The following is a 59,284-nucleotide window of genomic DNA, read 5'->3' on the forward strand; positions in this document are numbered from 1 at the left end:
ACAACTATTAATGTAAGAGAATTCCTAGCTATTTTTTTTTTAATGACATAAAAGAGTCTTACATAATCTGTTTATGTAATTATGAAATATTAGCAAATTCTTATTATTTTCTATATTACTTATTACAAGTCTTTATATAAATTTTGAATTTTATAGTATCATGGCCGTGGCCCGCATTGGATACTGTATCATACAAGCAAATAAGTCAATATCGGCTTTAAACGATGATCTATGTGCTATATCTCATTTTATTGGTTCTATTTTACAATCCATCTATCCTTTTTGCTATTTAATTATATTTAATACCATTTATAATTTATCCGTTATAAGAACAAGTCGCACAATTTGGTCATCCGAGTTGATATTTTTACTTAGATTAAAAGATGTCCTTGAAGTCTTGAACTTCTAGCCATTTATGCTGTTAAACTTTTCTTAACGCTCTAAAACTTTTTATACTTATATTATAAATAATTTCTATTTATAGCTTTATCAAAACTATCAAAACTTTCATCAATCATAATAACTGGCTAAAATAAAACGATAAATGTTAAATAAGATAAAGTTTAAATTATAAAACCTACGTTTTAAAATTACAATATGTAATACAAAATTGTCTTCATTACAGAATAACAATAAAATAGAGAATTTTAAATAAAAATTTCTCTATATTGTGAAGTTAAATTTTTATATAAGCAATATAAAAATAAGGTAATCAGCACTCGTTTACCATTAGTTCTACGCGGCCAGAATTACATAATTCCGCCTGGAATTATTCAAAAAGGGAAGGATCAACACGTTATTTTGGCTATTAACAACTTACAACCAGTTTAAAGTCACGAAAGTTAATTTTTTTAAATCTGCCTCATGAGTTTATAATATTAAAATAATTATGATTAACTCAATTTTGTTGCATTAATTTATCAAGTATTTTAACTTCTAATGATAAAATAAATAAAAAAAAATTGACATAAGAAAAGAACAATAATTACAATAATTTCAAGATTTTTAGATAATCATATTTAAAACTTTACTATTTTACTATTACATTTACATATATTTTGTTAATTGATAATTAAGAAAACTATAAATTCTGATACAATTAACTTCATTGGAAAATTATTGATCAAATTTTTTTATTAACAGATAGACTATTGTACTACAGTGTATCTGATCTTAGTATAGTATGATTTTGTAAAATAGTGTGTAGTTTGCGTTTTTTGCTAGTACGTATGATTTATAAATCGTACATACTACTTTGAAAATTGTACGTATGTAGTGAAAAAAAAATCATACATACGTATATAAATCATATTTTTTTACCAGCCTCGTCATACACTTTTTCGATGGCGCTCGCTTTTTTTTAGAATATGAAAATAAAAATTAAATAAATATTTTTATTTGTTATACACTTATACTAGCATGTCATTATTTATGTGCATTTAATATCTTTAAATAAATAAATTATAAACACAACCATATTTAAGCTTTTTCAAGTTCTTTATTAAATTTTAAATTTTTTTTAATTTTTTTAATTTTCTTGCAGAACTTAAATGAAAAAAATTGAAGCTGCAAAATACTAAATTACCTATAATTCTAATCTTTTTCTTTACTAAATTAGCCAATTATAAAGCTTCGATAATTTCTTTTACATCTGGGAAAACTATTTCTATTTTATTAATTATTTAATATTTTAATTGATATAATTATTTTAATTAATTTATTTATATTTATGTAATAAATTTTTTTATAAAATAAATCTCGAATTGATAAAAAAAATTAGGGAAAGAATAATTACATAATTATATTTTTCGTATTTAATATATCGTGTAATCGTCTTCGTTGATCAAAACTTCGAATTATCATAATTATGTGTTATTTGTATGTAATAAAAAATTTATATCATACTATCATACATACATATTATTATATATGATAAAGTATATATGTACCATAAAAAATCAATACATACAAAGTAAAAATTCCACAAACATACTAACTTACAAAATCATACTATACTAATATTATATATACTCATTGTACTATTGTACTACTTACTACCTGTGAAAAATAATTACGATACAATGAAAAAAATTTTTATTGGTTTGAAATCAAAGGTACAATGTTTTTATTAAATAATTAAGAAATATGACTTATTTTACGTTGGAAATCGTGAAGTTAATCAATTTACAATGAAAAAAATTTATATATTAAATAGAGAGAAAGTTTCTTTTCTTTCGTTCCTATCATTAAATTCTTTTTATGTTTTACACGTACAATTGTCATTCAAAAGTCAATACTTACTTTCTATTATGATTAAAAATGTAGTGTTTTTATTTATAAATATAATATCCTATACACATTTTTTATTGGATGGGAACGAAACTTCTATGCTACAAATTTCGTGATTTTCTTCAAGAAACAAAATTATGAAACGCAATAAATTGTGAAACTAAAATCCTTTTATTAGTATAGTTGCAATAACTAGTTACTGAAGAAACTACAGTAATTAAGAAATTTTATACAATATTTATCCGTAACATGAAAACTCTGACTAACTTTATATATTGGTGATTAAAGTTATACAGCATAATCAATTATAATTCTTTAACTTTAATCCGAAAAAGAAAATGAAGAGTCTATTTAAAAATAAACCATTTATTGTTATTCTGAATTAGTATCAAGTATAAAAAAATAGTGCGATATATAAGAAATAATACGATATAAAATTAACTTTTATTAAGCTGCATGTCCTAGAGTACTTAAATATTTTTTTTCTGTATTTCACTCAAATGATTTCTAAGCGATTCTAATATTATGGAAATTTTATTTTGAGTCTTTGGTGTTATGAAATACATCTTTTTGATAAATTTATATTCTATATAATATCTAGTAATTTTAACTTCAATAAGGTTTTTTTAATTAATTTAGTGTTTAAAGAAAGTTTATTTCATTTTTAAAGGAAGATTTTACTCTTAACGAAAAATTGATATATAATTTACTTAGTATACTTCCATAATAAATTCATTTTGTAATTGTCCAGAGCGAAGTGAAGGACTATATACTGTATGTTTATGAATGTTAATCATATTGTATTACGTGACGAAGTCCGTTTGTCCGCACGCGTCACGCTGGGGTGCGCGGTCAACCATGTAAATCAAAAGTATGTCAAGTTATATAAAAAAAATTATTAATAATGACAATATATATAAGTTAAAATTTTAATATTACAATAATTCAAATATATACAAATTAATATAATGATGATAATATCAATTAATTTCTATAATGTAATAATGATAATGCAATTTATTTTAATTTAGTAAAGCATTAATATGACATTATTTTGACTACTCATTATATATATTTATATTTCATGTTCAATTCGATGTGCAGCTTTAACGATTCTGCATTTTGAGAAAAAAAGCATATAAAGATTAAGGATATGATTTTATTAACAAAGTTACGAGGCCATTTCTTGTATTAATAATAAAATTCCTAAAAAAATTAGGCCTCAAGATAGACAAACTACTTAAAGTTCAAATTGCAAAATAACTTACTAGTTAATGTAAAAAAAAGGCTTCGTAACTTTTGTAAATATGGTTTGGAGAAACTAATAAGTGTCAAAATATTTGAGAAAGAAGTTGTTCGATCTGTGCAAAAAAAATGGGCCATTTTTTATAGTAATTTATTATGAAAATTTCGTTTATCAAACTTAAACTCTAAAAATATTAACTATGTAAAATATTAGGTAACTTATATACTTTTGATTTACATAGTTGACCGCGCACTCCAGCGTCACGTCACTGAAATTTTGTGATAAAAATAGAATAATAGATGGTACAAATTTTATCGCACCGGAACCATAACAGTTATTATTATTTGAGACATATTTACATATAACTTATTGATTTTTGTATTTTTATCGGTATTTCTTTAAATTATTTGATCGAAACGCCAATGCGAAAGATCACAAATCACATTAATAATCACGTGTTGTACGGTTAACCTCTCTTTATTACTGTATTAGTATTGTAATAAATTTGATACAAATCTAATTTAATATAATATAGACGCAAAACATCTGATCAATAAAGTAACCTATATACTAAAATAATCTCTTTAACTAGACTACAACCCTATAAAAAATTTTTATCCGAATATTTCCATTATTTATCCGTGTCTTCCGTAAAAATTCCGTGAAAATGGTACATTCACGGATATCCGTGTTAGCGAGATGAAAATTTCCATGAAAATGATACATTTACGGAAAAAGCATGGAAAGATAAAACACGGATCAGATTTTTTACAGGGGCAAATCATTCAAAGAAAAATTCCTAGAATAATTAGTTTCTCTAAATACAGAAATATTATTATAATTCCATAGATCTGACAACTCTACTGATGTCCAAACATTAATTACACGTTTGTTCTGAGCCTCACTATATCCTAACCATCGTTACATGGTATCAAATACAAAACGATCTTTGACACGTTGACTAATACGAGATGGAATCAAAGTACGATCTATTTTACTCGATCGTTTCATTTGTTGTGTAATACCTTTACTTCTTCCCAAATATTCATTTCTTCACATCGTAATATCCAAATATATGGTCTACTCAGAATTTTTTATTTAATTTATAACGTATTTTATTTTACCTCTATTTTTATTTTTTTAGTTAAAATTATTTTTGTTAATTTTATATTTACTTTTGCATCTTACCAATCATCTAGTTAATTTTTCATTTCTTTTTAATTGGTTGAAAATTACCAATCAAAATAATTTGATAGGAATAATTTTGAAAGTTTGAATTTGATGGTACTCAAATTTTCTTGCGGAGGATAATATAGCACATATTAGTATGATGAAATCTATTTAGCTATTTATATTTTAATTTTTTATAATTGTTACATTTATAGTTTATATATTGATATAGTTACATTTAGATAGTTATTTTATTAATCATGTGGTATGATAAGTGCGGTAGTTTGAAGAATATATGGCTTTTCATTGTCTTTAGTTATGAGTAATTATTATTCATAGTTTGTCATTACAAATATTATATCATAAAGGAATTGTAGATAAAAAGGATTTAGGAATAGTTATTATTTCGAAATACATAAATACAAGGGCTTTTAACCTTTGTCCAGCAAATAAAAATATTAATTATTAAAAGTTACATAAAGTATGCTCATAGTTTGTCTGAGATTTAATAAATGTTATTAAAATGATAAATAAATGAAAGTATGAACTGAATACATGTCTTGGATTTTGTTTGTAAAGTTTAAGTTTAATAAAGATAATAAAATCATAAGTTAATAAAAGAAATTAAGAGATATTTAAAGCAATGTAATGAGTTACTTCGTGTTATTGTTGTTCCACCAGGTGGCAGACAGTGTGAAACTTGTCACGGTTCGGTATGGGGACTTTTTACTATTAAATGATTGATATATTTTGTGTAACAGTAAATTTTACTTTGTTTGAAGCATTCTACATAATAGTATGTAATGAAATTTTACACATAAATTCAAAATACTTTGAAGCTTTTATGCATTAATTTTTATTAAAATTGGACAAATATTGAATAATTTTTATTAGAGACAACTTTTGCAAAAATACTTTATTTATTATTTGATTATAGTGTTGTAATTTACATCAAATTAAACTTATACTTGTGATTTTTGCAGTGTTAATATAGACAAACTAAGTGAAAAAACAAAAATCATGGATTTATTAAAAATTTTACTATCTAGACAGCTTTTTCACCACTAATTAATTCGATTCCTTGTAAAAAATTACATATATTAATTGCCGATCTGTCTAAGAATGGCACTATCGTATATATAAAATACATATAGCGAGTGAAATCTGACGCACGTACAATGTAAAGTCATTTTTTCATAGTAAAGTTACAATTATTTTAACATGTAATTTTTCCTTGAGTTTTTTTTACATACACTATTATTTAAAAAAAGTGTATTTAGCCGAAAATATTCAGCCGACCAATAAAATATTCAAGATCAACATGAATTTTTTTCGGCTGGGTGTTGTTAGCCGAAAATTTACTGCGCCTTCGGCTGAATTTTTCGGCTAACTACACCATTATGTATGAATAAACAAAATCAATAAACAATCACATGATCACGTGTTATGATGAATAAAATAAGTTTAAAAATTCCGTACATTCCGTATACATTAATTTTTTTGAATTGTGTATTAAATATAATGGGTTATTCCCTTGTTTCCCTTCTCTAGTATTATGTAGTTTTCTCAATTTTTGCTTAAATTTAACCGTTTATTAACCCCAGTGCCGATTTTAGACGGTTCGGCAATTAAGTATTAAAATAAAATTTAGCTTTCATACAAATTTGCATCTCTGGGTTGAAGTCAAAAAAAAAATAGGAAGAGTTACCCTAATAGAAACTTTTCAAATAAGTATTGTTTTATCAAATAAAAGGTTGAAACAAAGTAGTTAGAAACCTAAAGAATAAAAAGCTTACTAAGAGAAAACTTTAAAACATTTGTGCAGCCATATAATTTTTTAACATGTTATATGACATAACCGGTGTTTGCTATATATTTATTCTTGTATTTAAAATATTTTTATTTTTTATTATTACTACATATATTTCTTAAATATTTTTTTTTAAATTAGTACCATATTTCACTGTTATTAAACTTAATTTCAAATATGATAATTTTAATGTCGGTATGATTTCTCATGATCTAATAGGTATGGTAAGATAAAATTTAATTCATTGGATGAGATGAATCCAATGATATGATTTCATAATTTTGAATGAATATTGACTGAGATATTATCAAAAGATGCTTATTTTTGGCTATAATACTAAACGTGGGTGCTTAATTTTGAGGAGAGGGTGCTTAATAATGGTTAAATATAGTATTTGTTATATAATTGTTTAATGTATTATAAAATTTTTGCCATAATACTTGAAATTAATTACTATCATCATGTATTATGCAAATATAAACACTAAAACTATCTGAGCTAAAGTATTACTATGTAATTTATTACTTTTTATTTTTTTTTTTTAACTCTCACTCATCATGCATCTTCTTTACAACTTCTTTCTCTTCTTTATGTAATCCCTATAAAAAATTTTTCAGAAAAAAGATCATGTGTTTGAGTTTTTTCGGAATAAAAAATAAAAAAATGATCATTTATTGGCAGAATTTTTTTTATAGTAGGGAATGCATTTCTTGCCCTCTTTATGCCGTATTTTTGTGGCAGCTGCACAAATATACAATAATTTAGATAATTTGGATTGATAATTTTATTAATAAAATAATGTAATTAGATAAAATATACTCATAAAAGATTTAATCTATTTTTAAAATAAATGTTACATAAATAAACTGGAATATTATTCATCACTAATTAGCAAAGATTCAAATATGATCAAGAGTTAATAAATCAATTATAAATTATTAAACCAAAGGGTTACTTATTACAAAAGTTACATAATAATAATTTGTTTTTGATAAATTAAATATTTTCAAACCAAAATTAGCAAAATTTCAGCAGATATTAACTAATGTGATAGGACCATAAAATAATTTGCAAATGTAAATAAGAAACTTCACTATGCTGGAATTAGATTGCATGATCTAAACATTGAGAATTATCATCATCATTATCATATTTTGGAAGATTTTCTGTAAAAGGGTTAAGTAATCGAGATGTGTAAATAGCTTGTGGATGGGTAACTATTTGGTAATTTTCAATTGATGAAAGATTTGCTCTTCTATATTCTTCTGCTTTCTTGAATTGCATTTCAATTTCTTTATTTTTTACTATGAAGAAATTCCCTCCACATGACTTATAAAATGTCAGGACCAATTCATTTATTTCAAGAATATTTGGTCTATTGTTTAGGTTTAAATCCCAACACTTTTTCATTAAGTCAATATAACATCTTGGTGCTTCTGGCTCATTTATTTCAGGTCTAATTCCCTTGCAAATATCTAATGCTAAACTACAATCATGTGCACGATTGTCAAAAGGTTGTCTTCCAGTTGCTACAAAATACATTATCATACCAAAACTATAGATATCTGATGTTTGAGTATAAGGCTTCCTTCTTAATACTTCAGGAGCCACATATGGCATGACTCCATAAATTTTAGTTTCATCTATATTACCAACCTCTCCACATAATCCCATGTCTGAAATTGATACACAATTACTAAAATCATTTATAATGCTTAAAAATAATATATTTCCTGTGTGAAAATCACGATGAACTAGATTTTTCTGATGAATTTCATTAAGACCATTAATAATATTAAGCAATGTGGATAACTTATCTTCCCAACTAAAATACTTATAATTTTCATTTATCCAATGGTTAAAATTACCATCTCTTGCATATTGGAGTACCATAATATATTCTTTTGTATCTGGGTTTTGGGATATTCCATATATATTAAGAACATTACTTCTCTTGTTTATTGAGTATTCTTTAACCTATTAATATAGATAATGTTTAATATATTATATTTGACTACTTGTCATATTTATAAAATTCTCTATTACAAATGGAATTTCATACCTCATTTAAAAATTTATCAGTTATATTTTGGAAATTTTTTAAACATTTCAGGGCAATTATTCTATTTGGATCCCTACTGTATAAATTTTTATCCAAATTATATACTAGTGGACCATTCTTCCATTCTGCTGAATATACTGTAGAAAAGCCACCTTTACCTATTTCTTTAATGTTATTAAATTGACTGTATGATATCCACTCAAATATTATATCATTATAATTATTTACTTTTAATTGCATTTTATGAATGAAATTATCAATTTTTTCATTTCCACTAATCCAATTTACCAAGTTTATAGAATTATTTTGAACCAAAATATATTCTCCTGTATCAAGTTTTTGAGTTATTCCATATAATACTTGAAATGCTTTATGCTTTGTTGGGTATTTTTTAACCTAAATATAAATAAAAGAAATTGTTAATAATAATAATTTAAAAAAGGTACCTAATAATATTGATAAAAATTTCATACCTCATTTATTAAAGAATCAATGGATTTTTGAGAATTATGTAAACATTTTAATACAACTTCTTTATTTGAATTTCTTGTATAATCTTCAAGACTATATTTTTTGTAAAATGGACCATCCTTCCATATTGCTGAATATACTGTTATAAGACCATTTTTGTCTGTCTCTTTAATTTCATTAAACTGATTATATGGTATCCACTCAAACACTCTATCATCATGCTCACTAATTTTTAATTGCCTTTCTTGAATAAAATTTTCAATTTTTTCATTTCCACTAATCCAATTTGCCAAGTTTATAGAATTATTTTGGACCAAAATATAATCTCTTGTATCTGGATTTTGAGATATTCCAAACAATATATGAAATGCTTTAAGTTTTGTTGAATATTTTTTAGTCTGAATATAAATAAAAATTGTTATAAATGTATTTGTCAAAAAAATATTTTTAAAAAAATTTCATACCTCATTTATTAAAGAATCAATGGATTTTTGTGAATTATGTAAACATTTTAAAGCAACTTCTTTATTAAAATCTCTTGCATAATTTTTATCCCATATACTCATTTTACATAATGGACCATCCATCCATATTGCTGAATATACTGTTATAAGGCCATTTTGGCCTGTTTTTTTTATTTCATTAAACTGATTGTATGGTATCCATTCAAATACAATATCATCATGATCATTAATTTTTGATTGCATTTCTTGAATGAAATTATCAATTTTTTCATTTCCACTTGTCCAGATAAGAACTAAAAAATAATCTCCTGTATCTGGATTTTGAGATATCCCATATAATGCTTGAAATGCATTATGTTTTGTAGGATATTTTTTAGCCTAAATATAAATAAGGAAATAAGTGGAATTGTAAATATATTATTTAAGAAAAATATTTAAATATTTAAAATAATTTCATACCTCAGTAATTAAAGAATAAATAGATTCTTGTGAATAGTGTAAACATTTCAAATTAACCTTTTTATTTGAGTTTCTAGTGTATTCACCATACTGGTTATGCAATGGACCATCCTTCCATATTGCTGAATAAACTGTTATAAGTTCATTTTTGCTTGTTTCTATAATTTCATTAAACTGACTGTATGGTATCCATTCAAGAACTATATCATCATGATCATTAATTTTTAATTGCCTTTCTTGAATGAAATCATCAATTTTTTCATTTCTACTGATTTGACATGATAATAAATTTGTATTATCATTTTGAACCAAAATATAATCTCCTGTATCTGGATTTTGAGATATTCCATACAATACTTGAAATGCATTTTTGTCTGCTAAATATCTTTCAGCCTAAATATAAATAAAAGAAATTATAAATGTACTAACTAAAAAAAGTTACTTTAACGTACATTTATAGAATTTACTTACCTTTTTTATTAAAGTATTAATGGATTCTTGTGAGTTATGCAAACATTTTAATGTAACTTTTTTATTTAAATTTCTTTTATATTCACCATAATGATAATGTAAAGGACCGTCCTTCCATATTGCTGAACATATTGTTATAAATTCATTTTTACCTGTTTCTATAATTTCATTAAACTGATTGTATGGTATCCATTCTAGTACTATATCATAATCATCATTAATTTTCAATTGCCTTTCAAGAATGAAATCATAAATTTTCACATTTTTACTGATTTGATTTGCCAAGTTTATAGAATTATTTTGTACCAAAATATAATCTCCTGTATCCGAATTTTGGGATATTCCATACAATACCTGAAATGCTTCATATTTTATTGGATATTTTTTAGCCTAATTATATTAAAGAGATTGTATATAATAAATTTTAAAAAAGTGTTTAAACATTTAAAGAAATTTATACCTCATTTATTAAACATTCAATAGATTCTTGTGAATTATGTAAACATTTTAAAGTAACTTCTTTATTTGAATTTCTTGTGTATTCACCATACTGGTAATGCAATGGACCATCCTTCCATATTGCTGAATATACTGTTATAAGTTCATTTTTTCCCGTTTCTTTAACTTCATTAAACTGATTGTATGGTATCCACTCAAGCACTACTATACCATCGTAATCATCAATTTTTAGTTGCCATTCTTGAATAAAATCATCAATTTTTTCATTTTTACTTATCCATATATAATTACTTAGAACCAAAATAAAATCTTCTGTATCCGGGTTTTGAGATATTCCATACAATACTTGAAATACATCTTTATCTGTCAGATACCTTGTGGCCTAAGTATTGATTAAAGTGATTGTAAATATACTCATTAAAAAAAAAAATACTTAATATTTATAGAAATATCATACCTCATTTATTAAAGAATTAATAGATTTTTGTGAATTATTTAAATGCTTTAAAGCTACTTTTTTATTTAAGTTCCTAGTATAATTTTTACATAGTTCATTATAAAATAATGGACCATCCTTCCATATTGATGAATATACTGTTATGAGGCCATTTCTACCTATCTCTTTAATTTCAATAAACTGATTATATGGTATCCATTCAAGCACTTTATCTTCATAGTCATTAGTTTTTAATTGCACTTCTTGAATGAAATTATCAATTGTTTCATTTTTACTGATCTGATTTGCCAAATTTGTAGAATTATTTTGAACTAAGATATAATCTCCTGTGTCTGGATTTTGAGATATTCCATACAATACTTGAAATGCTTTATATTTTGATGGATATTTTCTAGCCTAATAAGTATAATAGAAGAAATTGTAAATATATTAATAGAAGAAAGCAGTTATTTAAAAAAATTTTGTACCTCATTTATCAAAGAAACAACAGAATTTTTTATATTATATAAGCATTTTAAAGCAACTTCCTTATCTGAATCTCTTGCATGAATTTTATCCCATATGCTCTTTTTATATAATGGGCCATCATTCCATATTGCTATGAGGTCATTTTTCCCTATTTCTCTAACTATATTAAACTGATTGTATGGTATCCATTCTAGTACTATATCATCATATTTATTAATATTTAATTGCCTTTCTTGAATGTAATTATCAATTTCTTCATTTCCACTCGTCCAGATGAGAACTAAAATATAATCTCCTGAATCTGGATGTTGAGACATACCATATAATAATTGAAATGCTTTATATTTTGTTGGGTAATTTTTAGCCTAAACAAAATATATTGTAAGCATACTAATTAAAAATAATATTGAAATATTTGAATAAATTTCATACCTCATTTATTAAACATTCAATAGATTCTTGTGAATTATGTAAACATTTTAAAGAAACTTCTTTATTTGAATTTCTTTTATAATTACCATATTGATAATACAATGGACCATCCTTCCATATTGCTGAATATACTGTTATAAGATCATTTTTGCCTGTTTCTTTAACTTCATTAAACTGATTGTATGGTATCCATTCTAGCACTACATCATCATGGTAATTAATTTTTAATTGCCTTTCTTGGATGAAACTATAAATTTTTTCATTTTTACTGATCTGATTTGTCAAGTTTACAGAATTATTTTGAACCAAGATATAATCTCCTGTATCCGGATTTTGAGATATCCCGTATAGTACATGATATGCATCTTTGTCTGTTGAATATTTTTTAGCCTAAGTATAAATTGAAGAAATTGTAAATCTATCTAATTAGAAAACAATACTTAATATTTAAAGAAATTTCATACCTCATTTATTAAAGAATCAATGGATTCTTGTGAATTATTTAAGCATTTTAAAGCAATTTCTTTATTTGGATCTCTAGAATCTTCATACTGTTCATTATGGCATAATGGACCATCCTTCCATATTGCAGAATATATTGTTATAAGTTCATTTTTGCTTGTCTCATTAATTTCATTAAACTGATTAAATGGTATCCATTCAAGTTGTATGTCATCATAATCATTTATTTTTAATTTTCTTTCTTGAATGAAATCATTAATTTTATCATTTTTGCTAATCTGATTTACCAAGTTTGTAGAATTATTTTGAACAAAAATATAATCTCCTGTATCTGGATATTGTGATATTCCATATAATACTTGAAATTCATCTTTGTTTGTTAAATAAATTTTAGCCTAAGTAGAAATAATAGAGATAGTAAATATATTAATTAAAAGAAAAATTATTTAAATATTTGAAAAATTAAATACCTCATTTATTAAAGTATTAATTGATTTTCGTAAATTATGTAAACACTTTAAAGCTACTTTTTTATTTGAATCTCTTATATAATTTTCATCCCACCAATGCTTTTTATGTAATGGACCATCCTTCCATATTGCCGAATATACTGTTATAAGGCCATTTTTGCCTGATTTCTCAATTTCATCAAACTGATTATATGGTATCCATTCAAGCACTATATCATCATGGTGAATAATTTTTAATTGTCTTTCTTGAATGAAATCATCAATTTTTTCATTTCCGCTAATCTGATTTGCCAAGATAATAGAACTATTTTGAACTAGAATATAATCTTTTGTATCTGGATTTTGAGATATTCCATATAATACTTGAAATGCTTCATAATTTATTGGATATTTTTTAGCCTATATAGAAGAAATTGTAAGTATACTAATTAAAAAAAGTACTTAATTAAAGAAATCTTATACCTCATTTATTAAAGAATCAATGGATTTTTGTGAATTTTGTAAACATATTAAAGCAATTTCTTTATTTGGATTTCTTTTATATTCACTATATTGACAATTCAATGGACCATCCTTCCATATTGCTGAATATACTGTTTTAAAGCCATTTTTACTTGTCTCTTTAATTTCACTAAACTGATTGTATGATATCCATTCAAGTACTATATCTTTATATTCATTAATTTCTAATTGTTTTTTTTGAATAAAACTATCAATTTTTTCATTTCCACTATTCCAATTTACCAAGTTTATAGAATTATTTTGAACCAAAATATAATCTCCTGTATCTGAATTTTGAGATATTCCATATAATATGTGAAATGCTTTATATTTTGTTAGATATTTTTTAGCCTAATAAATATAATAAAAGAGATTGTAAATATATTAATTAAAAAAAATACTTAAGAAATTTCATACCTCATTTATTAAATAATCAATGGATTTTTGTGAATTATGTAAACATTTTAAAGCAACTTCTTTATTTGAATCTCTAGTATAATTTTCATACTGTTCACTATAGTGTAATGGACCATCCTTCCATATTGCTGAATATACTGTTGTAAGACCATTTTTGCCTGTCTCTTTAATTTCATTAAACTGATTATATGGTATCCATTCAAGCACTATATCATTATAGTCATTAATTTTTAATTGACTTTCTTGAATAAAATTATCAATTATTTTATTTCCACTTGCCCAGATAAGAACAAAAATATAATCTCCTGTATCTGGATTTTGGGATATCCCATACAATACTTGAAATTTATTATACTTTGTTGGATATTTTTTAGCCTATATCAATATATAAATAAAAAAAATTGTAAATGTATTATTTAAGAAAATATTTAAGTAGTTGAAAAAATTTCGTACCTCATTTATTAAAAAATCAATGGATTCTTTTGAATCATGCAAGCATTTTAAAGCTACCTTTTTATTTGAATTTCTTGTATATTTTTTTTTCCGCTTATTCCAATACAATGGACCATCCTTCCATACTGCTGAATATACCGTTATAAGGTTAATTTTGCCTGTCTCACTAATTTCATTAAACTGACTGTATGGTATCCATTCAAGCACTATATCATTATGATCATTAATTTTCAATTGCCTTTCTTGAATAAAATTATCTATTTTTTCATTCTTGCTAATCCAATTTGTCAAGTTTATAGACTTATTTTGAATTAAAATATAATCTCCTGTATCTGAATTTTGAGATATTCCATACAATACTTGAAATGCATCATTGTCTGTTAAATACCTTTTAGCCTTAATATAAGTAAAAGAGATTATAAATGTAATAATTAAAAAAAGGTGTTTAATATTTAAAAAAATTCCATACCTCATTTATTAAAAAATCAATGGATTCTTGTGAACTATGTAAGCATTTTAAAGCAACTTCTTTATTAGGATCTCTTGTATAATTACTCCATTCATACTTTTTGTGTAATGGACCATCTTTCCATATTGCTGAATACACTATTATAAGGTCATTTTTGCCTGTCTCTTCAACCTCATTAAACTGATTGTATGGTATCCATTCAAGCACTATATCATCATAGTTAATAATTTTTAATTGTCTTTCTTGAATGAAATCATCAATTTTTCCATTTCCACTGATCCAATTTGTCAAGTTTATCGAATCATTTTGAACAAGAATATAATCTCCTGTATCTGGATTTTGAGATATTCCATATAATACTTGAAATCCTTCATATTTTGTTTGGCATTTTTTAGCCTATATAGAATAAATTGTGAATATATTAATTGAATGTAAAGTAATTAAATATCAAAGAAATTTTATACCTCATTTATTAAAAAATCAATGGATTTTTGTGAATTATGTAAACATTTTAAAGCAACTTCTTTATTTGGTTCTCTTGTATAATTTTTATCCAATATACTCTTTTTACATAATAACCCATCTTTCCATATTGCTGAATATACTGAAATAAGATCATTTTTCCCTGTCTCTTTAACTTCATTAAACTGATTGTATGGTATCCATTCAAGCACTATATCATCATATTCATTAATATTAAATTGCCTTTTTTGAATAAAATTATCAATTTTTTCATTTTCACTGATCCAATTTGTCAAGTTCCTTTGAACAAGAATATAATCTCTTGTATCTGGACTTTGAGATATTCCATATAATACTTGAAATGCATCTTTGTCTGTTGAATACCTTTTAGCCTAAGTATAAATAAAAGAGATTGTAAACATAATAATTAAAAAAAGGTGCTTAATACTTAAAGAAATTCCATACCTCATTTATTAAAGTATCAATGGATTCTTGTGAATTATTTAAACATTTTAAAGCAACTTCTTTATTCGATTCTCTAGTATAATTTTCATACTGTTCATTATAAAATAATGGACCATCCTTCCATACTGCGGAATATACTGTTATAAGTTCATTTTTGCCTGTCTCTTTGATTTTACTAAACTGATTATATGGTATCCATTCAACCACTGCTTCATCATATTCATTAATTTTTAATTGCCTTTTTTGGATAAAATTGTCGATTTTTTCATTTCCGCTGATCTGATTTGCCAAGTTTATAGAATTATTTTGAATCAAAATATAATCTCCTGTATCTGGATTTTGAGTTATTCCATATAATACTTGAAATGCATCTTTGTCTGTTAAATATCCTTTAGCCTAAGTATAATAAAAGAGATTGTAAATATACTAAGTTGCTACCCTACGAAAAAAGAATATCCGGAATTTGTCACCAAAATTGTTCAGAAATTGTCCAGTATACCTATAAATGTCTGGAAAATATTTGAAATTATGAAAAAATATGGCGTCCAGAATTTTTCAAGTCTGGAATTTGTACAGATATGAAAAATTCAGTACAAATTTCGGATAGACAAAACTGGACTAATTCTGGATACAAAAAATCCTGGACGATCTCTGCACAAAAAAAGCCAGACAAATTCTGGTAGTTGGATAAGATAAAATTCCACAATAAAAAATCAAAAAAATGTAAAAAGTATTTAAAACTTCTGTGTGTGTACTAAGTAAACTTAAAGAGTAAGCAAAATACTATCAATGATGTTACTTTAAACTGCTATAAACAGTTATCAGTTATTTGTATAAAGGAATATATCATTGATATTATGACTTGCTGATCATTTTAGAGAAAAACATTTTTCCGGACAAATTCCAAATCTGGACATCCGGAAAATATTCCAAATCTTGCTGTTTTCAGGACATTCATTTTGTCCGGAATTCGTACAATTATATTCTGACAATTTCAGAATATTTTCCGGACACATTTTTTTCGTAGAGTTAATTAAAAAAAAAAACAAATATAAAAATTTCATACCTCATCTATTAATAAATCAATGGATCCTTGTGAATTATTTAAACATTTTAGAGCAACTACTATATTTGAATCTCTTGTATAATTTTCATACTGTTCATTATAGCGTAATGGACCATCCTTCCATATTGCAAAATATACTGTTATAAGGCCATTTTTGCTCGTTTCTTTAATTTCATTAAACTGATTGTATGGTATCCATTCAAGTACTATATCATTATAATCATTAGTTTTCAATTGCTTTTCTTGAATAAAGTTATCAATTTTTTCATTTCCACTTGCCCAGATAAGAACTAAAATATAATCTCCTGTATCTGGATTTTGAGTTATTCCATACAATACTTGAAATACATCTTTGTTTATGATTAAATATCTTTTAGCCTAAGTATAAATAGAAGTGATTGTAAATATACTAATATAAAAAAATACTTAATATTCAAAAAAAATATCATACTTCATTTATTAAAAAATCGATGGATACTTGTGAATTATGCAAACATTTTAAAGCAACTTCTTTATTTGAATCTCGTGTATAATTTTTATCCCACTTACTCTTTTTACATAATGGACCATCCTCCCATATTGCTGAATATATTGTTACAAGGCCATTTTTACCTGTTTCTTTAACTTCATTAAACTGATTATATGGTATCCATTCAAGCACAATATTGTCATCATGGTCATTAATTTTTAATTGCCTTTCTTGAATAAAATCATTGATTTTTTCATTTCCACTGGTCCAATTTGTGAAGTTAGTCTCTAAAAATTCTAGAATATTATTTCCTGTCAAAGGTATATTCTGAGAAAACATTTTTTCAAAAGCTCGAAATTTTTTTCAAGTAAAACCTTATTTATAATACGTACATACGTACAAGTAACAGGTAGCACAAAAATTTTCATAAATAAGTATTACGTAATGAGGCTTCTTTAGACTTTAGTATGTAAAGTATTTTGATGTCGATCATGTCACAAAAATTATTCGAAACAAAAAATTTTTTTTGGTTAAATTTTTTATGGCTTTATTCAATTTTTTTTTTGATAAATACGCACTTTGCATCATGTATAATGTGTATTATGAGTTAAAAAAAAAAAATCTCCAACTTTGAAATTACACTTGGATCATATTAAAATATTAAATAACAAAGTCACAATAAAACCACATTAATTGAAGTTTTCTCTGATCTCTTTGACTTGTACAGCAGTATCAGTACATTTATATAAAATATTCAATATATATTGATTTTTTTTATTAATATTTAAATATTGGTATTATTTTTATAGTTGTTAATATAAAATAAATATATATATAAATTTTTCTTATTTATTACAGTATTTTATAATATTATATGGTTGTTTATCTAATTAATTTACATTTTTCGAGTCTTGGAAACTATCACATTGGTAAGAAGTTAAAAAATAAAAATATAGTTAAATTTTAACTTAAACCTGATATTTTCAAATCATTTATCAACTTGGTTTATTATTTAGTGCGTAACTTATTATTAAAAATTTTTATAAAATAATTAAAAACGAGCGTGAATTTGATATTAAACATCTTGAACATAAAAAAAAATGGAGCATTGATTGGTCAAATGTCTTATGACGCATGATTGACATCGATTTCAACCAATCTAAAAACGTTAATTATTTTGTCGTTTCGACATCGGTCTTCTGATTGGTCGAAATGGCTGAAATTTAAAAAAGAAATACACTTTGTTAAATAATTAAATTCGTACCAGACATAAAAGAATTCAACTGTACTTATATTTAGTAATAGAAAAGAGTTTTGCGTAATATGCTTTATACGTTATTATGAAAATAATATTATTATTTATTATACTACTTGTTATAAATCTGTACATAAATATTTTGATTATTTATGATATAATGGCTCGTATTGCTGGAATATTGATAGCAAGAGTGTAATATGATAATACTTCACAACAAGCAAATCTTTTGCAAATTCGTCAATATCAACTAATTTCAAGGATCTATGTATTATAATACATTTTATTGGTTCTTTTTTCACGGATTAAAGTTACAAGATTATAAGTTAGAGTTTTCATGTATGAATGAATAAATGTTGTGTAACGTTACTTTTAATTAATTTTTGGGCGTTTTATTTATTGTAACCATATTAGTAAAAGATTTTTGTTTCACAAAATGATATCCAAAAAAATCATGAAATTCGTAACGCAGAAGTTTCATAGTAGAAGTAGATGACTTTAATTATTTTATAATGATTTTTTGAAGGAGAAATGAAAGAAAGAAACTTTCTCCCTAATTAATATATTATATATATATACATTTTCATTGGAAATTTGATTAAAAATTAGAATAAAAAATAGACTCGTTGTTTCGCACCAGGATTAATGTTTTTTAATCAATATATATATGATAAATTATATGCAAAAAAAAAAATTATATAGAGAAAAAATCTATAGGCTATTTTATTAAATTTATTTTACCTTATTTTAATAAAAAATTGGCACAAACACGGTTTCCAAAAAGGTAAATTTTACGCCGATCACTTAATGTTGACCGGAATTAAATCTTTAAACGAAAAAAAAAGAAAAAAAAAAATTTAACCAAGTCAAAAATGACATTCAAATAATCTTTGACACTTTAAGTAAACTTGCCGAACAGGCAAAAATACACTTACTGTACATTTTTTTAAGGTATATTTATCAAGTTTTTTTTGCATTATTTTTTCGTTATAAGGTCACATGATACGTGTTTGAAGCACCCGTGTATATTAAGAAATTTTCTATAATATTGGCTATTTAATTTATATAATAAATTTTTATCTTCTTATATAGAACGCTTTATGCTTTTTAATCGTGTATTTGTAAAAACAGCAATAGGATATCGTATAGCTTACTCTGCTTCAACGTAATATATTATGATATTATGTTATATTCATCATGCAGTATAGCTCATTATGCTTATAATAAAAAAAAATTTTGATATTTATATTATATAAAAGTCATCATTTTTTTCGTTTTTAAACTTTTATATATAGTATGCTTGCAAAAATATCCTCCCGTTTTGTATTTCGTTACTTTTCCAGATGTATCATTTTTTTTATGTATTTAAATTTTTAAAATAAATAACGATTAAGTATCGTAAAATTTAAAGGATTTTATGCTATTATTTTCAATTTATTAAGTATTATTATAAATATCGATTATATATAATAAACTAGCTGAAACTAAAACGATAAATATTAAAACAATTTTAAACATTTGGTTTCAATTCATTAGTGTTAAAAGTGAGAAGTTAAGATGAAGCTAGGAATAAAAATTAATTTATAATATAAATGTAAAAAAGTCTTAGAGCGATAAAAAAAAAGTTTAACAATTAATTGGTTAGAAGTTCAAGATTTTAAGGACATCTTTTAATCTAAGAAAAATACCAACTCGACCAAGTTGTACGACTATCTATGTAAGGATGGACGTTCAATAAAGAAATTATTTAAAAAAAGAAGAGTAATGAGTAAAATAAAAGGTAGGGGTAAGTAAATATAATTAAATAACAAAAAGGATTGATTGAAAATGAAAGGTTTATTTAAAAATAAAGCATTTTTTGCTATTTTCGAATTAATATCAATTATAAAAGAAATAGTGCGATATAAAAGTGTAAAAATTTTCAGTCATTTTCTTACAACTTTTAACTTTTATTAAGCGGAATACTTGAATATTTTCTTTTAGTGTTTTCCAAATGATTCCTAAGCTATTCTAAATGATTCCGAATAAACGATTCTAATGAGAGTTTATTAAAGAAGTTTATTTTTGTGTTTATGGTATATCTTTTTTTTTTATAAATTTGTGATCTATATAATGTCTAATAAAGTGTTTAAATATTAGAAGGGAAGTTTCATGATTTATTAAAGGAATATTTTTACTAGAACATAATCATATTATAATTTTTGTATTTTTGTTGGTATTTCTTTAAATAAATATCACATTAATAATAACGTGTAGGCGGAATAGCTTAGTTAATTTATTTCTTTTATCTCAATTTTAATTCAGTTAAATTAATTTTCGTTAATTTTGTATCTTAAATTTTAATGGATCCTTTTATTTTTGCAACTTGCCAATCATCTCGTTTTTTTTGGTTATTAATTGATTGATTGAAAATTACCAATCAAAATATTTTACAAAGTCACATGGTGTATCATATTAAGAGAAGTTTTAATTCTTGTAGCCAATATGAACTATGAGATCGAAATTCTTTTTCAATAATCACTAAGATTTTCAAAATGAGATTTATTATGATTTTATTAAGCTCGTTAATAAAATGTATAAGTATTTTTAAACCCACACAGTTCTACATGGAAATTTTGTATTAAAATTCGCAAATATAATTAGTATATAAAATACTTGCATAGTATTAAAATAGTTTTTACATAAACTTTGAGTGATTTAAAAATATTTATTTATGTAATTACTTTAAATTGAGAACCTATTTCTTTCAATCATATGATTATTTCGTAAAAGTTCAGCAAAATCAATCTTTAATTTTATTAAACTAATTTTATGGTATCCATTCAATCACAAAATAATTATATATGGATTAGTGAAAATAAAAAAATTGATGATTTCATTAATCTCCTGCCATACAATGCTTTATGTCGTGTTGTTACACAAAATGATATCCGAAAAAATCATGAAATCCGTAACGTCATTTTTGTTATAGTAGGTTAGTAGAAGTAGGGAACTATATTCAAGGTTTTTTGACGATTTTTTTTTTTTAAAAAAAAATAGATGACTTTGACGACTTTTGAATGATTTATTAAGAAAATTATATAAAAAGGATAAAATGTAATTAGTTATTTTCGTTTTTAGAGACTGTGATTTTTAGAATTATATTCGCTCATTATGCTTATAGTTAAAAAAAAATTGATTTTTTATAGTATGCTTGCAAATATATTCTCCTATTTTATATTTGAAATTTTAAAGGATTTATGTTATTATTTTCAATTTATTCAGTTATATGATAATAATTTACTATTTAAATAAAAATGTTTCTGTTTTATTAAACATTTTGTAATATAAATACGTATATTGATTATTATCTAGTTTAAAAAGAATATATTAACATAAAAGTAGTATTGCTATTTTAATTACACATAATATATGAATCATGTAAAAAATATACAGTATATTATTTTACACATAATCATTTTTCTTTCTTTTTTGAATCTCTTCCACTTTTTTTTTTTTGAGCGAGCCATTTTCTTTAACAACATTTTGAATATCATTCACTATTATTGCTTTTTTTTGTTTTTTTTTTAATTTCATTATTTCAGATTTTGCCAAATTTTTCGATCACTGCTTGTGTTATGACGTCTATCTTTTTCATGAAATCGAAATTTTATCTTATTATACTGTATTTAGATTTTTTTTAATAGGTATTTCTTGATGGTAAACTATAATTTTGTGTAAAAAGTCTTCATTTTTTTTAAAAAACTTTTTTGTCATATTTATTTGTTAATTATTTCACATTTTTTCCCTTCAAAAAAATTCGTCATGTGATTAAACTATGTGAGTTAAATTAAAAAAAAATCTCATTTAAGAGTTTAAATATAAAAAGAACGGAAAGAATAGTTATTTATTTAATGACTGAACTAAATTTTTAGCATTGTATAAAAAAAACTAATTAAAGAATTTTTTTTAGTTTAAAAAAAAGATAAATAAAGAACGTTTAAAAAAAAATTATTATTTCGGTATTGAATAAAAAACCGAAAATAAAAAAATTTTTTGGTATTGAAAAAAAAACTGAAAATAAAATACTAATTAAAAAAAATTTGGTTTGAAAAAGAAAGGTCGAAATGGAAAAAAAAAATTTCGATATCAAAAAAAAATAAATTTAATTTCATATTTTCATTCTATAAATCCAATTCCAGTTAAGGGACTATTAATTTTTTTTTTTTGCTAACGAAAAAAAGTTTAGTTTTTTATTAATCATGAAGCTACCCATATCAGAAATACCACACGTTTCATGTTACACAATCTAAATTATTATGATCAAATTTTTTGGTTATATAGATTATAGAGGATAAAATATGGAATGTAAATATAAGTGAAATAAAATAAAAAAATATGAATTCTAAAAATCATGATATGTATGATAAATTTGTCTGTCAAGACTTATTTTATTAAAGTAACAGATTCTCATAAGTTTTAAACCAATAATTTTAAGGAAAAGATGGGAGAAAAAAAACCTAAAGGCAAAAAAAATAAAAAAAAAATCGAAGTATGTTTCACCTCTAATACAATTTATTTTCACTCGTTTTAAAAAGGTAATTATTTAAATTTAAAATCAGGAAAATAATACATAGAATCTTTCAGAGGATTCATCATCCAAGAACTTTTCTCTATCAATTAATATCGCTCATGCATACTACTAGCCTTTTAAATGTTAATTTTATCAGAACATCACGATTTTTAACGTAAAATTAGTCATATTTCAACAGTAAAAATATTGTATCATAAATTTTATTTGATTTATTCTTTTTTTTTAGCACAATTCATTCATTATTCGATCAATGATTTCTAATCAAGTTAATTGTACCGGAATTTATATGTTTCTTAATTATCCATTAATCTAAAGAGAAAGCTATGTAATAATCAAGTCTTAAATACGATTATTCCCAAGTCTTGAAACTATTGTATTTATTGTAATTATTATTATTCTTTTTTATATCAAAATTTATTTTATTTAATTTTGTCATTCTAAGTTACAATACTTGGTAAATTAATGTAACTTAATTTTCAAATTCCTAGTAGGCATCCAAATTTTTACCTATAAATAAACTGCCCTAAAACCGTTTTAACAAAATTTTTTTAGTGTTTATTTATTAACACTATAACCTGCTGGCAATGTGAGCAAAAAATTATTATTAAATCAGTCAATTAACTTTAGAAATTAGCTAAATCTTTTTCTTTTAGTTTTTTCCAAGACAGCCAGTCAATTTAATAAAAGAATTCATTGTTATTTATTGTTAAACAAATTTATATTTCTTAAAGATAACATTTATTATTTACAAGAGCTGATTATGCAGTCACAGATGTAAAATTTTTTATCTTTATTAGATATTTACATATATACAGCTGGTTGTTTGGATTAGAAAATGGAAAATATTTGGTTGTCAGTTTAAAGTTGAGAATCAATTAGAAAATTAGAAAGTTAATAAAAAGAATGAAAATAATAAGATTAATAAGAATGAAATTTTAGATTATTAACTGAAAAAAGAAGGAAAACTTAAAGAGAATTAAATAAATATTTAAAAGTGAGATTATAAAGGAAAAGACAAGAAACAAACAAGGAAAGATAATTTAAAAAGGTAAACTAAGGCACTGGTTATTATCATTATCTAATTCAGAAAAGTAATCCATAAATTGGATCTCTTATGTTGCCATGGATTTATCATTAAACTATTAAAGAAATTATGTCTTACTATGATGGTAATGTTCAAAAGTAGGTTTAATTGAAAATCAAATATTGTATCAAGGGACCTCTCACCTATCTTAAAAGGCAGATATATTAAGTTTTGAGTGAAGTCTTATAATGTACTTTAGCTTGCCTATCTACAATATATTGAATGATAAATTTAAGTATTTTTAAAATAAAAATATAAGGTTTTTAGAATGAAGAATTAATAATACAGCGTTGGCTAAAAAAAAATTGCATTTATATTATTAGATTTGACATTATTGTCGGTCAATTTTTTTTCTTTTAATTCTGGTAAAACCCAAAACATTAATTTGTTCTTAGAAATTTATCATAAAATATATGAATAGTGAGATAGGGAGTACCAAAAAATGCAAGGTTTAATGCCAGCGATATTATTGAAACTGGCGTATGGAAAGATAACCCTATAAAAACGAAATGAGTTAAATTTGTTTAATATTTGTACTCATGTTAATAAATGTCTAAAAAAGTACCATTTGTTTAATTTTTGTTTTTTTGAATAAGACATAAATCGGACAAAATGGTTGCTTTTTGAACATTTTTTATACATGAACATAAATTTAACACATTTCATTTTTATATTGCAATATAACTCCACATATCGATATATCCAACAATAATAATTTAAAAACGTGTTTATCCATGAAATTTGGATTACACAGTCATATAGTCAATATGGATTATATAAATTGCTATTTTAGGGTAGTACTTATGATTAGGTAAGGTTAAACTTCCTCTACTGACCTATGTCATCTTCTTTTTAGCATTATATCTAAATCCTTATTATATTATTACATATTAGGAAATTTCATAATTTTGTTGTTATACTATAATATTGTAGTATCCGTCATGGCTAGTAACATATCTAGAAGCCTTTGATAGAAGTTATAAAAATAAATTTCTATTAGAATATGTTATTTCAGTTAGATACATTATTCATTAAATAAATATTATTGCTTATCTAAACCTTTACTTACTTAAGCCAGTCGGTCTTAATTTGATAGCTAATAAAACTCAGCTTGTTCCTAAACTCAGTGCAAATGAAATATTTAATATTTTCACTTTTTGTTATTTATAAATATAAAACAAAATATATCAACAAATATATCAACAATTTATGCATTGAAGAATAATTTCATTGAAGTGTTAATACTACCAACATTTATTTATCATATCAGAAAAATAACAATATATTTAATATGTCCAATTACAAACTGATTTTATTCATGAATAAATATTACATATCCATACACAGTGTTGGACAATATTGTATGTTAATTGCAAATTACTATAAAATAATAGCTATATAAATATATATCAAGTGAATAATCTTTAGCACATAAAATATTATTATAATATAGTACTTTGTTTTGATTTCGTCTGGAGTCAGATTACTTGATCTAAACATTGAGAATTATAATCATCATCATTTTTTAGAAGATCTTTTGTAATAGGATTAAGTAATCGAGATATGTAAATAGCTTGTGGATGAGTAGCTGTTTGGTAATTTTCAATGGAAACAAGATATGCTCTTCTATATTCTTCTGCTTCCTTAAATTGTATTTCAATTTCTTCATTTTCTACAATAACAATATTCTCCACATATAACTCATAAAATGATTTTATTAATTTATATATCTCAAAAATATCTGGTCTATTATTTTTATCTAAATCCCAACACTTTTTCATTAAATCAATATAATATTTTGGTGCTTTTGGCTCACTTATTTTAGGTCTAACTCCTTTGCAAATATCTAATGCTAATTCATAATCATGTGCATGATTTCCAAAAGGTTGTCTTCCAGTTGCTACAAAGTACATTATCATACCAAAACTATAGATATCTGCTGCTTGAGTATAAGGCTTTCCTCTTAATACTTCAGGAGCCACATAAGGCATAACTCCATAAATTTTTGTTTCATCTAAATTATCAACTTCTCCACATAATCCCATATCTGAAATTAATACATAGTTACTAAAATTACTTATGAAATCTAAAAATAATATATTTCCTGTATGAAAATCATGATGAACTAAATTTCTTTGATGAATTTCTTTAAGACCAATAACAATATTAAGTAATACAGATATTTTATCCCTCCAATTAAAAAATTTATAGTTTTCATTTATCCATTTATTAAAATTGCCTTCTTTTGCATATTGGAGAACCATAATATATTCTTTTGTATCTGGATTTTGGGATATTCCATATATATTAAGAATATTACTACTTTTACTTATTGAGTACTCTTTAACCTATTAAAATACATTGATATCAAAAAATCATTATTACATCATGCTTAAATAAAGATTATTATAGTGTTTTTTTTAAAAAGTTTCATACCTCATTCAAAAATTTATCAGTAATACTTTTGGAATTATGCAAACATTTCAAAGCAATTGCTCTATTTGGACTCCTATTGTAAATGTCTTTATCCACACCATATTCTAATGGACCATTCTTCCACTTTGCTGAATATACTGTAGAAAAACCACCCTTATCTATTTCATTAATCTCATCAAACTGACTGTATGGTATCCATTCAAGCACTATATCATCATAGCCATAGTCATCTATTTTTAATTGCATTTCTTGAATGAAATAATCAATTTTTTCATTTCCACTTGTCCACATAAGAACTAAAATATAATCTTCTGTATCTGGATTTTGAGATATTCCATACAATGCTTGGAATGATTTATATTTTGTTGGATATTTTCTAGCCTAATTATAAATAAAAGAGATGTAAATATATTAATTAAAAAAGGTATTTAAATATTTGAAGAAATTTCATACCTCGTTTATTAGAGATTCAATGGAATTTTGTGAGTGATTTAAATATTTTAGAGCAACTTTTTTATTTAAATCTCTTGTATAATTGCTCTGACTATTCTTTTTGAATAACGGACCATCCTTCCATATTGCTGAATATACTGTTATAAGGTCATATTTGCCTGTCTCTTTAATTTCATTAAACTGATTGTATGGTATCCATTCAAACACTATATCATTATAATTATTAACTTTTAACTGCATTTCTTGGATGAAATCATCGATTTTTTCATTTCCACTTGTCCAGGTAAAAACAAAAATATAATCCCCTGTATCTGGATTTTGAGATATCCCATATAATACTTGAAATGCTTTATGTTTTGTTGGATATTTTTTAGCCTAATGTAAATAAAAGAGATTGTAAATATATTAATTAAAAGGCATTTATATATTTAAAAAAATTTCATACTTCATTTATTAAAGAATCAATGGATTCTTGTGTATTATGCAAACATTTTAAAGCAACTTTTTTATTTGAATCTCTTGTATAACTACTATAACTATATCCCTTATATAATGGACCATCCCTCCATATTGCTGAATATAATGTTATAAGACTATTTTTGCCTAATTCTTTAGTTTCATTAAACTGGTTATATGGTATCCATTCAAGCACTATATCATCATAGTCATTTATTTTTAGTTGCCTTTCTTGAATGAAGTTATCAATTTTTTCATTTCCACTAATCAATATATAGCTATTTTGGACCAAAATATAATCTCTTGTATCTGGATTTTGAGATATTCCATATAATACTAGAAATGCACCTTTGTCTGTTGAATATCTTTTAGCCTAAATATAAATACAAGGGATTGTAAATATATTAATTAAAAAAAATACTTAAGAAATTTCATACCTCATTTATTAAATAATCAATGGATTTTTGTGAATTATTTAAACATTTTAAAGCAACTTTTTTATTTGAATCTCTATCATAATCATCAAAATACTTGTATAATGGACCATCTTTCCATACTGCTGAATATACTGTTATAAAATCATTTTTGCCCGCTTCTTTAATTATATTGAATTGATTATAGGGTATCCATTCAAACACTATATTCTTATAGTAATTAATTGTTAATTGTCTTTCTTGAATTAAATCATCAATTTTTTCATTTCCACTGTTCCAATTTACTAAGTTAATAAAACTATTTTGAACAAAAATATAATATCCTGTATCTGGATTTTGAGATATTCCATACAATACTTGAAATGCATCTTTATCTGTTGAATATCTTTTAGCCTAAATATGAATAAAAGAGATTGTAAATATATTAATTAAAAAGGTATTTAAATATTTAAAGAATTTCATACCTCATTTATTAAAGAATCAATAGATTTTTGTGAATTATGTAAATATTTTAAAGCAACTTCTTTGTTTGAATCTCTATTATAATGTTTATAATGTTTATACTGTTCATTATAGCATAATGGACCATCCTTCCATATTGCTGAATATACTGTTATAAGACCATTTTTGCCTGTTTCTCTAACTTCATTAAACTGATTATATGGTATCCATTCAAGCAATATATCATCATAGTCATTTATTTTTAATTGCCTTTCTTGAATGAAATCATCAATTTTTTCATTTCCACTTGTCCATATATAATTATTTTGAACAAAAATATAATCTCCTGTATCTGGATTTTGAGATATTCCATACAATACTTGAAATGCTTTATACTTTGTTGGATATTTTTTAGCCTAATAAATATAATAAAAGAGATTGTAAATATATTAATTTAAAAAAATACTTAAGAAGAAATTTCATACCTCATTTATTAAAGAATCAATGGATTCTTGTGAATTATGTAAATATTTTAAAGCAACTTTTTTATTTGAATCTCTATTATAATGTTTATACTGTTCATTATAGTATAATGGACCATCCTTCCATATTGCTGAATATACTGTTATAAGACCATTTTTACCTGTCTCACTAATTTCATTAAATTGATTGTATGGTATCCATTCAAATACTACATCATCTTCATTATCTTCATTATTGATTTTCAATTGCATTTCCTGAATGAAGTTATCAATTTTTTCATTTTCACTGGTCCAATTTGTAAAATTGTTTTTTAAATATTCCAGAATGTCAGGTATCTCTAAAGGTTCTTCAAAATCTTCAAAATCCATTTTGTAAATGCTCAAAAAATTTCTTAATAATAAGAATGTAAGAAATTTGGGCGTTAATAAATTCCATGTTATGTAAATTTAGCTTAGTAATATTGTTACGCAGATCAGCATGTATGCAAAATTCGGCAAAAATTCGGCATACCGCTGACATAATTGAAATGATCAACAATTTGTTGGTGTTTTGTATAACTGATACCTTACACTTAGTACTTAGTGCAAGTTATACTAAGTGTAAGTTATACGCGATAAAGGATTAATATATAAATTTTTGGTTTATTCATATTATTCATATTGTAATATTTCAGATCGCCAATAGTGAGGCGGCAATATTTTGTTATGATTTATTTGTGATTAGCATTTACTTTTCGTACTTATTGTTATATATTTATTATAAATTTAAATAAAGTATACGCTTTAATTTCCACACATACACTAAATTTTAAACTATTCGTTAAGTCACTATCACGTGACCTCGACGCAAACAATATCTTGAAATCATGTACTGTAGCACAAAAAAGTTACATATAAATAAATTCAAATCTTTATAGCTTTGTAGAATAATATTTTGATAAATACGCAATTTATATCATTTATAATGTGTTTATGAAGTTTTACTAAAAAATTGGTATTTTTTACTCTTAGAAATCATAGCCAGAAGTCTTATACTCGAAAATCACATGATTTTGTAAGCGATCTTATCACGTGATCCAGTCAGCCAGATTTGTAGATTTTCGTGCATAAATCTTTTCCTACTTTCTCAAAATCTTTCAAACCTTCTTTTATTTAATCATAAATCATTTCACTTCTAAGCCTCTATTCGATTTCAAACAACTCCACCATTTGTCCATTCTTCAATAATTTATTATTCTTCCATTTTTCATCTTCAACAGCCTTAATCCGAACAGTGTCTGTAGCATTCTTTTTTTTTTAGGTATCTTACTAATCTGCTTTTTGGACATTTGAAAAAAATGGTTATTAGCTATCTAAATAAAGATTTTCATTTATTATAAATGTCAAAATTTTACTCATAATCACTGTAAATTAATTTTGGAGCTCAAATTATAGAAAATTTCAGCCAATAAAATTTGAACGTTTATAACTTTTTGTGATAATTTTGCGCAAAGCGGTACAAATGTCCAGATGTCCTAACTTAGACAGTTTCTAATAACAAAGGATTCATTGTGATTATCCAAATATTTAAATCACTCATGAGGCAAATTAAAAAAAAGCCTTCCGCTTCTCTTTTCTCTTCTATATTTTGTCAAGCATGATGGACTGAGGGTGTAAGGTATAACCAACTCTTCACACTGTAAAACATACTTGAACGAATATAAAAACTGAGGTTGGATAGGGAAACCTGTGTATAATCCTAAATGATAAATATGATCGTATGGATATAATGAGAAAGTTTATTTTAAAAACAATTTCTTTATCGATTTTAATGTCATGTTGCATAGGCGACGGATTTGTAGAGAATTATACTTAGCAAGGTACATATAACTTATATTACCAATCACTGGTCATGTCACGGATCGGCATATTGAACTAATTTTAAGGAAAAAAAAGACTGTATTACCTCATTTGAATTACTTGATCTTTCAAATTAATTTCTGTCGAATTAAAATTTTATCAATAGAAGATCGACATGCGTGTCGATCACTTTTTATAAAACCGTTTTTTAATGCAAAAAAAAATATTTTACATAATAATGTGTACTAAAATTTTACACATAGTTTCACACCATGTTGAAGCCATTGTATATTAATTTTTTTCAAGATCGAATAATTATTGAGCTACTTTTACCATAAAAATGGGTTTTGTAGACGAAAAATTGCCAAATTTGACCAATATATAAACATGTGAAAATCATGTTCCATTATAGTTTGTAATACTATGATAATCGAAACTTGAAGATAGAAAAAAGGTGTTTTATCTTCGTACAATGAAGAAAAGTCGTCAAAAACTTGCATCTCGCGTTTTATTTTATCCTATTTTTGTGATTTTTTAAAAAACTGATTATTACAAATGTCGCTGCATGAAAATAATAATCTTTTTGATTCACTTTTTGAAAACTTTACAGAAGGTTCAGAGGAGTCAGATAATTATGTAGACAGTGATAATGTAAGCAATGACTATGAGTTTTTAGATCCTTGTATTGATTTGAAAGAATGTAATGTAAGTTTTTTACATAAAATATTTATAGATAATGATGAAATTAGTAGTTCTGACTCAGATAATTATGATTGATCTTGAAAGTGAAGGTGAAAGTGAAAATGAGAGTCAGAATGACATTTATAATAATAGTGCTGAATTTATGAAATTATAAATAATATAGAACAAAAAGAGTTAACGGCATGTGTAATAGTTGATTTTTTTGATGGAAAATTTCAACGATGTGGAAATAAAGAAGGAAATATAAGACAATTGCGTAATCTTATTGGGACATGGCAAGTGGATCGAGATGTTATTAGAGAAGTAGATGGCAATTACAAAAATTGGTGTTTGTGATTTACATTTTCAATTTGACAATAAATACCTACATAATTCAAAAGAAAAACAATTAAAAAAGTTTGAGATGGGAATGATTCAATGGCGTAGAAGTATTTCTTGTAATAAGTATGTAACATTTTTTTCATGAGGTATAGGATGTACTCAACATTCTTGGCGTCTAAATGAACATAGTATTCAAGTACATGTATAGGACAATATAGTTGTAAAGCATTAAAAGTATGCCATCCCTTATGTGTTCAAGCATTTGATAATATAAATATTAATCAAAAATCTCTTTGTTACTCATGTTATGAAGAATTTGGAGGACATATTTATCAACGTCCAGGAAGGGGAAAAAGGAAATACTTGTGAACAATTACATTAAGAAGATACTGGCAAAGGGCTTGAATTTTTGGGTAATTGGTTAATTCATTTTTCACAAACTCAAAATAAAGAAATAAAAAATGAGGCATTAATAGCGTTAGTTAATGCTCTTATTCCTTTTACATCTTTTCCAATTTCTAATAAACAAGCTTTAGCTAAATCAATTTCAAGTGATATAAATCAAATACACAGTGAAATTCGATAAACTGGATCTATCAGTTCCACTAAAAATATCCGGTTTATCAGGATATCCGGTATAGCGAATATATTAAAAATCTATTATACTGAATTTTTTTAAAAAATTCATGCTAATAAAATTAATATACATTATATTTTAATTTTTTATCTTAGTTTTAAGTCATAGAGGTCATGAAAATGAATATAAAATATTTTAATTGAATATAAAAGTAATATATAACTTCGGCCAGAATTAAGATTTTTATAATTCTGGCCAAAATTAAGATTTACCGATCACGTTACTTAAATTTTATTGGTTAATGATCACGTGATCTGGTTTATCGAATCATTTTTACTATAGCTGGTTAGAAAATTGATCTGTTTTAGAAAAAAAAAAATAAAAAAAAAAATAAACTCTCTCCCCTTTCCGTTTTTTTTGTTAAAAAACCGCAGTAATATACCCTTTTTTTTCACAAACACTTATAGTTTTTTCTAAGGAGCGAGGACCACTTGGTGGCCTCTACGGAAAGGTCTCCTTTTATTACCCTTGACCTGTGAGAGATATGGATACGGAAGATATACACCGTTCCACTTCAGTCTGTTCATAATAACCAGACTATTTTACCTTTACCTTTACCTTTTTTCTCAAATACGTTTGATAATATGTCCAACGCTCATGAAAATACTTTCCTTGTCTCTGTGAAAAAATTTCACGTGACAACAAAACGCTGAACCGGTTATAACAAGATTTACGAATTTAGACGCTCAAAAAGTTTCTTTTTTGAGCTTGCTGATCCTTTCTCGGACACCAATAATCTTCATTTATTTTTACACACCAATGATTATCACATGGATTCTACGCCTATTCGATACACATCCACGAGCTATTTGCCTAACACAAAATATCAAATTAGTAAAATGCTCACACACTTTTTTACCTTACAAAAAGTTTTACCCCGACGTATTCAACAAAAGTATTTTGATTTGATTTGCCAGAAATTACTGGAACGAATTGACTTTATCAAGTCACGTGCTTCTAAAAGAACTTTGAAGAACACCATTACAAAAACTTTCTTCTCGTTTTCTTATAAGTGCTACCGCTTCCACTTTGGTATTTACATTCCTTGTGAACATGCTTACACACCTGGTTCATTTAATCTTTCCACCAGGTGTTATAGCCCAAGCCCTTTCGTCATGTCTTTAAATAGACGTGCTTGTGGTACTCATCAATCTGAATTTTTGAGAACAGAAATCAATCACCATTTAAAACCTGTGCCTGATTCGGACCCAGGATTTATAAATTCAAAATCTTCACACGCAAATCATGTATACGACCTCTGGCAACATCGATGGAATAATAATATTTTTTCCAATCGTCTTGGTATTCGATACAATGTACGCTTTGCAGCCAACAGTAGTAATTTCATATGCAAACACCCAGGTGCTTACATTTATAGGAAACACCTTTCGGATTTCAAACTTAACCTCAGCAGTAACCCTACAACAAAACGTAAACAGGAAACCCGCTTTAAGAGACATTGTACACGGGTGTTCAAAAATATTAACCCTATATCCCGCACTATGAAAGAGGATAAACTTGCAGCAGGGAGACGTTTTCGCTTCCTGTTTCATGAAGCTCAACACATTTATTCACCTATTCACCATCTGAAATTCAAGCGTTTTTCAACGGAGAAATTATTACCTGATCCCGATGACTATACATTTAAGATACCTTACCACACGCTGGAGAATTCCAGTATTACGCCTATAGCTCGATCACAACCTTCAACCTCATATAGGCCTTCTGGTGCCAACACAATCCTCCATTATTTGAACGCCAAAGAAACCGCGGCTCTCGGTGGTCTTCTAGAACTACTTAAACGCACTCCTATCTACTACGATTATAATCCCGTAAACCCGTCAAAAGTGGACAGTAGTTATTTTTTACAATACAACCCTGATCAACCCAATTTACCCCAACTATCAATATACGTCAATCTAATGCTCTAGATTACGATTCATCCGCCACTAACGCTATGGGTACTACTCTCAAACATTATTACCGTCGAGCAATGTCGACTCGACAAATCACGGTCTGGACTAAAGACTATCACAAGTATATAAAACAACCTGTACCACCTCCAAAACCTTCCAAAAAGAAACAACATCACAAGTAGAAGAAATGGATGGAAAAGCATCAAGATTATGATGACTTTATGAGTAAACCGTACGCTCCGAGGCCTTTTTGCCCGCCTGATTACTATACAGACCTCTTTGGTTCTCCTTCATACACATCAGATGAAACTAAAACAGTGGAATACCGACCTAACAAGAGGGACACGTTGACTAATCCTTCTGCTTCGTCACAATCACACGACAGTAAAAGACCAAGACCAGCGAATAGTTACCTATCCGACTCCCTATTTACTAGTCTTAATACTAATTAAATTAGTTTCTTTTTCTATATATGTATATTTTTCATGTAATGAGTCTTTTAACATTTTTTCCTACTTTATACTTTACATTCCACATTTTGGCGTCTAACTTACCCCCATGTCATCATGTATGTCTGTAAACATATTAAACAATTTAGAATAGTGTGAACCACTCCACTTATGACAGTATTGACAAGTGGCAGCCTTAGGGCTGAAAGCAAAATACGGATTTTATTAATTTTTCTTGTTTATTTTTCTTGGGATTTTGGTAAGATTGTTTTTTAGTTCTTCCTTTTCTTTTGATCGAACCTTCTGAACTCCCGGTTATGCCTGTTTGTTCGGTTGAATAATGGGCAAGATGACCCCTTCGGGCTTCTCCCGAGAGGTTGGGTATAACACTAGCTTAGAATTTATTGTTCTTTTAGATCATGTTTATTCCTATTTAGCGTTCGACCCCAGTCGAGTCTATATTTTAAAAATAAAATAAAATAAAATAAAAAATTGATCTGTTTTATCAAATATCGAGCTTTTACTAGTAAACTCTGGTATATCGAAACTATTTTAATATACGTGATTTGGTTCCAGCAAAAAAGTCTGGTTTAGCCCCAAATCTGGTTTATCGAAGATTCAGTTTATCGAATTTCACTGTGTACCTAGTTTATTTACAATTAAAATGTTTTTTATTAAGTCTTCTAAGAAAATAAACAATCAAAATTTAAAAATTAATGATTATGAAGAATTTGGATATGTAATTGGAAAAAAATTATGGGATTCAAGATCAGATATTAACAAAAAAAAATCTTCTTTAAGTTTACCACAAATTATTCAGGAGTATTATGATGCATTTCCAAACTTTCTTACTTCATTTTTTTCGGGAATAACTAACAAATTGCAAGAAAAAAAAATGGAAATAAACAATCGTCAGCAAAGAAAATGTCAAAAACCCACTTTCTACTATAAATAATGAATGAACAATTAAAATTGTAACATTTATTACCTCAATGATAATGGGACTAGCTTTTTCTTCTTTTAAACTTTGGTTGCCTCAAGTTTTAGCAAGCTTATATCGCAAGCCACGATTACTAAGTTCACTTTATCAATTATTAATATGTCATGTGACATCTCATACAGATCGGCATGAAAGAAAACTTGCCAATATCCGAATGGAAAAAGCTAATCCAGCAAAATGTCTAATTCAAGAAAATAATATTTGGAATTTAGCAATTATTGACAACATTGATTTTAAAGAGAAAAGCTTTAAATTTGGAAATATTTATGACGTTACCCGATGAAGTTCTCATGCGATATTAAGAATGGCTTTCCAAGCGCAACTGCCAATAAATAGAACTGAGCCTGAGGTAGTAGTCGTATTAACAGCAGATACACCATTATTTGGTATGAATTCTAAAATAGACCAAATATTAATAACTTTTCAAGAAATATTCAAAGAACTATTACATATCAAAAATAATAATGGTGAACTGTCTTACAAAAAAGATTTTGATGCTGAGAGTATTAAAAATATTATACTTTCTAAATTAGGTTATGGATGTTTAGGCCCATCTCCTAATATTGTTATCCTTGAACCTGGAATGAATTCAAACTCTGATGAAGAAATTTTACATGCTGCTGAAATGTATAAAAAAGACTTTAATTTGAAAGATTCTGATTTTCTTGATATTGTGGCTGATGAAGCAATATATCGTCAATTAATTAAAGGTAAAAAAAAAATGGCCTAAGCTAAGACCTCATCTAGGTCAATGGCATACCTCAAAAGACTTTGCTCAGTACTTTTAGTTCTATTTTCAAGTTATGGATTATTAAGCTTAGCTTCACGTCTTGGTGTAAGATTTCTGGATAAATTTGAAATTGCAGTTGATTACCGTTTAACAGCTAGAATTCTGGATCTTTTATGGATTGCTGTAGGAATAGCAATTAATATTTACATTACTTCAAAAAATATACCTTTTTCAGCAATCATGGATGGTAAAAATGATACTCACATTTGTCTTAAAGTTTGGTATCTTTATTATAAATGGGCAGGTATCTGGAAAGCTCATAGAATGGGAATTCATATAGGAAATTTTAATATTCAAAGAGATTCTTTAGTACCTCTTTTTGCTAGTGCTGCTAAATCTAATTATACAACTGCGATTGCTCACTTTCTTTCAAATATAGCTGCTCATCCACAATTAGAGGAAAATCTACATCACGTTGGCTCTTTTAAAATTCCACGTGAAAAAAATGAAGAAAATGATCCTTTCTATACTTGTTTTGGATTTGATGAAGCGCTATAGACCTTTGGGGTTAAATATATTAAACAGAATATTACCGGGAATACAATTGATGAGAAAAATCTCAGAAATCAAATTAAAGCATGCCAGGATGAAAGAGAAAGGATTGATTTACTACTATATGAATACCTAGATACTAAGTTAATAACACAGTATTGCATACTGAACAAACTAGTGAATCATGAAGGGAATCACTATAGAATCTTGTAGATGATTTGATAAATGTTTTTGGAATGTCTGATCCTTTATCCCATAATTTATTTAAGGAATATCCGCCAACAGAATTGCATCATCAAGGAGTTGAATGTCTGATTGCATGTTATGAGAAAGGATTAGAGCGAATTAAAGCAGTTTATCGACAAGAAGTTCTAGAAATAGAATGCGGAAATGCACGGGGTAGGAGGAAGACAGAAGTAGTCAGAACAAGGGTTAAAGATTCTAATCAAAAAAAAATCAAAAAATAAGACTGGAATTAAGTCATCCCAACAAGTAAGTGGATCAAGCAACCAGGCGGATAATTTAGAATCACCATACATACCTGAAAGCCAAAATAATCCGATAAAAGTGCCAAAGAAAAAGCGTAGTAAACAAACAACTCCAGAAGAAGAAAAAATACTTGAAGAGTTGTTGGTTTATAAAGAAGAACTACCAGACTCGGCTATTAATGAGATTCTTAGTAGGATTGGAATAAAGCTAAAGTTAAAGCAGCATGGAGGTATCGTAAATCTAAAGTTAGTGAATAATATATAAGTACTAACATTATTTAGAATATTTTCTTTGATATTTTGTTAGTCTAGTGTTTTTATTGTTAAATAAATGTCATTTTACAAATTAATAAATAATACATAAAAAAATTTCAAAAATTGCAGTTTAAATAATTTCAATTATCGGTTAATTAAATAATAAAAAATAAACTCGTACAATTTTAGCAAAAATTAATAATCTAACCTTCTTTTAGCGAGTAAGCTTTTCGATCGTACATTAAAAACTACATATAATTGGTAATATAAGATCGTATTTTATTTTGATATAAACTTGCATCTGGGGGTTAAGTTCAAAAAAATAGGAAAAGTGTCTTATATAAACTGTTCATACAAGCGTTATATTACAAAGAAAGTATAAGAACGTATAGATTAAAACTCGAGAAACAAAGGTTTAAGGGTATGTTACTTGAAAAAATTTTATGTTGCAATAGTACTGAAATTCGCGTAATTTAACGTTACACATGACCGACGTGTGTTACTGTAATTTATTTAATTCACTATAATAGAAAGAAATAGTTATGATGAATATGTTGAAATAAGTTATGGTAGGATGAAATTATAATTATAAATAAAAATTCTTTATTTCTAACCATTATTGGCCATATAAACTCGTTTCAACCCCTAAAATGATGAATTTTTAAGTTAATAACGGTATATGAACATTTAGAGTTATGCGTTTTTTAACAACGAACTAGATCTATTTTTTTTTACATCTATTCGATAAATTATTGTTTAAAGTAAAAAAAGATATATTTACCTTTTAACACAAGTTTAGGAATAAGTAAAGTAGCAATAAAATTATTAAATAAAATTTTAATAGTCTTTTATGAATTTTTTAAAAAATATGTAGTGTTAAGAAAATCCATATGAATGTCAATTATGTAAACACACTTTTACAAAACTTTTTAAACCTTACTAGTTATATGAAAATGTCAAAATTATAATTGAATTAATTACAAGATAACTAAATTAGAAATGTTAAATTCTCAATTGAATGAATCTAATAAGCGTCATCAATAATAATAAAAATCATATCAAACTTTTTATTGATAACTTCACCAAAGTCATTTTCATAAACTTTTAAATCCTTCTTTCTGGCAAATATTATCTATTCATAGCAATGAATCAGAAGATACATTCAGATTCTTATAAAAATCCTATAAACTTGCAGTTTCAGAGTGTTTATTTTGCGTAAACTTAAATCTGTCACAGTAACGATCATTTAGCTTAGATACAAATATAAGCCAAAATCGTTGTTCTTGTATCTAAAATGGCATGTACTACTGACAGAAATATAACTGAATCTATAAATTAAGAATGTAGTTTGCATATTTTAAAGTGTTTTATTACTTAAATTTGCTATTTTAATGTATTTCTCATTTATATTTTTAATAGCCATCAAATGAAGTTAATGATTTGAATATAGTAATTGTAACATTGCTTACTTTAGTTTCCTTTGCCATTTTTGCTATGATTTTTCCTAATCAACCATATTACATTAGGCATAGTAAGTTTTATGAGATTGTGAATTTTCGGATAATATTGCTTAAGCATATCAAAAGCAATGACAAGTGCATAAATAGTATTTCATCTCTTATTAAAAAAATTGTATAATAAAAAAAGATATTCATAAATTTTATAAAATATAGCAATAAGCAACTAAAGAGTGTAAGCAAAAAATAAAGTTACTTTTAGAGTCAACATATTTATTAACAAATGAACAATTTTAACTATTATTACAATCCAAATTTGTAATTCAATTGGATTGAATATTGATTTTAGATGGTGTATAGAATTCAATTAACCATTTTTTACGCGAATAGAAACTCTTACTATTTATAGTATTATTATAAATATTTCGGTATATTTAATACACACTTTAATAATTTATTGTTTTACCAATAAATACTTTTGTTTTATAAAACAAAAAAAAATTGTTTGTAAATTATTCCACCGGTATAAAAAAAAGTATCATAGTATATGTTGTTATTATTTCAAATTATTTACAGTTTTACACGTTGGAGGTAAACAACATAACTGAATAATGGATAGATTATATATTTAAATATCTAGACTTTTAGTTAGAGGTTATAATAGTTATTAGAAATTTATTAGAAATTGAAAATTTGCGAATATTTCACAATCTAGCCTGCTTGGTTTAGTGGTATAATTCACGCCTGCCACACGTGAGACCCGAGTTCGATTCTCGGAGCATGCAAAGAGGTATTGTTTGACTCTTTTATTTACATTTTGTACTTTAGCTAAGTTCATTAGGTACCATTAATGATAATTTGCCAGCGAGCTATCAAATGTACGGCACGTAAATTAGACCTCCACATCGCAAATGGACTATTTTAAATAGATTAAATCAGTTATTGGAGAATTTCCGGCCAAAATATGAAAGCTTTGGGTTTATTCAAGATTCTTCGTTTTTATGCTCTTTTACGGAAAAATAGTATGCAGTTATTGCAGTACAAGTAAAAATAATTGTTCATCAGATATTTACACTTTTTTCTTTTTTGTTCAAATTACAAACCAAGTTTTATTTGAAATATTAAAAATTATCTACCACTTAGTGTTTGAACAAAATTATGATAAATGAAATTATAAAGTCAATATACTATTTAAACATCTATAAGGTATTAATTATTACATTATATTAATTTCAAAATATATCTAAAAATAATAAATTAATTAATTATTAGTATAATCATTATTTCAAATTTAATAATACTCATTGCTATTATTTACCGTCAGGAATTTCTAATTCATCTTGCTCTTCTGGATGAAGATTCGAGATATGATATAATGCGTCATCATCTACGTATGAAAAGTATGAAAAGAAAAATATAAATTATCATAATATTTTTTTTTCAAAAAAAAAAGTAAATTTATTAATAATCATACCTTCCATTGCATGAGGTAAATAATCAGAAAGATAAATTCTACTTTCACTTTTATTTATTTTAGAAACCGTTTTCTTCCTTGATTTAAATGATTGACGAATATTAATATTCTTAAAGAATTTTTTAATTGTATTTTTATTATTAATTTTGTCATTGGATATTTTTTCGAAACGTAAACTTTTCATTTCTTGCATTTCTTTTAAAAGTATATTAATATCAGGTCTTTTTAATGGATCAGTATTCCAACATCGTTCCATTAAATTTCTATATTCTAAGGGTGTGCCTGATAATATTTGTGGCCTCATCCCATTAACTATTTTCATCGCAAAATCATAATTATGTTCATAATTAATAAATGGTGGCTGAGAAGAAGAAATTTCCCACATAAGCATACCAATACTATAAATATCTGACGCAAAACTCTGTTTTTTTTCAGTAATAACCTCGGGTGCCACGTAAGAAAGATTTCCATATATACTCTTTAATGGTATTTCGGCTGGACCACAAAATCCTAGGTCGCTTATACACCAAATATTTTCAGATTTTAAATATAACATATTCCCTGAATGCAAATCTCTATGGATTGTATTTTCTTTATGAATTCTATAAAGCGCTATTATTATATCATAAATTATAACAATTCTTTCTTCCCATGTGAGCTTATCGTGATTCTCTTGTAAATAACTTCTTAAATCCATGCTCATTGCGTACATTACAAGCATATATTTTTTGTCTTTGATATCTTTGATATCTTGCGTAAGGCCATAACACTTAACAATATTTGACCATTTGTTGCTTATAGTTAAATGTGATTTTGCCTAACATCAAAATTATGTTATTACATATAAAAAACTTTACTAGTACTATAACATAATAAATATTTAAAATGATTTACTGTACCTCATCAAACCAACTCCTATTAGCATTTTCAATATTTTCTAATGTTTTAAGAATTACTTTATGAGTTCCAAATCTTTTAAGTTTTCTTTTATTAGAATCCCATTCATTATAACTACCACCAATCCAATTCGCTGTATAAATTTCAGAACAACCACCTTCAGTTAATTTTTTTATATTTTTTAAATTATTATATGGAATCCATTCAATTATTTTATCCGGTGAAAGTGATTCTATTTGACAATTTTGAATTAAATTATCAATATTATCATTTCCAGATGTCCATTCTGAAAATTTAGATTTTAAATTATTTCGAATACAAATTTCACAATATAATGTTGCTAAACATTCCTCTTGACAATTTTCACAAATTCTCCTTGTTCCTTCATTATAAACAATTTTATAATTATCATAATGTTGATTTATTATTTTGATTGCTTCTTTTTTTTCAGCTTTTGTAAGAGATTTATTATCGTTTATTATTTTTTTTGCCGATTCACATTGAATTATCGTATTATGAATATTAAAATTTAATATATCATTTGCTCGATCAACTGCGGAAATAATTGATTCTTGTCTAATAGGCATAATGGAACTTTCAATTCTTTTTTTTTTTCTTTTTTTTTTTTTTAAAAAAAAAAAAAAATTTTAGATTTTTCCTACGGAATAAATATGTTTGGTAAGCCCCGTACGTTACTAAAATAAGAATGATCGTCTAGTGACAAAACTTTAATTTATCATTTCTTTATTCGTTTCCTGTAAATTCATGCATGATTGACATAAACATACAGCAGATTATTTCATTGTTCTCCTTATGTATAATATGTTGAAATTGATATTTTTTTTTCTTTATTGATGGAAACTTATCGGGATAGTTTATTATTAGATATTTAAAAGATACTATTACAAAATAAAATTAATTTTTGTTTCACGAATTATTGGCGTATAATAAATTAAATCGACCACTAATTTTTAACCACGTAAATAAAAATTGAGTCACAGGATTCTGGTTATTTTTCTTCCGAGATTTAAAAACTTCCATAAATAAGCATCTTGATCTCCGCCTGGATTATTCCGAAAATTATAATAACTTTGGCCAGAATTATATAAAAAATGTGTGCTTAATTTCGGAAGGATATTGTGGAATTAGAAAATCCGTTTCAGAATTTTGTGAAACGATTCTTTTTGTCGTTATTCTTTTTTTTTTTAATAAATTTTTGAATTTTTTTTTGATTTTCCTCAGTACTCACCCAAATTATCTAAAAGCTTTTTCTTTGTACCCTTCATGGCTAATATTCGTAAAAAATTAGTTTATGCGGCAATTCAAGAAGCTTTTAGTGAAGCGGATAAGAATCCTAATCTTAATTATCAACAGAAATTATTAAATGGAATAATTTCTGCTGATAATTCTCTTACAAAAGATGAAAAAGCAGAAACAGCAAGAATAATAACCGAGAGTTATGACTCTTTTAAAATTATTAAGAACGAAGGCGAAAAAAGAATTTGTGAAAATTGTCTATGTGAATGTTTAGCCACATTTTATTGTGAAATATGTATTCGAAATTATTTAAAAGCAAGTTTTTCAAATTGGACATCTGAAAATGATTATGTAGATAATTTAATACAAAATTTTCAAATGGAATCAATTGCTCCAACTAGGATAATTGAATGGATACCATATAATAATTTTCAAAATATTAAGTACATAACTAAAGGCGGATGTTCTGAGATTTATAGGGCAAATTGGACTGATGGACCTTATGATGGATGGGATTCTAGAAATCAACGATTAAAAAGGTTTGGTATGCTTAAAGTAATACTTAAAGAGTTAGAAGATGGTGAAGACGCAAACGTGAGTTGGTTTGATGAGGTAAAGTATAATTTTTTTTTAAAAGTATTATCGATCATTTAACTTTTACGTAGATTAACATTTTTTTTTCAAAAACCTTCACAGACCAAATCACATTTAATAATGAGTAGCAAATCTTCAGGCGTTGTTAAATGTTTTGGTTTATCTAGAAATCCATCAAATGGAAAATATTTGCTTGTATTACAGCAAATGGATAATGACTTAAATAAATATTTACAACAAAACCATAATCAACTTACATGGAAAGAAAGAATTAACATAATTTGTGATATAATAAAAGCACTTTACGAAATTCATGAAGAGAAAGCGATTCATAGAGATTTACATTCCGGGAATATATTATATTTACAAAGTGCAAATTTATGGTGTATTTCTGATCTTGGATTTTGTGGACCTGTTGATCAACCATTATCGAGCATATATGGAAATCTTCCCTATATAGCACCTGAGGTTGTAATTGAAAAAAAACAGGGTTTTGCGTCAGATATATATAGTATTGCAATGCTCATGTGGGAAATTTCATCCGGAAAACCACCATTTAATAATTGTGAACATGATTATGTTCTTGCAATGAATATTATTGGAGGTATGAGACCAGAAATTGTACTAGATACTCCTTTAGAATATAAGCAGCTAATGGAACAATGTTGGGATGCTGATCCATTAAAGAGACCTGACATAGATCGTCTTTATAATAAAATATTCGAAATAAGAAATTTATATTATCAAAATGGTTCAAATAAATCATATAATCAACCATTTCACAAGTATAATATTAATTTATACCAGTTTTTTCAGTCAAACAAAAGTAAAAGTTTTAAAACAGATTATGGAAGCCGACTGATTACAAGTAAATTTTATAACTTTGAACATTTATCATCATTAAAACCTAAAAATGCGACAGAAGGTACTAAATCATATTCTTTGTATGAATTGTTATATTTAAAAATTGTGAACTAATTTATAAATTTTTTTGATTCGACCAAAAATAGAGGAACAAAGGGGTATATAATTTATTATTATAAATGAAAACACAATATAATAAGTAGTAGTTATTGATACATGCATTTATATTAATAGCATTTCATAGTAAACATTATGCTTATAATCTTTCTGATAGTAGTAAGTATTAAAACGTTCATTTTTTTCATAACGTGATTTTTTTATTAATTTTTATTGAATTTTAGACAATTCAAGTGCATTAAAAATAGAGAAGTATTTTAAAGGTAATAAATTAATTATGATATAATAATTAGTTTTATCTAAAAGTAATCATTTTTTAAAACTCAATTAGATCTTAGTACAAATTTGATAAACAAATTTAAAAGTCTAAAGATAAATTCCAAAAAGGGTAAGACATCAATTGTAATTTTATAGAAGAAAATGAAAAATTGTTTATTTGCTTAAATTTAATTATTTTGTCTAGATGATAATCGAAATGAAAATGAATTATTACAAGAAACAAATAATAATATTAATACTAACCATTATAACATGAATTCTAACTCAATTAATTTATCTGAAACAAAAAGTAAGGTTTTATTCTAATATATATTTAATGAAGCATTAATTAAATTTTATAATTATCACGCTTATTAATAATTATACTTTTTACAAACAAATGATAATAGTGGAAGAAGGTATTTATTAAAATATATGATATACTATGTTATTTTATAACTTATTAATTTATATCTTATTTATAGATATAAGTGCGTATAGTAGCAGTGAATGTAGTAGCCGAGAATTTTCCTTTAACATTTCTGACATTTCTGAAGATAGTAAGTTTTTGTTTGAATGTTTTAATAAATACTGTATTATTACTGTACTCTATACTGTACGTGTAGTTTTTGATCGATCATTTAATTACTTTAGTTGATAATATCTCGAGTAAAGATTTGGCAGATTCATCAAGAGCGAGCAGAATAACTACAGGTAATTTATTTTAACAAATATAAACCTATTATATTATATCATCGGATAGTAAAAAATAATCAAAAAAGTATAGAAAATTTGATGATAGAATATTTTTCTTAATTTAGAGGAAAATGATTATGTAGACATAACTAATTCAGAAGATCAAGATGAGTTGGAAATTCCTGATGGTAAATAAAAGGAGAGCTTATATTAAAGTATTGATTTTTACTAATAGATTACTTATAATAATTTTTTTTCAATAGAAAAAATTTAAACCGACTATAAATTAAATAAAATTTATTTAAACGTCGAGGCTAGGATAGTAAATAGGGTTACATTCGTAATTTAAAAAATTTTATTATTTTCAACTTTTTGTTCAAACACTTAGTAGTAAAATACTAGAAACTCTAACAATTAAGTTTAGTCTGTGATTTGAAATATTAACGTTGGAGTTTAAATTCCTATTTATATGAATAATTAACATATAAAATATAAATGATATAAATGTAAAAATATTTAAAATATTATATGGAAATTATAAATAATAAATAAAAAATAAATAATTAAGATAATAAATATAATTAAAATATAAATATAAGAAAAAAAATATTTATTCGATATCTCTAATATCTCTTGTGAGATTTTTTTTTCTTTTGAATGAATTTGTACCACTGATACATGAAGCTATTTAAAGTATGAACGACTGAAAGTTTTGTCCCGGGTTTTAGCGATTTCTTTGCAATATCTTTTGTAATGCATGATAAATATCATAGCCTGTAATACTTTCTATTTAATTTTCTATACAATTAATTTTTATTTTGAGTATCAAAACCTATGTTTAATTCGTAATACAATAAATTTGATGTTGTTTATTAGAGAATTGAAATATCATTCGTAACCTATACTAAATGATTGGATGGTATAAAGGTTAAGGACAATGTATTATTGCTAAATATAGTAAACCCATAATCTGAAATATCAACTGAATTGTATAATGTGATTTATATAAATTATATAAATATAAAAATTATTCTGTACATGTTGCAGTAGCTAAAAAAATATTATTTCTTTTGTTAAATGAGATAATATGATTTGAAGTTAATTGCTTTAGTATAATTAATTTAATTTTATGATAAAAAAAACATCCCGAAAAAAATAATAATCAAATCAAAATTGATGGATAATGACGTGATTAAGATTTAAATTTAGACAATACTATAAATGGTAAGCATCCTGGTCCGAATTGTTTTTTTCTTCAGCATTAACCAATTATTTATAACCTTCATGGTTTGTTACTCGTAAAAAAATTAAGTTTTTATTAAAACGGATGAGCCTTCATTACGGCTCAATCGATCAACAATAATTACTCAATATAATAATCCTTGTTCTCACAAAAGATGGAAAGGTAAAACAGTAAGAATAATAGCCAAGAGTTATTATTATTTTAGGATTATTAATACAAACATGAAAAGGATTTGTGGGAATTATCATTGATTTTGGCGACATTATACAGTGAAATCTGTATTCGTAATAATTTAAAACCCATTCAACTAGAGGTAAGTTGTTCTGAAAATTACTCCAAATACTTTGGACTCATTAAATAATTCTTAAAATAAATATTTAAAACGACCTACTGTGCCTTTCAATATTTTTTAATATTTCATTACAGTAGTATTGTATGTAAATAATAATTTTAACGTTAGACAAATCACATCCAACGATAAATTATCTAATATTGTTAAATGTTATGGTCTCACACAAGATGATGGGGATATGCTTACATAAAAGATTTCTATTATTTATGTATTATATTTAAAATCTGAACTAATACTAAAATATCTGACGCAAAATTTTATTTTTATAGTGTATACTTATATAGGACATTTCTTCTCAGTCACCATTTATCAATTATGAAAATAATTAATGACTTTGCGATGAAAGTAGTTAATAGAATATAATGTGGAGATTTAATGGAATAATATTGAAAACCGACCCTTTAAAAAGGCTTGATATTAGTACTTTAGAAAAAATTCAAGAAATGAAAATATTGCGATTTTTGAAAAATATTCAGTAACAAAAATACTGGTAGAAATATCATTAAAATATTCTTTAATTTAAATATTCGACAGAAACAATTAAAGAAATATGGAATTAAAGTTTAACTTTCTATTATTTTTAAATATCATAATAATACACATTATTTCATTTCATATGAACAGTAGATGATGATGCATTATACCATATATCCATATCTCAAATCTTCAATCAAACAAATTACACGTTCTATGTCAAATTCAAATATATGAATCGATGATCAGATGTGCGAACGATTGGATAATTTGCCGTTCATACTAAGATCAAGATGAATTAGAAATTCCCGATGATAAATATATCTACGAATTTCAATATTATTAAATAATAACTACAATAATGGTTAATTTATTCTTTCAGAAATACAGAGATAATAAAAGAATAAATACAGTATCATTAAAATTTAAGCGTTCAAACTGTATTAAACTTTTAAATTTTCTATTCATTCATTTAAAAATTATGAATATGCAATTTAAATAAAAATTGGTTTGCAATTTTTAACAAGATGGATTTATTTACGGTAAAAAAAATTTTAAGAGACTTTCTAAAATAATTTCCTTTCCACAAAAAAATCTTTTTAGACTTGTATCACCCATCGACCGTCGTTTTATACATTTAAAAAAATAACATATACATATATATATATCAAATACAATACTTAGGTTAAGAAGCGTCTTTAAAAGTGGATGTGGATGTGGATGTAGAATAGATGTAAATGAGGAAGGCAGCCTTTTCAGATCAAAAATTGCTTAAATAGCAGATTTTGAAAAAAAAAATTTGGATCCGCGTCGCTGATGGCTAATCTTACAAATTAAGACTAACCTTTTTAAGGTATCCAAAATTAATTTATTTTTTCCGTTATTCTATTTAGGTTAGATTAAAATATAACTTGAGAAACAGCGTACTGTGTAGGGATGCGAACTGGATATTGTAGAACTTGCCACCACAAGCTACAAAAATAAATTTTATTATTTTTGATAAAAATTATAACAGTTCCCAAGTTTCATAATAAAATAAGATAATTAATAAAATAAAAAAATTTAAGAAAAAAATAATTTCTAAGACTAATGATTTTCAAAATATTACGCAATATATTAAACAATTAAAAAAATTATTCCTTAATTTATAGTTCGAGAAGAAAAGAAGAAAAGAACCAATTATTCTATGAAATACTTCGATCAACTCTCCAATAAATCCCTATTAATGTCATCACATACTTTACCTAATAAAATTAATCCCTAGTTTAACGTTATCGCGGACATTAGTCCCTTATAAATCCTAGTTTAAGGTCATTCCGGAGTTCAGTTACAACTCTTGTTTCTAATTTCAAGTTATTGCCTCACATATTACAGTTAGAACGCCCTGTCAAGGGCTAAGACAACTTGTTATAATATGCTTTGTTTGGATTTCATCTGGAGTCAGATTACTTGATCTAAACATTGAGAATTATAATCATCATCATATTTTGGAAGATCTTCTGTAAAAGGATTAAGTAATCGAGATGTGTAAATAGCTTGTGGATGGGTATTTATTTGGTAATTTTCAATGGATGTAAGATTTGCTTTTCTATATTCTTCTGCTTCCTTAAATTGCATTTCAATTTCTTTATTTTCTATACTAAAAAGATTCCCTCCATATGACTTATAAAATGATGTGATTAATTCATCTACCTCAAAAATATTTGGTCTATCATTTTTGTCTAAGTCCCAACACTTTTTCATTAAACTAATATAACATCTTGGTGCTTCTGACTCATTAAATTCAGGTCTAATTCCTTTGCAAATATCTAATGCAAGACAGTGATCATGTGCACGGTCACCAAAAGGTTGTCTTCCAGTAGCTACAAAATACATTATCATACCAAAACTATAGATATCTGCTGCTTGAGTATAAGGTTTTCCTCTTAATACTTCAGGAGCCACATAAGGCATAACTCCATAAATTTTTGTTTTATCTATATTACCAACTTCTCCACATAATCCCATATCTGAAACTGATACACAATTTTAAAATTATTTAAGAACTTTAAAAATAATATATTTCCTGTATGAATATCACAATGAACTGAATTTCTCTGATGAATTTCTTTAAGACCATTAATAATACTAATCAATGCAAATAATTTTGTTTCCCAATTAAAATATTCATAGTTTTTATTTATCCAATGATTAAAATTGCCTTTTTTTGCATATTGTAAAACTATAATATATTCTTTTGTATCTGGATTTTGTGATATTCCATATATATTAAGAATATTACTTCTTTTATTTATTGAGTATTCTTTAACCTGTTTAATACATTAATATTGAAAAATAATTATTAAATTAAATTTACAGATTAAATCCATAAAAAATTATTATATTATTAATGATTCCTTTAAAGAAATTTCATACCTCATTTAAAAATTTATCAGTAATACTTTGGAAATTATGCAAACATTTCAAGGCAATTACTTTATTTGGATCCCTATTATAGATTTTTTTATCTACATCATATTCTAATGGACCATCTTTCCATATTGCTGAATATACTGTGGAAAAGCCACCCTCACCTACTGCCTCAATATCACCAAACTGATGATATGGTATCCATTCAAATACTATATCATTATAGTCATTTATTTTTAATTGCATTTCTAGAATGAAATTATCAATTTTTTTATTACCAATTGCCCATGCAAGAACTAAAATATAATTATTCGTATCTGGATTTTGAGATATTCCATATATACCACAAATTGTTCTTCCAAATATTTTTGCTGAATATTTTTTTGTCTAACATACAAATAAAGGAATTAATATATTTTACTAAAAATGGTAAAAATATTTAAGAATTATTATACCTTATTTATTAGAAAATCAATAGAATTTTCTGAGGTATGTAAATACTTTAAAGCGACTTCTTTATCAAAATCTCTTCTATATTTTTTATTTACATCATATTCTAATGGACCATCTTTCCATATTGCTGAATATACTGTGGAAAAGCCACCTTTACCTATTTTCTTAACATTACCAAACCGACGATATGGTATCCACTCAAATACTACATCATTTTCATTATTGATTTTTAATTGCATTTCTTGAATGAAATCATCAATTTTTTCATTTCCACTTGTCCATGCAAGAACTAAAATATAATTATATGTATTTGGATTTTGAGTAATTCCATAAATATCACAAATTGTTCTTCCAAATATTTTTTTTTGATATGTTTTAGCCTAATATACAAATAAAGGAATTAATATATTTTACTAAAAATGGCAAAAATATTGAAAATTATTATACCTTATTTATTAGAAAATCAATAGAATTTTTTGAGTTATATAAATACTTCAAAGCAACTTCTTTATTTTTTGAATTTCTTGTATAATTACTAAACTTAATATCATAATGCAGTGGACCATCCTTCCATATTGCTGAATAACCAACTTTACTTATTTCCCTAATTTTATTAAATTGATTATAAGGAATCCATTCAAATACTTTATCTTCATATTTATTCATTTTTAATTGCATTTCTTGAATGAATTCATCAATTTTTTCATTTTCACAAATATGTATATAATTATTTTGAACTACTAAGATATAATCTCTTGTATCTGGATTTTGAGATATTCCATACAATGCTTGAAATGCATTTTTATCTGTTGAATATCTTTTAGCCTAAATATAAATAAAAGAAATCGTAAATGAAGTATATTAATTAGGAAAAGTATTAAATATTTGAAGAAATTTCATACCTTATTTATTAAAGAATCAACGGATTCTTGTGAATTATGCAAACATTTTAAAGCAACTTCTTTATTTGATTTTCTTATATAATCATAACCATCAAAAAACTTGTATAATGGACCATCCTTCCATATTGCTGAATATACTGTTACAAAGCCATTTTTATCTGTTTCTTTAATTTTAATAAACTGGTTGTATGGTATCCATTCAAGCACTATATCATTATATTTATAAATTTTTAATTGTCTTTCCTGAATAAAGTTGTCAATTTTTTCACTTCCACTCGCCCAGGTAAGAACTAAAATATAGTTATTTGTTTTTGGATTTTGAGATATTCCACATATGTTACAAATTACTCTATTAAAGTTCTTTGTTGAATATTTTTTAGCCTACATATAAGCAAAAGAGTAAATTTATTATACTAAAAGTGTTAAGAATATTTATTAAAATATTATACCTCATTTATTAGAAAATCAACATAATTGTGTGAGTCAGGTAAATATTTTAAGGCAACTTTTTTATTTGAATCTCTCATATATTTTTTATTTTGTTTATTCCAATATATTGGGCCATTCTTCCATATTGCCGAATGTACTGTTATAGAATTATTTTGGTCTATTGCTTTGATTTTATTAAATTGATTGTATGGTATCCATTCAAATACTACATCATTTTTATTATTGATTTTTAATTGCATTTCCTGAATGAAGTTATTAATTTTTTCATATCCACTTGCCCATGCGAGAACCAAAATATAATTATTTGTTTTTGGATTTTGAGATATTCCATATATATCACAAATTACTCTATCAAAGATTTTTGTTGAATATTTTTTAGCCTAAATATAAACAAATGAGTAAATTTATTATACTTAAAGTGTTAAGAATATTTATTAAAATATTATACCTCGTTTATTAGAAAATCAACAGAATTTTGTGACCTATGTAAATATTTTAAGGCAACATTTTTATTTGAATCCCTTGTATAATACTCACTCCACATATTCTTTTTACATAATGGACCATCCTTCCATATTGATGAATACACTGTTATAGGATCATTTTTGCCTGTCTTTTTGATTTTATTAAATTGTTTATATGGTATCCATTCAAATACTATATCATTTTCATTATTGATGATTTTTAATTGCATTTCCTGAATGAAGTTATCAATTTTTTCATTTCCACTGGTCCAATTTGTAAAATTGTTTTTTAAATATTCCAGAATGTTAGGTATCATTAAAGGTTTTTTTTTGAAGACCATTTTGTAAATGCTCAAAAAATTTCTTAATAATAATACTATTCGAATGTAAGAAATTTGGGCGTTAATAAATTCCAAAAAGAAATTTTGTAATACAATTTAAATTAAGCTTAGTAATAATATTGTTGCGTAGATCACTTAGTACTTTTGAAATCAGGACCTTAGTCCCCTAGTATTATAATACCCAATCAGATAAGTGGTGTGATAGTTTAACGCCATTTCGGACCGCAGTAAATAAAAATACTTAGAATATTTTACACACTTAAATTAAATAGTATAATACTGCGCCCAAAATTAATAATTTCAGTAGGTAATTTCAGTCGTTACAATATCGTCCCGGATTGAAAACTTGTATAGAACAGAAATATTAAATTAGAGAAGAAACTTGTTTGAATAATACAGGGTTTTAGGTAAACGTTATCACGTATCATAAATTACATCACAAAACTTTACCGCCCATTTTAGTAATATATCTGATGGAATTTAACTGATATCCGTGTTGTATTACAGCTTTTTCATAAGATGCGGTTGCACTGGTCAAAAGACCATCACCAAAGAATCTTGACCCGTCACATGTATTAATCTTGGCATCCCTTTTTTGTGTGCCAGGTTCGTGGCGCAGCTAGCAGATTGTGACTTCCCTAGCGTAACCTGAAAAAAATGTCACGAAATGGCCGGCATTACGCAACTTGACTAAAATTAAGTGTGGCGCACATGTGACGAATAATGTGTGACGAATAAGTTTTTACCTACTCGAAAAAAACTGTCCCTCAGATACTTATAGAAAATGGAAGCGCAGTGGGGTGTGACGGTTGTGACAAAAAAATGTCACGTGATTTTTCGTGACATTTTTTTCAGGTTACGCTGGGAAAGTCGCAGATTGTGGCGCAACAAAAATCATAAAGAAAAAACTTTTTTTTAACATATAGCTACAAAATTACTAGATAGTTGTAATTTTAGCTGCATCTTCAAGTTTACTTAGAGCGACAAAGGCGATTTTAAATATCATTATTGACTTATTTAACAAAAATTTTTCTTTCACGAAATCCATTTTGGAAATGATCGACGAAGACGGTAGAATCAATCATTTATATGTAAAGTCAAAATCGGCATTCATAACCTTCTTCCGAATCCTAATTAAACTTGCAAAGCAGGTGAAATTACATCTACAATATAAATTCAAAAAACTTTATGTCGAAGAAAAAATCCTTAATGATGTTTTTAAATAAGTTTCTACGCCACGACCTGGCACACAAAAAAAGGGTGCTTAATGTTGACCCACTGCATGCACGCTGTTGATCTGTTGATCACATATTTTTACAATCGATTCATATATTTGCGCCACTAAATATTAAAAATCAATATAAATTATATAAATTGAATATTTTCATATAAATAAAATAAATTGACTCAGGTCAAAAAAGCTAGGAGAATACTCTGGTTAGTGTGGTTTTATTGTTGTAGTGACTTTGTTGTTCAATATTTCAATATTATTCAAGTGTGATTATTTTAAACTTGAAGAGTTTTTTAACTCACAAACACATATTAAACATGATGCAAAATGTGTATTTACTAGGTAAACGGAAACCGTTTAAGTCCTTCGCGTTGCATAACTCGCAAGCGTGTCATTTATTTATTTGGTCAAATAGGTAATGTTACATAATCGTGATACATATTCAAAAAAAGGAAATAAAATTGTCGATTGTGATAGAGAGCATAGTAAACAGATTATTACTTAATCCCTTTACAGAAGATCTTTCAAATGATGATAATTATAATTCTCAATGGTTAGATTGCACAATCTAAATCCAAGTATATAGTAAAAATATATGAAATGATTCACTCAATATATATATTTGTGTGGCTGTTATTTTATAGAAATATGCAATCAATATCATATAGTTGTCCAATACTGTATAGTTATATAAGTTTTTTTTTACATAAATAAAACCATTTTGTAAAGGCCCTTAACGTAGATCATGGCACAGTTAATTGGAAAATCATTTAGATCTTATTTACGTTATATTTGTTTTTTCTATTATATTTGTATTTATTTATTTTATTTTACTTATTTTTCTTACATTTTATTTTATATAAATGTCCTTATATTTTTCTCGAGTTAAAAGTAGAGTGCGTGTGCTAGGTTAGGTTAATATCAATAAACTCTTGTATTAAAAATGAACTGTGCAATTGTGTTATATTTTTGTGTGCTGTGTTTTTGCGTGTCCTGCTAATAAAAACTACATTGAAGCTATTGTTTCCCTAACATGTAGTTATAGTAGTTGACAGAGTCCGAGACAGACCTGTTAATCCTGGATACAGAAAAATCTTATATAATGAACTATGTCTGAGAAATTAGCAAGTACATTAAAATTTGGCTCAAATCAGAACAACAAAAATTTTTATTATTTTGCATGACAAGTGTTTCATAATTACTCAAAATTCGATTAAAATATACTACTAAAATTATTGACCTAAAGCGCAATATGTACGTACGACTATTCTTTCAATATTATAATCCTGTTTTTTGTATTTACAGCATTTATAATGATATTTCATATTTCAATACCAATGATTATTCAACAGGAATATTTTTAATGCAAATATTCTGTAGGGTTACAGTTACATATATTTTCAAAGCACTACAGCCAGCCCGATGCGATGTAGGCGTCCGATCGCCTAGGCCTTCAGCGTTGTGAGTAAATTCATTAATGCTATAATGAATTATTCGGTATAGCGGAAAAATTCAGTAAAATAGAGGAAACTTACATTTTTAAAACGTCATGTTCATGAAGGCAAAGGAAACTTCAAAACAAATCATCCAACTTTTTGATAAAATAAATTAAGAGTGGTAAAATTGCTTATTTAAAAAATTCATGAAAACCAAACATCAAATTACCCTTTATATTGTAAAAATCTTCGTTATACTAAAAAAAAAATTCGTTTTAAAAGAAATTCGTTGTAAAAGGGGTCATTTACATATGTGAATTTATAAATTTTTCTTCGTTCAACATTATACTGCATTTTATTAGTAAAATTCGGTGTAACAAATATTTTTTTAAGATTCATTATATCGTGAAATTCATTATATCAAAATTCGCTGTAGAAAGGGCTGACTATACAGAGATTACCTGGGAAGAACAAGTGTTAGGTATATCTGAAACCAAAGAATTATAATACAATGCTTGATCACTACAGAATTTTATAAAATCCCGACGATCACACCGATATTTGATAATTTAATGCATTATAATGACAAATATAAAAACTTAAAATTGATTTATTAATTATTTTATTTATTTAACATGAAAAAACAAAATTTCTGGCTCTTACAAATGTATAAAATCTACTACTTTTTCTAATAACCCTTTGAAATTTTTCTATCACGCTTTTTAGCGTTAGTATCTTTTTTGATTATCTGTTACCTTTACGGTATTTTACTAAAGATGCGTTCAAAAATTTTGTATTCTTGCACCTTTTTTACTTTTTCCTTTCGATCTTCAAATTTATCATTAACTCTCATTTCGTTAATTCTTCTTCGTCCGATAAATTTTTGTAGGGAAATTCGGTGTTTCTTCGTCCAAGTGTCTCTATATTTATTTATCGTATCCACTACTTCTTCCCTTGTTTGGTAAAACTTCTTTACTTTCTGTTGCCTTATCTTTGTTAACAGTATTTGAAACCTGTTCATTCTTTTTGTTCGGTATGAATTCGTTAAAAATTTTCTTCCGAGGTGGAATGATCCATGTCCCGTTAATAATAATCTTGTATTTTTCCTATAAAAATTTCCTAATTTTTAGGAATTCTACACAATTCTAAATAATTATAATCATGTATTTTTCCTAAAAAAAAATTCCTAATTCAGTAAAATTCCTAAAAATTAGGAAATTTTTTCATGATTATCCGTTAATACCATACTCCTCTAAATCCTTAGCGATTACCTCTCCGAGTGTTTTTTCGTTATTAATATAACCGTACAAGTATCTAATTCCCTTAATCCTGATTATTTTACCGAAACTTAGTTGATACTTGTTTGTCTGCTCTCATAATAATTTCACCGTCCGAAAATTTTTAAATCGTCTGAAACTTCCTTGTATGCAAAGAATGATTTATTAAATTTTAACAAGTAGATTAAAAAATAATATATCTTTATATGCAAAAACTGCATTTTTATTTAATATAAAGCAAAATTCTTTTATTTTTTTCCAACCAATAATCTCAGAATAATAATTTTTAAACATTAATAATAATTTATTAATTTTTGTTTTTATCAATGTAAAATCTCTGCATATAAATTGTTACAAAATATTACAAAATTATTACGTCCGTAAAAAAAAAGTAACAATGTAAAATTAAAAGCAAAGATAATAAATGTCGGGATAATGAGTGTTGGGATTTGAATTTTCGGGATTAATATTTGTCAGGATTGTGAACGTCGAGTTTGTTTTATAACAGGATACTTATCGTCGGGATTCGTAATAAACCCAACCCATAACCCATACTTCACGGTGTCTATGGCAGAGATCAACGTTTGCAGAGAATGATTATCTTTCAAAGATCTTAGGATGTGAAATTATAGATGGGTAGATTGTCCTGTATTATGCTCACAATCCTGTTATACAAAAAACAAATTGGATGGTGCAATTAAAGGAGTTATTAATATTGAATTTGTTAAAGAAACAACCAATACAATCTTATCCATGGAAAGAGAATAGAAGTGTTCTAGTCTTCTACAATAACTGACACCTTGCTCCAGGGGAAATGATGAAGCCAACTTTTACAATGAATGCATTCTAAAGTTTGCATCTGAATACGTTACTGAAATGTAGTACGAAGACGCTTTGCTGCTACCGGTGAGGGTATGAATAAGTTCAAAGTTGTTGAATGGAGGAAATCTTAAAATTCGTAAATTAAGTAATTCAGCCGATGGTGCTCTAACGAGAAAAAAATCTTCTAATGCATAAGACAAAAAAATTATGATTCAATAATATAATGATATTAAAGATAATAAGTATCGCATACCAATTCAAAGAATAACGAGATTTTTGATTCAATTATGACCCCAAACACGCCCTTCCTAATGACTGTTGCGTAGAGTTATCCTATCGTATAGAATAATTGGAAAAATATTGATAAAATTTATAAAGAATCAATTTTTGCCGTACCAAAGAATATATATAATCCTTATAGCAGAAGCTTCACGTTACAAAGAGTACCGTTCTCCAAAATAAACCTGCGTGGTTTAATCGCTTCAATTAAATACTCTTTGAATTTGATCTAAAGATTAAGATTTATTATTAATCATGAATTTTGATCATAATCTCTCGTTCCCAATATAATTAAATATGTATCACCTTAGCAAAGGATGATGCTCTTATTAAATTTGCGTTTAGATCTTAGAAATACTAAATGTGACGTTGAAGTTAGAATATTCAGTTTAATTTATTTAGCGAAACAGAATGATATTGTTAAATAAAAAAAAACAAATATACTATTAAGATCCTTAAATGTTTGATAAACTATGAGTCGATTCACGAGTTGGAACGCTAAGTCTGATGGTACAAGTAACGACAATCCATATTATAATTTTAATGATCTGAATCAAAATTATTAAATCTATAACTCTAACTTGAAGAGTAAGGAGTTACCTGAATTTCTTTCTCCCATTTAAAACAATTTTTGGTCAATTTTATTATATTTTTGTTATTTCTTCGAACTTGAAAATTACTTTTTCGAAGTTGAGCCTATATCCCAAAAGATTGAACGGAATGGGATGTGAACATTTTGTCAACGCCAAATTAATAAAATTAGCATACAAAAAAACATCAATATAATAATAGCCCAGTGATTTTAGAAAAAAAAATATATTACATCAATCACAGTAGAAATTATGATCTCCCGCCTCCCGGTAATATAGGTCTTGCTTTGGTAATATTATAAATGATAAAAAAAATTAATTAGCAAAAAATTACATTATTAAAACAAATAATAAATGTAATTAAAATAGCTAGTTTACCATGATCATAGAGAGACACTTTTTGACTTAAACTCGATTCTAATAAAAATTTTGATTTGAAAAATACAATTTCAAAAATAAATAAATAAATAAAAATAAAAAATGTGTTAGTTTAAAACAATGATCACAAATTTCGCTACCTGATATATATAAAGTCCACTTATTATCTCGTTGATGCGTTTGAAAATTAAAAATATCCAAAGAAAAAAAAAGAAACCATCGCAAATAAAAGAAAAAAATAATTAATAATAAACAATAATTCAAAATTTGATTAAATAATTTTTGTAAGTAAAATATTATTCATATTCTTTTTTTTTTTGTGATGTAAAAAATAAATTCATAAGTTTCGTTTTCAAAATCACTTGAAAATATAAAAATAAACGAATTTTGTAAAATTAAATAATATAATCGGTTATAATTTACTTTTATTAAAAGAAAAACAAATTATCTAATGAATTAATACAAAGTTGAATTTGTTTTACAGTCTTTACGAACGATCAGAAAATTAACTAAAGATCAAAGAATTATTCAAAAAAAAAATAATAATAATAATAAATTAATAAATTAATAAATT

The 59,284-nt window shown here is 25.6% G+C and overlaps 9 protein-coding genes across 9 annotated transcripts; 6 read left to right on the top strand and 3 right to left on the bottom strand.

Moving 5' to 3' along the window:
• Nucleotides 1-7,619: 7,619 nt before the first annotated feature.
• OCT59_008317 (uncharacterized protein) lies at nt 7,620-17,831 on the bottom strand (the record flags this gene model as incomplete). The annotated part of the gene is made up of 21 exons (XM_066142366.1): nt 7,620-8,044; nt 8,384-8,492; nt 8,866-8,973; nt 9,051-9,446; nt 9,513-9,890; nt 9,972-10,364; nt 10,443-10,832; nt 10,903-11,283; nt 11,359-11,754; nt 11,826-12,191; nt 12,259-12,648; nt 12,723-13,115; nt 13,191-13,589; nt 13,653-14,042; nt 14,109-14,483; nt 14,562-14,957; nt 15,031-15,426; nt 15,495-15,884; nt 15,958-16,353; nt 17,024-17,401; nt 17,475-17,831. 21 exons carry the CDS (start codon nt 17,829-17,831, stop codon nt 7,620-7,622), a joined length of 7,602 nt encoding a protein of 2,533 aa, XP_065999254.1.
• An 8,051-nt stretch (nt 17,832-25,882) lies between these two features.
• OCT59_008318 (uncharacterized protein) lies at nt 25,883-29,475 on the bottom strand (the record flags this gene model as incomplete). The annotated part of the gene is made up of 7 exons (XM_066142367.1): nt 25,883-26,752; nt 26,841-27,221; nt 27,294-27,668; nt 27,739-28,122; nt 28,187-28,576; nt 28,648-29,040; nt 29,110-29,475. The coding sequence occupies 7 exons, from the start codon at nt 29,473-29,475 to the stop codon at nt 25,883-25,885; spliced, it is 3,159 nt and encodes a 1,052-aa protein (XP_065999255.1).
• A 2,025-nt stretch (nt 29,476-31,500) lies between these two features.
• Nucleotides 31,501-31,983, top strand: OCT59_008319 (uncharacterized protein; the record flags this gene model as incomplete). Its single annotated transcript, XM_066142368.1, has 3 exons — nt 31,501-31,596; nt 31,679-31,736; nt 31,811-31,983. The coding sequence occupies 3 exons, from the start codon at nt 31,501-31,503 to the stop codon at nt 31,981-31,983; spliced, it is 327 nt and encodes a 108-aa protein (XP_065999256.1).
• A 1,737-nt stretch (nt 31,984-33,720) lies between these two features.
• Nucleotides 33,721-34,703, top strand: OCT59_008320 (uncharacterized protein; the record flags this gene model as incomplete). Its single annotated transcript, XM_066142369.1, has 2 exons — nt 33,721-34,459; nt 34,537-34,703. 2 exons carry the CDS (start codon nt 33,721-33,723, stop codon nt 34,701-34,703), a joined length of 906 nt encoding a protein of 301 aa, XP_065999257.1.
• Nucleotides 34,704-35,968: 1,265 nt separating this feature from the next.
• On the top strand, nt 35,969-36,253 carry OCT59_008321 (uncharacterized protein; the record flags this gene model as incomplete). Its single annotated transcript, XM_066142370.1, has 1 exon — nt 35,969-36,253. The coding sequence occupies one exon, from the start codon at nt 35,969-35,971 to the stop codon at nt 36,251-36,253; it is 285 nt and encodes a 94-aa protein (XP_065999258.1).
• A 21-nt stretch (nt 36,254-36,274) lies between these two features.
• Nucleotides 36,275-37,258, top strand: OCT59_008322 (uncharacterized protein; the record flags this gene model as incomplete). Its single annotated transcript, XM_025327115.1, has 2 exons — nt 36,275-36,680; nt 36,759-37,258. The coding sequence occupies 2 exons, from the start codon at nt 36,275-36,277 to the stop codon at nt 37,256-37,258; spliced, it is 906 nt and encodes a 301-aa protein (XP_025172861.1).
• A 230-nt stretch (nt 37,259-37,488) lies between these two features.
• OCT59_008323 (uncharacterized protein) lies at nt 37,489-38,052 on the top strand (the record flags this gene model as incomplete). Its single annotated transcript, XM_066142371.1, has 3 exons — nt 37,489-37,668; nt 37,721-37,970; nt 38,048-38,052. The coding sequence occupies 3 exons, from the start codon at nt 37,489-37,491 to the stop codon at nt 38,050-38,052; spliced, it is 435 nt and encodes a 144-aa protein (XP_065999259.1).
• A 5,574-nt stretch (nt 38,053-43,626) lies between these two features.
• Nucleotides 43,627-45,883, top strand: OCT59_008324 (uncharacterized protein; the record flags this gene model as incomplete). The annotated part of the gene is made up of 13 exons (XM_066142372.1): nt 43,627-43,692; nt 43,777-43,831; nt 44,519-44,599; nt 44,685-44,696; nt 44,773-44,814; nt 44,880-44,918; nt 44,987-45,043; nt 45,119-45,223; nt 45,324-45,332; nt 45,399-45,473; nt 45,568-45,627; nt 45,735-45,797; nt 45,873-45,883. The coding sequence occupies 13 exons, from the start codon at nt 43,627-43,629 to the stop codon at nt 45,881-45,883; spliced, it is 675 nt and encodes a 224-aa protein (XP_065999260.1).
• Nucleotides 45,884-49,118: 3,235 nt separating this feature from the next.
• Nucleotides 49,119-52,436, bottom strand: OCT59_008325 (uncharacterized protein; the record flags this gene model as incomplete). The annotated part of the gene is made up of 8 exons (XM_025319809.2): nt 49,119-49,693; nt 49,807-49,987; nt 50,094-50,474; nt 50,543-50,920; nt 50,988-51,365; nt 51,443-51,823; nt 51,892-52,272; nt 52,341-52,436. The coding sequence occupies 8 exons, from the start codon at nt 52,434-52,436 to the stop codon at nt 49,119-49,121; spliced, it is 2,751 nt and encodes a 916-aa protein (XP_025172857.2).
• Nucleotides 52,437-59,284: the final 6,848 nt, after the last annotated feature.

This window comes from Rhizophagus irregularis, chromosome 16 (assembly GCF_026210795.1).
Source record: "Rhizophagus irregularis chromosome 16, complete sequence".
NCBI classification, from domain to species: domain Eukaryota; kingdom Fungi; phylum Glomeromycota; class Glomeromycetes; order Glomerales; family Glomeraceae; genus Rhizophagus; species Rhizophagus irregularis.